The following is a 62,729-nucleotide window of genomic DNA, read 5'->3' as shown; positions in this document are numbered from 1 at the left end:
TCTGTATTAAACAAAAACAAATTGCCAGAAGCACTTTCAATCCTCTCTCTTCAGCTTCATATTTGCAAGTCCTGTCTGTCAGAGCTATTTTGTCTGCATGCTTGGAAGGACTAAAAAACCAGATCACAGCTGCTAACTGAACAAAGTTTCTGTCTTATTGTCAGTTTTCAAGAAAAACTTATACATATACTACAATAGTTCAAAATACGCATTCTATCTATCTATCTATCTATCTCTTTATCTCTCTCTCTCTGCCTGTCAGGCCTTCTGTCTGCCTGTCTGGCTATCTATGCTACATTGTATAATCATAGCTGTGTTATTTTTTCTCAGTCATTTCGGTGCATTTCTTACATCATTGCTAACATTTGCACCACAGCCAGTGTATTTCTCAGAACAATCAGCATTACAAACTGCAAAACCTACAAATGTGTTACTTGTATAAAATGGATATGCCATTTTATAAAAGAGAGTGCCCATGTCAATGAAGTGTCATCACAATGAAATGTCCTGGCACCATGTTTATGAACAAGATAATCAAATGGCTTGAACAGGTTTTCATTTTGGAAGTATTTGCAAAAAAGTGAGAAAATGCTCAAGTCAACACCATTTTACACAGCCAGTTGGAATCCACAGATGTTAACAACTAAATGCAAATAAGTGAGCAATCAGTTTTATAGAAAATGACTATTCAGTATTTGTAAGTGTAGTTTTCATAAGCAAGTGAAAATGTTACAAAACAGAAGAGAAATGTATGGAAACTGTTGATGCATGTCCATAAGTGTTTGGTGAAAAAAATGAGAATCTGCTACTATGAAGTGAACAAATAACTAAATGTTATGAAGGTTCATTGAATCTTAATTCTGATCAGAGAAATGCATAAAATTAATTGAGAAACATCACACTTAGCAGCAATATGTGGTGTAATGAATTAACAAAATATTTTTCCTTACTTACCTTTTTCGAAACAATAATGAAAAAAACATTAATTTATCAGAAAACACAGAAGATTCTTTGACAGTAAACATCAATACCCAAAGCATCAGTACCATAATTTATTTTTCAGTATATCTCAGAAAAAAAGATGCTTTGTTGAACAAATGAAGCCATTCTTTGAAGAGGAAAAAATAAGTTTTCCACATTTTAAGTGTTGTGTGTTTTGTTAGTGTTTCTGTGTGATTTAAAGCTTGAAATTGGCTGATTTAAAGCTAATTTCTATTTGTTGGGACTGCAAGTTTACCTTCTTTTAAATCGGTGGAGGGTACACCTCTAAGCTGATCTCTTCTTCCTGCAGTTAGTATAAAAGCCTATTGATGTAAAGATGTAGCATATAGCCACGCTGATCCATCTGTGCATAGCGCAGCTGCCAAGTAGGCAGCTTTAATCTTCTGAGAGCAGCGTCCATGTACATGTCCTGTCAAGTCACAAAGACACGACACAACCAAAGCCTCTTTTGATCTCAGCCCAATTTTCTCAAAGTACTCTCTGTCATTTCCACTTTCATGGTCGGTGTAAATATTTAATATGTGCATCAATAAAGTACCTTGAGATTAGCATGGACTTTCCACACAGTTCTGCATACTTGATTCAGCAAGACTCTCCACTACAGAATGAGTACAAATTCTGATTTCTGGATGTGCAATTCAAAAGGCTTGCAGTAGTAATTATAGCTTAAAATATATGAGGTTCAGTCTCATTTATACTCTACTTTGTATTGGTCAATCACAAAGAATCCCAGTAAATCACAGTAATGGCTGTAATGTCACAAAATGCGAAAGAGTTCATATAGTTTGAAAACTTTTGTAAGACTGTATGATCAAGAGTTTTCACTCACAAGTAAAGCAGATAAAACACTATAACCTTTCTCGTGTCCTTCACCCACATCTGCAGAATATATTTATGTGTGTATGTGTATCTTGATACTTCATGATAGTATCACAAGCATGCCCTTAAAACTAGATGAATTATGTTAAAATTCCTGAGAATGTATGTTTGAAGAAATACAAATCTAAATTTAAATGCACAGAAAACTACCTATTTTGCACATTTGGCCAAGACTTTATCACATATGAGTCACTGAGCCTCTATTAGGTAACTTGTCAGAATGACATTATCCAACAAGAAGGAAACTTCTAATAATAAAAAGCAGAAGTAATATAGGCTCTCAGAAACAGCAGCATAAATTCTGAAGTTTATTGCAACACTTTGCTTATCTAACCATTTTTAACACATTTTTTGCTCTTACCTCCTATGATATAAAATTCAAAAACTCTGCCTACCTTTATCCACACTGCAGCTTTGGATCTGTGGGGAGAAGTTTTATGGAGCTGAACTGTTTTTCTCAGCCACACTTTAATCTCTATAATGGATTTCAGATGGATGGCAGAAAAGTGGCAATAATGTTCAACTTACCTGAAACTACTATAATACTTGTTAACATCAAACACCGGCAGGCAGAAATTCACAAAAGAGTGAGTGAGTGAACAATCTAATGTCATATAAAGATAACTACAGTAAAAACATAAGTTTTAAAATGACTGTGTTATTAATTAAGGGGAAAAGTGACCTCTGCATTTAATAGATACCAAATTTAAGATGAAAATCAAAGTCGTTGATGTGTAAGAAAGCCATTTCTAATGTATTGGGGCTCAAATGAACCACAGCGAGGGCCATTATCCACAAATGGAGTTCACTGCCCTCAGTTAAGGTGAGTGTTCATGACTAAACAATAACTACAAATCTGGGCAAAAATGGCGCCCATCGAAGAGTTGATGGGCCAAAGCAGTCGCTATTTAGCAAAAAGCTAAATGTTCCTAAAATGTTGGGAAAAATATTTTGTAATCTGGAGAGAAAAGTGGAACTTTTTCATGTGTTGACAAGATTAGCAATAAAACTTACAGAATTTCAGAAAATGTGGTAGTTGAATATAATTAATAGTTTCCTTAGCTGTAGCAGAAAGACGTCGTATCCATGAGCTTTTTGGAAAGCATCATAAAAAGATAGTATCAAACATGATCTGTCAACTCAGCTGATGAACCAACGTAATCCCAAATAGCAGGACTGATGCTGTTCAGTAAAGTATAACAGCAGCAAATGTAAAAATGTTTTGTTGTGGAAGAATAGACTAGTAATATCCTTGATATCCCATTGTTATGAGCAATTTCGGTGTGAGTTGTTTCCAACTACTAAAATTAGCCGAATTAGACAGTGTTCCTCCAACCAATCAACTAGCACGCAAAATTGCCTGTTCAGATAATCTGTAATAAGTAAAATACATTTTGTCATCACTTCAGCGTAGCAATGCTCTCTACAAACTATGGAAAAACTGATTCCTGAAGTACTTCTATTTACACAAAGCAAATAGATTACCTTGCTCAAATTGAAATACTGAATAATAGAAACTAACATTCTTGCTGTGAATCAAAATGGGTGCCTTTGGATGGAACTGGTGGAAATAGACACTTTATAAAACCCCCAATGTGACTTAAACATATAAGAACTGTCACCCCAATGTCTGTGTTTTTGTTTTGCTTTTGTTTATGTTCTATCAGTGTTAACTTTCTATTCATTTTCTGTATAATGCAATGCCATAGAAACACCCGATTTAAAGCCATGTGATGTCAGAGGATGGCTTAAGAAGCTTTCATTTCCCCAAAGTTTTCAGAGTCAAAGTTCATCTGCTGACATTTGCTATTTAGGAAACACAAAAGCCCAACAAACCCATTAAAAAGATAGTTTTAAAGCAGAATCACATTGAAAAAATCATTTAGCTTACATTCATAATAAATGTACTTTTCTGATTAACTTTAGGAACATTTACAAATGAAGTATAAAATTGTAGTAGTTTTACACTTTAAGGTGTGTGCTTTGATCTGTTGCTGGTAATGCAGAGCAAATGTTGCCACACTGACTGAGCATTTCCTGTTAAAACGCCTTTGAGTTGCTACAGGCTGCCTCTAAAACACTGTGATGCTGATTATTTTAAAAGTACACCACACAACCCATTTTATAGAAATGAAAACAAAACTTTTTAGGTCCGAGTGGAATGATTAAAAATCTTTTTATTTTCAATGATGCCACCCATCTAACCATGTAACACTGTCAGATAAATACTCCAAACAAAAACAAATAATCTATTTTTAAATTAATTGACTTGTGTAAATACTTTCTTTTAATTATGGATCTAAATGATCCCCATTAAGCTGCTAGTGAAACATAAAACAAGAGTCCAGGTTTCATTAGAAAGCTTGCTGAGCATTTCCCAAAGTAAGTCTATACCTGCTCAGTGTGCATGTGTTTGATTATTTATCACCTTTGTCTTCATTAGAAAATTGAGTCTGTGAGGCATTGGGCAGGATTTAGAAAGTAATTTGGCTAAAATGCATTTAATCTAGTTTATACAATCTATTATTTTCTAATTTTCCACTGAGTTAAATGATTATCCAGACTGAAACACGAAGTAATATGTACCAAATTCTGTTATTATTTAATGACATAGTTATGAGTCTGAAGGATTTTTTGACATGTTAAATGACATGTTGTTGGTTCAGCTCTTCTTCATTGCATAACGTAGGAAACTTCTATTTTTTTTAATCTTTTATTATTTTTTGCAGAAGTGAATTTAGTTTCTATGGAGCCATTTCCCAGCACAATGACATTTGTGTCCTGCAGCTATTATTGCTGATTTTAATTATGACTTTCTGTATGTAGTTTGCATGTTCTCCCAAATAACACAACAAGTATGTTTCCTCCCCCCACAGTCATAAAGCATATCAGGATAATTAGCTGTTCTAATTTGCTGTTAGTTATTAGCATCTGCATAAATATTACCGGTAATCTTGATGTTTCCTTTTTAGCCCCTCACGTTCTGAATATTTTTCTTATTGTTCTAATGTCCACATTATTTTGGTAAAATCTTTAAATTACTGTACAGTTTCACTGCTGACAAGAAAAAAAAGCTATATTTTATCGTGGATTTATTAAAGAAAACAGTACACCTTTATTCAGCTGGCTGTAGAATGCTGCAGTAATAAGACATATCTCAGAGCTACAAGGATCTGTCAAAATCTCAACTTATTAATTACAAAAAGCATCACTGGGAGAGGACGATAGTCATTATGTTATGATCTGAATGAAGTTTGTTTTGTCACTTTGTTTCTGAATACTTTGACATTTTTGTAACTGTCTTTCTGATCTATCTGGGAATTGCTTTATTCCTCCTTGCTCCCCATTTCAGTTTATTTTCCCACATGGTCCTTTTATTGCTGCTTCAGGACCTGAAAGACTTGCTGTGACAAAATGGAAACATGAATTCTGCTGTCGACTAAAACATCCTGACAGACAAAGTTTGGCCATCTGTTTGTGACCTCAAACATGAAATGAACTAGGCTCTGTAGCAGGACAGTGATCCAAAACACACACCAGCAATTCCACCTCTGAGTGGCTTAAGAAAAACAAAATGAAGACTTTGGAGTGGCATAGTCAAAGTCCTATTGAGATGCTATGGCACGAAGGCCTTCCATGCCTGAAAACCCTCCAGTGTGGCTGAAATAACAATTCTGCAAAGAAGAGTGGGTCAAAATTCCTCCACACCTCAGGAAAAGACTCTGCAACTTATTGCAAAAGCTTGACTGAAGCTGTTGCTGCTAATGGTGCAACAATCAGTTATTAGGCTTAGGGGGCAATCACTTAGTGAACCAACACACCACCTTCTTTTAAAAACAAAATTTTGTGTTTACTTGTGTTGTTTTTGACTAATATTTGACGTTCTGAATCACTGAAAGGGGAAAAACACTTTTTCACACCTCTAAATATAATGTGATAAATGACTGAAGACAATGTCGTAGAAATACATTTTTAGCACAGCCTCTCTTCTAAAGTTTGCATTATAGTTTGTCGCCAAGCTTATAAAACAAAACAAAAGGGCTTTTGAGACCATACTGTCAATGATTAAATAAAAAAAAATAAAAAGATCGTTTGCAATCAGCATTTTATGAATTACAGTGAAACGTGCAAAAACAATGTCTCAAATACAAAAAACAACTGTCAAACATTGCCACAGTGATGGCAGCATGAATTAAAAAAAGCACAAACCGTTCCAGACACAGGCAGAAACCTCAGTTTTTATTTCCTCTGTTGAGCAAAGCAACCACACTCAACCCAGTCAATCAGTAACAACAGCTGGCGTATTTACTCCGGCTGTTACATTTTTTTGAGAACTAAATCAAACATCTGCAACAAAAGTTAGGGTTTTACTTTGTTCTTCACTAAATGTGGCGACTGCTAGCAACAGATTTCTCAGAAACATTACAGACGATTCACAAGATATACTCGCTAAATCATGCATGTCTAACTGCTTCATTACTTCTCTTTTCTCCTGCACAGAGATCCCACTAGATTATTAGCTGTTTGTAAAGCTTATAAAACAATAATGCTTTGGTTACTGGTATTATGTTTAGAGAAGAACTCTCTAAATAAATGTATAATAAATGTTTTTGACATAATAAAATGGAATATTCCTCTGGAAACAAAACGGACAATGTGAAAAGACCAAACAGATTGCTCACAAACTAGCACAAAATATCTCCGATCTTTAAAAGTAAGAGCTCAGAATGCAGTACTGAAATTTCGTAGGGGATGGAAGTGTTGAGAAACCTCCCCTGTCAGCTGATCATATATGCTGTTCCTAAAACATCTGAGAGAAATAGAGCAGCTCAGTCGGTGCTCAGCTCAGAACAAAACAACCACAAAAAGAGACAACAGCAGAGAATTTGAGACCAAGCAAAAGGTATTGTTTATTTTACAACTCTGATGTTATTTAGTCTTCATTTTAAAATCAACCATAATGAATTCATTTTTTTGATAATTTTTTTTATTTTATTTGTAATCGATAATGACTGACAGAATTTTCATCTTTTTTCTGGAAGGTAAAATGGAAAACTTCGACATTTTAGGTGGCGATTATGAATACTCAGATTACAACTACACAGGTGTCGGCAACATCACTATACCTGAAGGAACATTTTTACAACACAAACCAAGTTGTCTGAAGGAAGGCACGTGTGTGCTTCTGACTGCAATCAATGTGGTAATTTTCCTGCTGGGCTTTTTTGGGAACATGCTGGTCATCTGGATCTCTGGCTTTAAGATGAGGAAGACTGTGAACACCACTTGGTACCTGAGCCTTGCCATCTCTGACTTTTTCTTCTGTGCTTTTCTGCCATTTAACATCTCCTACATGGCAATGAAAGAGTGGCTCTTTGGTTCCTTCATGTGCAAGTTCACCTCTGCAGCAATGTTCATCAACATGTTCAGCAGCATCTTCCTCCTCATCGTCATCAGCATGGACCGCTGCGTGTCAGTCGTGTTTCCAGTTTGGGCCCAGAACCACCGCTCTGTCCAAAAGGCATCAGCTGTGGTTGTTTTCGCTTGGCTTCTCGCCATCGGAATGAGCATTCCCTCAATGATCTTTCGTGAGGTCCAGACGACTGATGGAAATCAGGTCTGCTTCAACAATTACGTCCGAAAACAACACAGTCACAAGATTATTGCTGTGACCCGCTTCATTGCGGGTTTTGTGGTTCCGTTCACCGTCATTATCATCTGTTACTCCATCATCATCTTCAAACTTCAAAACAACAGGATGACAAAATCCTCCAAACCGTTCAAAGTAATGACTGCACTCATTGTTACATTTTTTGTGTGCTGGCTGCCTTACCACGTGTTTTCCCTGCTGGAGCTGAACCACCACCACCATGACCACAACACTTTAACCACTGGACTTCAAGCGGGTGCCATTTTAGCATCAGCAAATAGTTTCCTCAATCCATTGCTGTACGTCTTCATGGGAAACGACTTCAAGAAGAAGCTAAAGAGCTCTTTGCTTTCAAAGATGGAGAACGCAATGGCTGATGAAGGACGCACTACCAGTCGATACCTGTCCAGGTCCAGCTCAATGGACGGCAGAGCTTCCACGCACATTTAGAGGCGTGGACGCTTAAACGAAGCAAAAAAAATAAAAAAAAATGTCTAGAAATATATTTTGACAGTGAGTACATTTCATTAAATATATATTGAAATCAAATCTGTTTATATTTACTAAAAAAACAATCATGTAAGTGATGTAAATGATATGGTTCTAAGTGTTAAATAATCAAGATTTATAAAAATCAGTTGTATTTTATATGCAAATACAAACAATGCACTCATCCATTGCAAAAACCTTATATATTTACGTTCAAGCATGCTCTCAAGCATTACATCCACCAAAGGTTTGCTCTTTGCAAATAACAGAAACATTTTCTGGCTTTGGACCTGACTGGGTTGACTTGATTGTTCAGAGTGCCATGTGACAAAATTGTAATAACAGCAACAAAGTTCGGATTCTACTCTTTAATGTGCAACGGACCAAGATGGAGGACATGAAAATATCGTTGTTCCTCGGATACTCTGAACTGTTTTTACCAGACGTGAGTGGAGTTGTTGTCATCTCTTGCTGCACACTTTTTTGACAATGTGTTAAAGATTCTTAAAAGAAGTCATGTAAGGAAATGTGTACATATGTAATTTGATATATAAAATCTTTATTGTCATCTGTTCAATAAAAAACTGAATCTGCTCATTTTGTTTCTCTGAAATCTGTTTAAGTCGTTATTTTATCTAGATTTGAGAAGTCTAAGCATTTTTCAAGGCTAGTACATTCTCAAAAACAAAAGAAATTACTAACTGAACAAGAATTTTCCTCTTGAATGGGGAAAACTTAAGATGAATAGGTTGAAATGTGTATTTGTAGGAATACATTATTTTGGTCAGTTTAAGCCCTGTTGCTTCTTTAACAAATAGAAAAACAAGAATATGATGCACACATTTGAAAGTATTACAGATTACAAAAGGACAGTTTTTTAAAGAATATTTTAACAGAGTTCTCTAAATACATAAATCCAATAATTTTTATTATTCTAGAATACGTGTTATTGAAAAGTTAAATTATTTCACATTGTATGGATTAATTACTCACAGAATGACGTTTCAAGTTCTGCTAATTATGGCCACCAAACACATGCTGGATGCAGGTGTTAAAACACCCACACGTTTTCTCGTAAATGATTCAAATGGCCTTTTTGCTGCCCTGGTGAACCACCTTATAGTTCAACCTCCGACCTGGCGTGAAGTTGCAGAGGGGTGTGGGGAGTTGTGGTTTGTTGGTGTGATGAAGTATTATGTTACCAGTCCCTGAATCAGTACTGGGGTAAAAACATGATAGGTCTGTAAACATACACAAAAAGTGCAGCAGCAATGAACACAATGTGTAGCTTTTGTCATCCAGTTTGCGTCTGATGTGAGGGAAGCATTTATCAGACCTTTTCTCCAAGCATTTAAAATAAAGTGTAAAATCTATCAGAAATAATAGAAAATTACCGCAGTTTTGCTAGACAGGTAAAAAAAAAAGTGGTGACACAATCATTGTGGTTGACATTCAGATCCTCCTCCACTTGTAAGAGTGTGAATGGGTGGGGGGAATTTGACAACATGGGGACAAGGGGGGTCCCTCATGTCATCTCCCACAAGATACCGACAATATGGGGACAGGGGGGGTCCCTCATGTCATCTCCCACAAGATACCGCCCTGGGCAGTTGCCCATGTCACCCATATCAGAAACTGGTTAAACGCCCTCACTTTTCCCACAATCTTGCTGTCAAAATTGCATGTTTGAGCAGGCAATAAAACTGATGTGAGCACACATATCTATGTAAACAAATCATAATTTGTGGCGTGTGCATTTAAATCTTACACACACTCAACTCCAGCTCGCTTGCTCCTTGCATTTTGAGTGCGAGTTTGGCCTTGTATTTGCGTTAACAGAGTGCATGTAATTTAACCACACCACCAGCCACTCACAGATAGATCTTTTTCAATCAAAACAGAGAATTAATTTCAAATACTGCATGAATCGTCCTAAACCAAGTGATAGAAACTACAAAACGGTAGGATTTATAAAATTGCACAAGATAATAAAACATGAACGTTGCAGCTAAGCATAGAAATGTGCATGCCTACATTGCACATTTTAGACAAGATCCTATATTCCTTGAGCTACTATCTGACATATGAAAAGTATTTCATCATTTTACAGTAGACTGATTGAGATAGATCTAGTCAAAAAAGATCTATGCCCTACTCTTGCATTGAAAGCCAAAGTCTCTCCCCAGCTGACTCTCATCCCCAACACTTTGGAAGAACTTGCTTCGCCAGACCCGCCAACTATGATGATTTTCCACCTACAACATTTAAGATTAAAATATAACATCAGATCAATAAAAGAAACAATGGTAATACAGAAATGTGGGCTTAATGAAAGGTATGTTTAGTACCTGCTAAAGAGCCAAATAGTACTTTTAATCTGACCAAGGTTTCTAATTAAAATGCATATTCCTATTTACTGAATATGACTGCATGTTTCAACAATCTTTTTATAGAGATGCTGAAAAACGTGTGAACGTTATTTATGAACAACAGGAAGAAGCAGCTCTTTAGTTCGTCTTGCATTTGATTTAAGTCTATTCAGTACACAAAATACATGGTGGATCTTTGTTCTGGATTTGGTTAAATTGACTCCCAAAGGGGTAGTGATAAATCTATAACTTATCATTACCCCTTGTTTCTCACATTGTTTAAAAGTTTTATATGTTTACATAACTTTCATTGACACGTGACTGGCATATGATCAGATTGTAACTTGTTTCCTATTCTAGCTATAAATAAAACCATATCTATTCTTCATCTGGTACAACTTTCAAATTAAGCATCAAAAGATAATTTCTTTCTTTACAGTTTACATTATTGATTCACATTTTTAAATTGTTTTCCTGTACTCTTCTACTTCTTGTTCCTCTTTTTTGACTTTGTTTATGAACTGCACATAGCAGAGATGGAGATACGAATCTTAGGCTTGTAACTGAGTAATACCCAACTCCCAAATATTTGAGATTCAGCTCAAATTTGTGGTCTAAACACTAACACAAATCCAAACTTAACTTGGGCTTGTGTTCCTAAACTTGAGTCCCATTAACAATCTTTATCTCATGTAATAAGGAGTCACAAATCAAGTGCAGTTGAAGTGCTGTTCAACCTTATGCATTATTTGGCTGGGCACTGATATCTTGTTTTGTTGTTCAAGTCAAATATCCAGCAGGATCCAGTGGGAATGTTTTAAACAATGTCAGATGGTACACTGATGGGAGAGTGTACCATCTACTACAAGCCACCTGGATGGCTTGTAGACACCATCCAGGTGTCTACAAGCTCAAAGTTGTAGACACCTGGAGCAAAGATCTCCTGATCTCTATTTGCTTGACCTCTCAAATACAGCTAAATACTTGTGTATTTGCTTTCAAACATCCTGTCAAGCATCACATCCAGCAAATGTTTGCTATTTGCAAATAGCAGAAACAATTGTCATCCATGAAAGGCTCTTTAATTTCTTTTTGTGCAGCAGATTGCAGTGAATGTTAGAATTTGGTGAGATAGACTCCAGCCATTTGGCAAAGAAACGACTTTTCTCTGTGTGCTGATTGGATTGTTCAGTTTATCACATCTGAACTGTGACGATAAGAAAAAACACCCAACAACAGGACACAAATGCAAGATGATGGGAAAAGGTGATAAAGGAAATGGGTCCTGTCTTTGTGAATGCCAACAAGCCAACAAACCTCACTGTCATGGGAAAAAGTTGCATTGTGGTATGAGTTAAACCACAGTACCACTGCAATACATTACATTAAATAAACCAAGTTCTATTCATGCATTTGGACAAATTTAATGCGCCAAAAGTATCTGTTTCTGTTGTTTGAAAACATTGGGCTACTTTTAAAAGGCGTTAAGTAGAGGACATATCTCTCATACAGTGTGACCGCTAATATTACAATACGACCATCTGTAAATGTTCTTCCTGAACAACAGGAACAAACATTTCTTCAGTTCCTCTTAGTTGTTTGAGTGTTTTATTCTGCTTCTCTTGTCTCACATTTGGTTACTTTGAGTCAAATCAGTCTGATAAATACAGCAGAGTATTTAGTGACACTTTTTTATTCAGGATCATGCTTATCCAAAATTAATCTAAAATTATGATGAATCCACTCTTCAGACAACCCAGTCCTTGTTTCTCTGTGATTAAAATGAAGCGACTGTAAGCATGAAAGTTAACAACAAAAGGCTTCAGGGCCTTTATATTAACATAAAAATGCATTTTACTGTTATTAGTTTAATTAACATGAGAATTTTAGCTGCTAATTTGCCTCAGTTCATGCTCAGTTTGTGAACTAAGATTTCATTTTATCTGCGGCCGCAGACTTCACGCCTGCAACTTCATGCAGGCGTGAAGTTGCACTTTGTTAGAATATGACAAAGTGACAAGGCCTAGCAACTTTTTTTCATCTTATGATTAGAAAGGTTAGGAGACAATTTAAAAAAAAAGGAAAACTAGCCAAGAGGCAGCTTTTCATAGTAATTGAGAAGAAAGAGTAGTGGTTTTTGAGATAATTTATTACTCTGAGCATCTTTCTACAATAATCTGAACATCTAGTTGTCATTTTTTAGGTGAATTAATTTCTCTGTATTTTATTGCAGAAAGTTTGACATGTGCATCTACATAAACAGCTTCATGTACTAAAATCCTACAAAAAACCTTGAAGTGATTTTGTTAATTTTGTGTTTATAATTGTGAGGTTTTCCTTGCTGAATAAATGTAGTCAAATATAGGATTTATTTTTTCTTCTTTTAGGTGATTTGGGTGCTGACCATCTGAAGCACTAAGATGTAACAAACCGCCCTTCATATTTTGCCGATAAGTGTAAATGCCACTTAGAAAAATACTTTCTTTAGAAACTCTCTGAGAAAAAAAAACCTCCAGCACATCTTCACTGTTTATTAAATTTACTCCTTTAGTCTGTGTTCTTACCTTACATTCAGTTCATAGAAAATACATTCAGACATGACACCTGCTCTGAAAGTGCCAGCTTGTCAATGAACGTCAAACCCAAAAACAATTTAAAGCATGAAAAGAGAAACAGCTTCTCCCATTTCTTCATTTGTTCATAGTAATACAAATATTTCTGAAGTGTCATCATCCTGTACTATAAAAATATAGTCATATACTGAAAATGGAAGTCAGGTAAATTCTTTTGACTATTACTCAGTAGCCAGTGTTCATTTGATTTTTGTTAATATTTATTTGTATACATATGGCAAATAATTTATTGATGTCTAGCTGAGAACTAATTTTCTAGAACTTTTAAAAAAATGTAATAAAATGGAAATCAGCTTTAAGAGCTTTCCTTAAAAAACAAAACAAAACCCCTACATTTACATGTAAAGATGATCTCCAACCTACAGGGTGACTGTAATAACTTAGGTGATCTTTGGGGCAGGTGTTGCACAGTGTAGTGCTATTTGGATTTCCTTTTTTGCATCCAGTGTTCAGAAAAAAAACCAAAACAAAAATCAATGTTTTCAGCTTATGCAGCGTACACCAGAAATAAATAAAGATAGAGGACATTTAATCAATGAAAAGAAACCCCAGATCTACTTTAAAAGCAAATAAAATGTTCTTGAATAGTTCAAGATGAAAAAGAGATGAAATATTGTCATCATTCTCTAAACAATATTTATCTGAGTTTTTAGTGTAAGAGCGACCAAAAATATTGATTTTCCTTTAACACTCGATTTGTACAAATAAGGCTTTTTAATACACCTTGCAATACTGTTTTTTATAACTTGTGCTAAATGCTGCTGGAAACACATCGGCATCGGGAAACAGCCGGGAAGAGAAGCTGCACTGTGGTCACAGCTTTTGTACCTTAAGGCATATGCACATGCCTACAGAGCACATGTGCATAGAGCAGGGATTAAAGTGGTTTTCATACAGGAAAACACAAATATTCCCCAGAAAAAAAGAAGTAGGTCTGAATTAATAACTCTTGCAAAAAATTCAACTGGAAATCAAAAACAGGGGATCAGAAACAATAAATATAGAAGCAGATGTGTCATCTCCACCTAATCCACAAAACGTCTTGAAAAAAATCTATTTAAGCCTTGCGATCCAAGAAAAACAAAACAAAAAGTCTCTTCAGAGTCTGTTAATAGAGGCGTCCACTCAATAGGAGGGAAAAGAAACTAAAAACGATTCACATTTATCATCTTGGCATATATTCTGCAGGAACTCCGGACATGTTTCTTTTCTTCAGAGCAGCGTCTATGGTCCTGATCAGCTCGTCAATGTTCACTCGCATATCCGGAGTATACGGGTCGTACTCGAGCTTCCGCAGTCCCGATCGCTTGAAGTTCCCGTCCTTCTGGCCCTCGACGCAGAGCAGCCGGTCCTCTGAGACTTTCAAGCCCAGAAACTGGACCATCGCCTTGAGGTGGGAGAAAAGGTCCCTCTTCAGCTCCTCAAAGTGAACCACATGGACGTTCTTCCCGTACGTCAGCCAGTCCAAGGTGTGAGAAGCCCACCAAGGGGCGTAGTTCTTCACAAACTCAGGCCACTCTGCAAGACAAAGTGAATAAACAGGCGGTGAACGTCCATGAAATGTAAAGTAATAGAACATTAAACTGAAACATTGTTGTGACAAACCATTCAGTGTAGTATAAATATGATTTATGATTTGATGACTGTAGCTTAAAGCTGAAACCCAAACTTCAGTTTCTCAGAAAAAATTTATATCTAATTACTCCAATAATTACGTCTTTGTAGAAGTATTATGAATGATAATAGAGACGTGACCCACAAAATATGCTTAGTTTACGGGAAGAAAAAACAGGTGGACGGTCTGGATTGTTGCTCAATGATTCAAAGTTCTCTTTTTAGATGAAAGTAAATTTCACGTTTCATTTGGAGATCAGGATCCCAGAGTGTAAAGGAAGAGTTGAGAGTAAAAAAATCCAATTTACTTCATGGTAAAAAGTAAAGTTTCCAGAGTCACTCGTGATTTGGGGATCCATGTCATCTTCTGGTGTTGCTGTTTTCTGAAGTCCATGGTTTACTCAACCATTCACCAGGGTTTTGTTGAGATGCTGATTTCATTTTCAAGGAGCTCTTGGCACTTTCTCACACTGCCAAGCATACCAAAAGCTGATTACCATGTGAGCAGCGTGTCACTGTGCTTGAATGGCCACCAAGCTAGTCTGACCTAAACCCTACATCGAATATTTAACGATTGTCGAGCAGAAGATGAGAAACTGCAGAGCAAACTATACAGATGAAATGAGATGTGCAGCAATCTGGGTTTTTTTTTAACAGGAGTGGCTTTACATCACACTATATGAATGTAGTAATTCATGCAAAAAGTGCTTCTTACTACAAGTAGCCACAACTTAAATGGTTATACTGTAGAATACATGGATTACCTTTTCAATAACCCCACTTTTTGTATTTAAAATCTTTTAATTATTAGTCTGATGTGAGGTTTTAGCTTTGTAAAATAATCCTGGATTTTCATTAACTATGAATAAAATGTTTATCAAAAAGAAAAAAGCTAATAATTGATGTGTCTAATAGAGTTTTTAAATTTTTAATTAAATTACTAAAATAAATAAATTCTTTAGTCATGTTATGATTTATTGAGGCTGTAAGTATAGCCGGGCAGTGATCATTTAAAAATATTCTTCCCCTTGCATTATTTCACAGTTTTTGTTTTCCCACAGTTGCTTTATCAGATTGTAGCCTTTACTTAACCTGGATGAGCGGAAGAGTGTGAGAGTAAAAAGGGAAATGAGGAGATTAGAACAAGATAATGTTGTGGTTTAAACTCTCAGGTCTTTTGCAATTTTTGGGCAGGGTGTGATAAGTAATTCCTGAAGTGTCAAGTAGACGTTTTAGTTACCAATCAAACTCCAGCTGAACTTTACTGAGAATCCCCGTCTGCAACTTTTACTCAACAGTATTACAGCGGCCCATAAAGCAGAAGCTGGCAGGAGCTGTGTGCCGCATCAGAGTGAACCGCTGCTGAGAGGCTGACATTAAAGTTTAAAGCCTGCTGAGTTTGCAGAGATGTCCCAAAAACCAATGACTGGGGCAACTTTAATATTTCAGTAGGAGGGTTAACATTTTTGTCAAAGTGTATAAAGGATGACCAAGCAATAATTTAAGACCTAGAAAATGACTGCAATTTAAAACTAAAAAAAAAAAAAAAAAAATTTGAGATGAACTAGGAAATAAAATGAGCCCCAGGCAAACGTTGGGGTAATCAGCAATGTTTTTCAGTTTTTTTAGTAGATTTTTGTTTGTCTTTCTCTACTCTGTTAGATTTTCATTAATAAACAAAATTAGATTTCTATTTTAAATTATATGTCCTCATTTCCAGTCCTTGATGACATCCTTGAGCTCTTTGAGAGTCATGAATTTCCGGTCAGATGGTTGAAGAGGAAGCTCAGCTCCAAAAAGGGGAACATCCAGCTATTTTCTGTACACCCTTGTCCCTTAGAGGAGACAAGGGTGCTTAGGTGCTGGTGCCTATCTCCAGCTAACGTTCAAGGCGAGAGGCAGGGTCACCTTGGACAGGTCGCCAGTCTGTCGCAGCGCAACACAGAGACAGACAGGACACACAACCATGCACACACACACACTCACACCTACGGGGAATTTAGAAAGACCAATTTACCCAACAGTCATGTTTTTGGACTGTGGGAGGAAGCCGGAGCACCCGGAGAGAACCCACACATGCACAGGGAGAACATGCAAACTCCATGCAGAAAGACTCCGGGCCGGGAATCGAACCCAGGACCTTCTTGCTGCAAGGCAGCAGTGCTACCAATTGCACCACTGTGCAGCAAAAAGGGGAACAATTACTGAAGAAATAAAAATGCTTAAACATGAAGAAGACAAGAGGGTGAGATGGAGTTGTTCTGGTTCGAGTATGGAGTCTGAATATTGAACAGAATTTCTATTCAGAAATAACAAGCACTCTTTTTCTACTTTTTTCTCCAAATTGTTTCTGGATTATGTTGAGCTACACCTCGCATGCTTTCTTAAACCTTTCTTTAATGGAGAGATGAATCCTTTAAGTTGTGTCTACTTGTAATATAAAAGGATGAAAACACTAAGAAAAGAGAAACTGCAGAGAGCTACTGCATCCTGACACATCAAGATCATTTATGAGGTCATTGTTTTCTTTTCTTTGTGAGCTGAACGTCTCCTCTCCCTAATGTCTGTCTCAAAGAAGCAATTCTTCAGCATCCTCAAACCACGGCCTTCCTATATTTCTTTAAATATAATGTTGAAAAGAAATGAGTGCAATTCCTGTGTTAAACAACTCCTGAACCACCACAACATGAAACATCAGAAGAGGTTTTCCTGGAATAACAAGACAAAATACTCTTATTCCATCTGATTGCAATGAGAAAGTTTGGTCAAAAAAACAGAAACTGGACAAACTCTGAGCCTCCATCTGAGCATTGTATATGTCTGACAACTTACTGTATTCAGTAAAGCCATTTAAAGTGTGAATATGAGGAACTTAGGAACCACAGGACCATTCTGGTTCTGATTTCCTTTTTCAAGAGAAACCAGAGCTGAAAATACAAGAGGACCAAAATAAATTTAACTTTTCCTGTGAATATCATGTTTACACTGCCTTGCAAAACATCCAACCCTTTGAAAACCTTTACAGTTTGTCACATTACCTCTAAAAACATCAACGTGTTTTATTGAGATTTTATATGACGGACCACCACAAAGTACACAGAGTTGTCAAGTGGAAGGAAAATTATTTGTAGAAATTGCGCCAGCGCTCCTGGATCAATATTTGTGGAACCAACGCTGCCTGCGATAGTAGCTGTAGGACTTTACCAGCGGAATCGAAACATGATGCTGCCTCCGGACTTTCCACTTCACAGTGTTTGAAATATAGAGCAAATATTCCATTCTGCTTTATTTGGGGGCAGCAGGGTAGAGGGAACGGACATGCATGATACCTTCAGGCTTCTATTTGACATTCAAAAAGTATAAAGCCTTGTAAACAATGTATGTTTTCAGTGAACAACGGTGAAAAAAGGTGAAAGGATACCACTGCCTTCGCAGGACGTTGTATGTTGGTGTAAGTAGAAGGTTGTCGAAATTAAACTACTTACACAAGAGAATTAAACACCAAACAAGGAAAATAAGTCAGTGTGATTTGTAAGACATGGCTTTTGAATTAAACTGCTTCATGCTCATAAGTTGACTTTATGAAGCCAAGATGAAGTGAATCAATGTCAGTAACTTCATGTGAACCCGCCTCACTGCGGGCCTCAGACAAGTGTATCAAATAATACACGGCTCTGTACACAGTCTCATGCTGACACTCTGACTGGAGTCATTCTCTCTATTTGAACTGGCAGCTGTCAAAAAAAACAAACTTTCTGTGTACTGATGTCACTGCATGATTTGGCCAACAACAAAAGGAGGAAGGACTCATTGGGAATGGCAGGCCAAATGTGCTGATGCTCTGACAAAGAGAGACAACTGCTGGGTAGGCAATCTCCAGCCTCTGGAAAATCAATTGAACCTCACAAAAAGCTGAAGAGACGGCACATAAGTGAGACAAAACCAGCTGTCATGGTTACTGAGACGCAGTAGGGAGGGTGGATCTGGAGAGAAAATCATCACCCACAATATAGGAAATATGAGAGATATCAAAGCAAATCGGGATGAATTTAATTTGTAAAATTATGGCATGATAAATGAGAAGGGGGCTCAGAGCGTCGACTTGACTTGACTGTACAGATGCGTTATTATGCTATTGCAAAATGCACAGAGACTCATAGAATAAGACAAAGTGTTCACGTATCAGGCAGAGAGGGTTTTCAGTGGGGTTCCTTTTGCTTGTGATGTATAAATACAACTTTCCAGAGTCTTCCAAAAATATTCAAACTCCATTTGTAAAGTTATAGCTTCAACGTTTTAAATGTGACTGGATGTGACAAACCAACACAAAGCAGTGCTCAATAAGAAGCAGAAGCCCAACGATACATTATTTCGTTTTGTTTATTTTTTATTTATTGCCTTTTTTTCCTTTCTCACCCCACCCCCAAAAAATGGTCACAGATTTTCAATTGGATGTGGTGTGGACCAAAAAATAAAGTGATGAGTTCAGTATAGTGGGGATTTTTTCATTTATGTGGACACTGAAAGTGACAGCTATTGTATTTCATTGAGCAGAGGTAGCCTTTAGTGCTATCTTGCAGAATAAGCTAAACCAAGGGTGACAAACTGCATGAATTCAATGTGTCTTGCTTCAACACAAGAGATTCAAATAGCAGAAGATTTTTTTAATTGCATTGAGCAGATAAGTTGTGGAAAGTTACAGAATTACATGTCTACTTAGTCAAAAATCAGCACGTTTTTTGGGGATGAGTATTTTTGGTGACTGGGCATCAGGATTTTGCTGACAAAACTCAGCAAAATCTGATTTTTCTTCAAATCGGATTCCCCAGAAATGTTTCAGTGAACATTGAGCTACAAATTTGACCAGTTCAAATAGGTCAAACAAGTTTACATGGAAACATTTTCTCAGGGTCACTAGTTAGGAGTTTCCCGTAAATTGATATTTGATCAGACTAAGAAACTTGAGTTATCTTCAGTTCCAGTTATGTTATTGGCATAATGGGAACACGGATGAGCTGATACAGCAAGAGCTCAGTAAATGTTACTGCCACATGTGCCACATTTAAGAGTCTACAAAACATGAATGGTGGTGAATTGATGACAAAACAGTGACAAAAGCTGTGGCTTGCTGGTTGATTGTTTCATTTCTCTAAAAGGTCTAAATCATGTGCATGTTTTAGCAACAATCTTAGATAAAAAAAACCCCTTTGGCTTGGGTTTGACCCACATTTCCCTAATTTCTTCACCATCCTGCGTCACCATAAGTCATAATTTAACCTCATGCTATTCTACCATCTTGGTGAAAAAATAAAAAACAAAGCTCACACAGTTTATCTTGTATCTATTCATAGACTCTGTAAATTATTAATATTAACCTCAGTTTTCGGTATCTTACCTTTACCCCTCCAGTGGGCCTGCGAGGCAAACCCAACATGCCCACCATATTTGCGGTTAAATTCTGCCATCAAGGCTTTGTAGGGGTTTCGGATCATGAGGATGCTCGAATCAAAGGCTTCAATCTCCTTCTTGCCGCTCTCATGCGTCTTAATGCAGATCGTCCTCCCACTCCGCCAGTGGTCGCGCTCCCCTTTAAAGCCTATGAAACAATGAAATCCAACAACAAAATGTATGAAACACCCAAAAGTAGAGCTTTAACTTATATTATCACATGCTGAGTTGTAACCTTTGTTATAAAGGGAACCATCAAAGTAATAGCTGCCCGTGTACAAGCCGGTGGCGAGCTCTATGAGGTGGCGAGCCCAGGTGTTGCCGGCTCCTGGGAAACTGGCGAGCGCCACCAGCTGCTTAGTGCGAGCAGAAAGGAAGTGTCGGTCCATGCAGCGATTATCTGAGAGCAGAGTAAACAAGACAACTTAATCATTTGTTGTATAAAAACTGATGCATTATCTAGATTGATTAAGCGATGCGAGCTAAAATAGTTTCTAACCGTCAATTATTGCTCATTAACACAATAAAACCACAACCACTCATGGTTAGAAAAGGTCAAAGTGGTGATATTTTTCATTTGTGTGTGGGTGTTATTCTCCCTAATAGTGGTAAGTGATGTTTCTGTGTGATCACACTTGAGTTACGATAAATGTTGGATTTGAAGCAGGGCATGAAGCAGGGCGTTCCACTTCTTAAGACTTCATGCCTGACTTCAACTTTTTTTTCCTTTCGTCTTCACATTTAATATTCTGCTTTGCTTACTGAACAACATTTCTGCTTACCTAAGCCACAGCTGTCTGCTGTCCTAAGAAAACACTGCCTCCACAACACAGACAACCCACAGACAAACACTGCTGGGCAAGGAAATATAAGGAACTTGTTTACAAAATGCTTCTGTATCCTTCTATCGCTTTTTATAAAAAACAGGAAGAGTTATATTTTACAGAAGCACACAAATCTGGTCCACTCAGTAAAATCGGAACAATTAAGCAGGACACAGATTATTTAATTACTTCATAATTCATTTTAATAATATAAATATTGGGTTTTATTTCTGATGTTCTGATTGTCTTAAATCAGAGTTCATATTAAGAATTCATTTCTTCCTGAATGGTGAATGGACTGAAATTCTTCTCTTTTAATTTGATAATTTGTCTTTTAACCCTCCCTTGGTTTAATCAAGTTGTCCTGTCAGACTGTCAATTCCCGGAACCAAAAAAAAACTTGTAAAGTGCTCACGGGGTCAGTGCCGGACCACACGCAGAGTAAAAAACTTGCACAATCTAAATGACCCTGTCTCTTAAGACCGCAGAAGGGTTAAGGAATCCTAATCTGCTGCCTCAGTATTAAATAATTACAAGCCCTAACACAAACTAACATTTTTAGCAAAGACCTTTGTAAAGGCAGGTTATCAACAAATCCATTCTGGTCAGGTTGTTAGTCAGGCCATTGCATTGAGTCTGCATTAATAAAAGTTTTAAATGACAGTTGTTTGAACAACACTTTTCATTCATTTCCCTTTATTTGTTTCATTAAGTTTCATGGCTGCGTTTGATACAGTTCACCCTCAAAATACTGGCTGATACAGAAACTGGTGGCATAATCTGGTAAGCTGGTTAATTTTGTGTCATTTGGGATTTCTTAATCTGATCAAATAAAGATTGTGTGAGGTTCTTCAGGGTTGAATTCTTGGGCACCCTTTAATCAACGGTTACAGATTAGGGATTACAGAGTTTTAACAGATTATTATGCTATACAAACATAAATTCAACTTTATTTTTCTGTGGCACTCATAGGCCGCAGTGTCAGTGAGTACATGTCTCACACAGATTTCTTCCATCTTAATAAAAAATATATGGAAGTTTTTTTGTTTTGGTCCCAAAATGTAAGGTCAGAGATTAAATAAACTCATTGCATTTCAGCTCTAGAAGAAAAGTAGAGAAGCTTTTGCCGCCTTTAAATTAGGATTGAAGACAAGTTTGATGCAGCTTTCGCCTAAGGGTCATATCTTACTTTCCTTTGTTTTCTTTCTTGCCAGTTTATTTGTTTTTATTCTGCATTTTAATGTTTCTTTTGTTTTATGTGATTCTTGATCTTGCTTGCCACTAAAATATTTTTTAAATAAGTGGATTTACAGATAGAAGCATTGAGGAATAAAATGTAAACTTGGTAACATACCAACAAACAATAACAAAGCAATGAGTCAGAGAATATTCACCCTCCAGCACAGCACAAAGTCAGAGGTCAGAAATCTGATGCCGTAAGCAGGGAAAATTCTGCAACACTGGATTTCATAAATGATCATTTGTATTTTTTTCTGTCTGTTCCTGCATTAGTATTTAAAACTGATCAGTTTTGAGGTCTTTGCTGCAAAGGCCTTGATAAAAATTGACTTACCAAACTAAACTGGATTATAAGACATATATTGTCTGCCAGTTAACTTTTGTTTTCTAGCAATTACAAAACATTGCTATTTTCATCGTCATATTTTCTTTTGTCTCTTCGTGAAGTATGATTAAAGTCAAAATTGAATGTTTCAGAAGACAAAGCCATCTGAGAACACAATTTTTGCCACGTAGTGCCATTTATCAGTGTCGGGGTGTGTGTGTGTGGGGCTGTGTGTGTGTGTGGGTGTGTGTGTGTGTGTGTGTGGATGTTAATACACGTGACAACAGGCAGATAGAAAAGAAAAGATTCCAGAAAGCCAGCTCAAGGGAGGCCTCTTATTTAACCCTGAGCAGAAATAACACTGAACTGAGTTAGAAAAATGACTTTATTTTACACAAATATGTGTGGTTTTTTAAAAAAGTAATAAGTGTGATTTGTTTTGCAATGGACAAACAGAAACTTATTGCAAAGTGGAAGAAAAATAATATGTAGTTTTCAAAATGTTTAAAAATAAAAGAAGAATCAGTACTTTCGACATTTTGCCGAATTACAGCTCCATATCTTTCAGGTGTGTCTACAAGGTTTGCACATCTAAAGACAAAAATGGTGACCATTTTACATTTAAAAAAGCTTTTGTTATAGTCTTGCTACAGATTCTTCATTGGATTTAAGTTTGAACCTTGAATACACACATGGTTGATCTAAACCGTCTAATTGCAGCTCTGGCTTTATGTTTAAGACTGTTGTCTTAAAGGAAGGAAAACCTCCACTTCAGTCTCAAGTCTTTTGCTGCCTCTAACAGGTTTTTCAAAGATTACACTATGCAGTTTTTAATATCAGCTACAATCATGTCAACACTGACTGGTTTCTCTATGCCTTCACAGGCAAAGCACACCCACAGCATGACGCTGCTACCAGTGGGGGAAGGAGTATTTATGAAAGTATTTATAAATACGTGCAGAGGTAGTTTTCCACCACAGAGTATTGTGCATCTTTATTTTTGGTCTCTTTTGATCAAACACTTTCTTCCACATGCTTGCTGTGACCCCTACATGGGACTTCCTGTAGCCTTCTTTTATAAACAACTCTCTTCTCGCCTGTCTTCCAGAAAGGCAATTTCTTTTACTCACATGAGCCACAAGTTTCTGCAGCTCCACTAGAATCACTATGTTGCTGTAATTAAAAATCTCTTTGCTCAGCTTTTTTTATATATAAGTAGAGGTCACGTCTTGGTACGTTTGTTGTTGTGCTGTACTCTATTGTCAGATGATAGCTACCAGTGCACTGTGAGATTCTGCAGGCATTGAATACAAATGCATGACACACTTATTTGCAAAAAGAAATGGAAAACTATGTCTAAATTTCCTTGTAGCATGATAAAATGTACCATATGAAAATATTTTTGAAACTTGAATTATAATCTACATCAGAAAATGTTATACTCAATTCAAATAAGATATTGTATAAAGCTGCATGCACTGTGTTATTTTAACCTCATGTGTTAAAAGCAGTGAAACTGCTCGACAAAAATACCAAAAGTTGAAAGTCCGCACAGGATGTGGTGAACACCTCTTCTTCCCTGTCAGTCCTCTGTTCTTATCTTTGCACTACAAACTGCTAGTGACTGCAGTCAAGAGACACCAAACTCTACCTTGAACCTGTGTCTGGTACACCACAAAGAACTTGTCATTTCCACAGCTCTCAAACTCCTCTCCAGGGCACCGGTAGAGACACATGTCCTCGTCCTCCAGCTCATGAAGGGAGAAGAGAGGAGTCGGGAAGCCGCAGTAACATTGCTCTCCAGCCAGAGCTGCCAGCGATTTCTCCTGAGGTAAAACAAACAGCATTATGAAAGTGAGGACAGGCCCACAACGCGCACAAGCACACACACATAAGCGGCGCCCACTCACCCTCTCTGTGCACATGTCCACACACTTGTCCACAGACATGTTTTGGATGACAGCGCTGAAGGGAAGAGCTGCTGTGACATTGTCTGGCCGGTGAAAACAACCCTTGAAAATGGCACTGCCATCTAAAAGAGACAAAAACAAACCAGGGTGTTACTCACTACCACAGGACAAAATACACAGTGGCGAGTCCAGTTTTCTGGTTACTGAGCACAGCCTCCCTAAAATCGCTCCCAGCCATTGACCCTTGATGATGAGATCCCACTGGGACTCTCCGCCAATCCACTGAGGCCCTGACCAGGCAGTAGACAAAAACACCAACAGTGCGTACAACCTGCTGTGTGATGATGACCTTTAACTGCAGACCCTCTCTCGGAGCTGATGGATGCACCGTGTATCATCAAAACAGTGAAGAGTCTTTTACATCCTTTTGAGATCATGTTTTGCTCTTTGAGTAAGACGACGGTGTGCCACTAAAGAGTTGAAGCTTGAAATAATTCCAGGATTTTTTTTCTGTAATTTTTGTAATGAAAAGCTGAGTTCAAGATGAAAGTTTCATCTTTTTAACTAAAATGTTCTTTTTAAATGATTAGTCATTCTTTTTGTCATAGTTGTGATTACAGTTCTGATTATGTTTGCTGTTAAAGCAAGAGAAGCAAATACTATCACATCACTATGTCTGATAAACTCTTTTCAACTTTTCTTTATCTAAAACAAATTTTATTTGCTCTTTTTAATTGTTGCGTTTAATTTCATCTCCAAATCATTGTTTACATATAAACAATGCATGCTGAAAATGTTCGAAAAATATGAAGGCCATAGCTTGCATGTGGCTAGAAACCCAAATAGCCACTAGAGGACATTTATTTTGTTTCCTCATTTATGCCTGGAACAAGCCTCACATGATGCAGATGCGGGCGAGAGGTGAAAACACGATCATGAAAAGCTTGCACAGCACTTTGGTGGAAGGCAAGCACAGGGGTTGAAAAGCAGAAATGAAAATAATCAAGGAGAGGACAACAACAAGAGATGTGTTAGATTTAGGATAAACTGTTAGGTTTGATAAATGTGAAACCATATGGTTATTTGCAAGACAATGAAAAGGAAAAGGAAAGAGAAAAGAGGATGTGCAACGTTAACCTCAGCTTGAGGCTGCGGACATTTTTAGACTTCAAAGAAAAAATCTTAACCAATTAAGAATTAAACAAATTCAAGTTTTAGGCGGCTTGATTCAAATTACGTTTTATGACCTAATTTAAACTTTGACAGCAGGTTAAGGTAAAGCATCTTTCTCTCCAAACAGTCAGTAATTTTCCTGCTACATTGCAGCGTTCCAGCGGCAAGCAGCAAGTGTTTAACATGCAGAGCACGGCCGGCTTCATAGCTAGAGCAGTTCTCCCGGGAAAGAGGGAAACAACAGCGGCCAGCTCCCAACTGTGGCAATAATCCAAAAATAAAACAAAGATTTCCACCTCCAAAGTAGATGTGGAAGCCATATGTATCTGTATGGCATCTTCTCCGTCTATGACAGATAATTCAGGTTTGTTTATGCATTTCCAAAAAAGCAGAAAAAAAGCAACACAATATTTTAAGCCCAGGAAACCTAAAAACCAGAACTTAAAAGAAGAAACATGAACAGACATTTGAGCTATCAATACCAAAACAGTAATTTAATCACATATGTTGATAACGATGATATAGGGTCTCTAGTTGCATCACCTGGAAATTTTCTGTTGTAATCACAGAAAATTAGATCTTGACAAAAAAAACCAACATAATCTTAGCTTAAATGTGTTGAAAGGAAGTGGTTCTCCTTATTTGTGACAGTGATAAAAGATATAATCTCTGCACCTTTATTACACAAATCAAACCCACACAAGTAAACATGTGGAGAGAATAAATTTCTCCTTAGTGACAAAAAAAACCTCTCACCGTTGGAAACTCTTTTTGCCCCAGGATTATAAAAGAACTACAATCTTTGATTTAGGGGAAGAAACAACAGCGCTGATCGATGCCTAGACAATATAGTTTATGTCATAACTAATGGAAACCTGAAGCAGAGAGTTTCCAGCCAAACCATGAAAGCAACTGCAGGTGTTGTGCATGAGAATAAAGCTTATCAAGTAAGAAAATGCTTTTCTTTACAGCAGTTTTCACTTACGATGTGCCCTCTGCTAACACAAAAAGTCTGGTAACGTCCAACAATCATACTAAACTAAATGTTCTCTCCAAATCATCTTTCTCAGCCCCAGTGAGCACCAGGAGTCCCTGGGCGGATGGCTGCTCTGTGAGGGGGAAGCTTGGCCTGGAGGCTGCAGATCCGGGGAGGAGCTTCATCGGAAAGGCAGCGCTTGGTCACACCACTCGTTTTCTGCACTCTGAACGGCTGCCGTGGAAGATTAAATGATTTCTCAAACAAGCATGAAAAACATCAAAGCAACCCTCTAGATATGTTTTTGATGTTAGCTCAAAGAAGAAAATTTTACATAATACTGCCCCTTCAAAGGAAATCTCCCTGCGGCAGATCATTGTGTTCATCATCAAAAAGCAAACCTATAACAGAATGTAAAAAATCTCTCTGGCAAAAGTAAAGAGACAAACCAGAAAACCAGAAAACTCTTTTTGACTCAGCATGAACTGTATCCACAGTGAGGAAAGACGGCAGGTGGAGGACTTAACTCACTCCATATTTTTATTTTATTTGTGCTGCACAGCCATGAATACATCTGTACATTGGCTCTGAAAAATTTATCTTCTTATTTTATGTATCTTCTTATTTTTCTTATCCCCAGCACACAGCTGGCAGAGTTGAATTATTTAAAGTAAAAACTTTATGGGTTACACATAAATGCAGAGTAGTGTCTCACATGAAGTTGAGTTAAGAAAACAATGTTGCAACTTTGGTATTGGTCTTGACAACAAAAGAAAATCCTACACAGGAGACAAAGACCTGCCCTCACGTCATGAACTCAAATTGAAGTTAGAGATTTTGCCATTGCTAAATTTATGATCTCTATTTTATTTTATTTTTTCGGCTTTTGACTGCATCCTCTGCTGCTTTGTGTTTATTTTGTTGTGGCACATTTTTGTTAACCCTCACAATTTTTATGTCAATTTCAAGCATCCATCTATACCCACATATCCTGGCAGGGCCACGGCGGCTGGAGCCTATCTCCAGCTGTCACTGGGTGAGAGGCAATTTTAGATATCAAAAAGGAAAATAACTATCATGACCTACAACACAGGCCATCACTTGGCTTTCCTGTGTGAGGCAGAGACTCACAGCGGCGCGCCGACTCCTGGCTCAGCTCCAGCCTATAGATGGACAGTCTGTTGGCTCCTCCACACATGTTGTTCCTCTCTCCTTTACACTCCATGTTGCATTCGCTCTCTGAAGCATTGGGCGCTTGGATCTTGTGCCCGCAGAAGCACTCGGCTCCAAACTCCAGACCTGCATACATGTACCCTCTGGAAGGAAGGAAAACATAGAGGTTCAAGTGTTTGCTCTGAGCCTTCATCATGTTTCTTAATCCTTCCTGGGCTGATATATTTTATCCCTCTGAACCACAGAGTGAGCTGTAATCGATAAAAACAAACACATGGTGCACCGGGGATGCTGAGGCAAAAAATGGAACTACATTATAGTAAGAGATCTCCTTCTGGTGACGAAAAATAAGCTGTGCTACATCCTCTGCAGGCCTCTAGGACAAAGCCAATTATAGGTGTGTGGCTTACACAGAAACTGAATCACACAAGGTCACCTGTCTCCTTCCTTTATGAAGGATTTGACTCCCAAAAGACCTCTCAGATGCAATTAGACGTTTAACATAGCTCAGACACAGGATGAATCCCCAGAGCTGTCAGTCATACTCAAACCTCTGTGTGCTGCTATGTGCCGCACCTCATTTGTTTGTCTGTTTTTATTAACCTGCTGCCCTGGGAGACAGACAGGCGGCAAGAGACACAAACTGAGAGAGAGGGGAGCCGAAAACAAGCATCTTTCTTCGCTCCTGCTCTCAGCTCTGCGAGTCATTGATGGGTGTAATTTAATGCATTTGATAGAGCCGTCCCCGGTATTCCACAGGGGAGGAGAAAAAAGAGGTGAGAGGAAGATGGTGTGGTAGCAGAGACGGAAAGAAATGAGTGGTGAGATTGAAAAGAAAGCACATATTTTTTCTAAAACAAAAGAAGAAGAGAAATCTTTGAGAACTGGACAGATCGGGCTTTCCTGGCCGATACAGACTTTTTGGTTTTGTTTGAGGTCTCAGAAATTAAAAGACAAAAAATCGTCAGAAACCGGAAATTAAGGAATTACAAGATTATCCTCATTTATTCATCAAGTGTGTTTAATCAATACATAAAACAGCATCAAAGTGCATGCTGCTGATTATTAAATTAGTTTAAAGAAATGAAAGTACATTTCTCTATTATTATAAAAGTAGCTATGTTATTCCTGCTAATGAGTTTGCATCTTAAGTTAACACATCAGTTAGTCAATTCGTTTAGGTAATTCTAATTCAAAAGGTAAAACTTACATTTTTTGTACATATATTAAACACTTTTATATTTCAACTCTTTAAATGCTTGCAGCTATAAAACCCTACAATTTAGTTTAGCTGAACATTTACTGCAAATCTGAATCTATCTCATTCTTTAGCTGCACTTTTGGAATTGAATTAACTTTTTCATGATATTCTAACTTAATATTCATGCATTTGTTTGATTTTCAAAGGACTTCGGTGGGAAATTTTCTGTGGGATGTTTAATAGAAAACCATCCGGCAAAACAGTCTCAATTTAAGGTTTATGGGCCATTTAAGATAATTTCAGTAACTTTTTTAAAGGTTGCTTTATTTGTAATTTTTTTTTTGATGTGGGATTTTAATCACACTGAAACTTTAGATGGAAAAAAATGCATTTAATGTCTTCAATATATATTAGGATTGCACTATCAAGACTTTTTAGATCTATAATGTCAGCTCTTCATTCACTAATGTCACTGTCAATAGTGACATTAACTCAGCATTAGGCCTTTTGTTATTTTACCACCTCTGATGCAGTATAATTAATAAAGTACTCTACTTAATATCTCTTATCTTGTTGTAATTTCTGCATTAGAAAAAGATAAAAACCAGTAAAAGATGACAGTTGTGTTGTTTGCCTGAGTCATACCTTTCAGCACAGTTGTCCTGGCAACGAAATACAGTCATTTTTTTGTAGTCGAAAAAAGACACTCCCCTCAGGGCTCTTTTCTGAGTGTCATCAACGTAGCAGCCAATGTACCTTGCTGGAAAAGAATCAAATATAAATGGCAGTAAGAAAACGACAGATTTAGCATTCATACATCATTCTTGAACAGATGTACTTTAGATGAGGGAAAAGGACATGAAAATGTTTTACAAAAGCATCAAAAGTAAGAAATATCAAACCAACAGTGTGTTTTCTTTCCAAGGTTTCACAGTATAAAGACACACAAACTGGGGCAGTCACTTCATTTATTTATGACACACATCTCCTTCTAGTGGCCTGTAGCTGCAGCGGCAGTCATCTGGCTGCATTCCTCAGATGTGTGAATGGGGGCTGGGCTCCAGCGAACCTCTGCAGAGTGAAACGCTGACCCTTACGCAGCTTCTTGCCTTTAATAAAAACAATCTTCTTCAATTTATCCGGTCAGCAGAGGAAAGCAAAGGAAGCAGTGACCATCTGTGCCGTACCTCTCTGAGCCTGATAATGTCCAAATGAGGGAAAAGCCCTGCATTAGTTTAATTGTTATGGCATTTAAGCAGCCTGTGGTGAGCTGCTGCAGGCTGTAATCCTCCTACGCTACTATTGTTAAGCTGAAAAATAATCTGTGACGAAGTGCTGATTAAATGCTTTGCATATTTGGACTCCGAACAACATGAGCACAAAGGGATGATACTTCAGACGCACCTGATTTCACCCTGCTGAGTCATGTTTGTGTTTTAAGCATATCGATTCGCCTATAACTTCACATGGGACACATGCAGCATTCTGCTCTTTTGCAGCACACAGCACAAAAATCTGCTGAAGCCTGCATCGTGAATCACATTATTTCCTAAAATCTGTAGCTCACACCCTGAGAGAAGGACAGGGTTTTGGAGTAAAGAGAGGAACATAACTTCTGGTGTATCGTATGAGTGTTTTCAGGCTGCAAAGTGTGATGAGAGCTGCTGGATGCAAGAGGGACAACAAACGCTTTGAAGCTATTAATTACTCTATCATCACATTCAGCTGCTGTACAAAACGGTTAGCTTTAGAGAAACAAGGAAGTGAGGGAGGGGCGAGCGAGACTGAGGGTTTCATTTCATCAGATAACCCTAAGCTTCAGTATACACCATAAACATGTTGGTTTTCTCGTCCTTGAGCTGGGAGAGATATCGCTCGGATCTGTTGCAGTTAAAAAAATATTCTTCTTTGATATTCTACTCTGTGTGACACAGCAGGGCAGGTTACTGTGACTCAGAGGGTTTCTAGATGAATAAAGTATTTGCTTTCTTTTCTGGCTTGACCTCCCTCACACTGCCAGATGTTTGAGGCTTTCCCAGGAGTTCAAAATTGGCAGCCTGACTCGCAGGTTCTCTCTTCAACGCTAGCGCAGAAGAAAGACACTTCCAGTGCTGCGAGAAGGTCGTCTTCCGAAGAGACTTCTTCTGTTTTTGCTTTGTTTTCGTTATATTGTTTGAGGCAATTAAACTTATTTCAACGTCAGACGAAGAAGACCTAAGTAAATACGAAATTTGTTTTTCAAGTCACAGTTTTATTTATTAAGGGGCAAAAAGCTATCTACCAAATGATAAGCTCGTTGTATCCCAGGATTTGTATTTATGTGAATGAATTTTGACCTAAGTCATGATTAGACTTAGATGTAAGTCTGGGCTTTGACTAGGCCATTTTTTAATTTTCTTTTTCTGAATCCATCAGAGTTCGCTCAGAAACCATGTTTTGTTTCATGATTTTAACTACTTCAAGTTTTTTTTCTTTTTAGAACAAGAGCAAAAATACAATGTTATAAGGATAAGTTATTAGCCTCACCTACAGTCAAGAAATATCAATCATGACAAAAAGATACAAGTCAAATGCCTTTCTTCACTAAAAAACACAACTCAAGAGACAAGACAACAAGTTTAGGCAGCTAACAGTAGAGATGCTGTCTTTTGCATCAAAGTCATTTGAGGCAGTTCGGGTAATCAGGGTGCATTCTGGGTGTTTTTTCCTGAGTGTTTTTCCCCTCAGGCAGACCCAAAATGTTTTGGAGGGATTACATATTTCTTCTGGCCTGTGATCCCTTTGGGATTCTCCAGAATGAGCTGCAGAGTGTTGCTGACCAGAGCAATGTCTGTGTTTTGCTCAGCTACCCTTCAGCTTAGGCAGGTGGTAGACTATGATATTTGTTTTTTTTTCTGAAAGGCTGTGTAAGTTTTCTGCTGGATGTAATGGAACAAATAACTTTCAAAAAGTTTCACGCTGGTTAATAAATAATTTTCTTTAAATGGCTGCAGGTTCTTTGACAGAGTAGAATTTCTGAATCTTACAGAAAATGGAAGAATTACAAGATTATTCCAGCTATGCATCATTGCATATACACAAGAGCATGTAGCTTGGTTGGTTTGTTTATAGATTGAATTTAATAGGAGTGATAGCTGATCATTTGTTGACACTCTGAATGCAATCACTGAGAGGTGCATAGCTTTTTATCTCTGTTAGAAATTTAGAGATGCATTAATAGATCAAATATATGTATTACTTCTACTTTATCTACTGCAGTAATACTTGATGTTGTGCTCAAATAAATGCCAAATATCAGAGAAGTCATCAGTCAGTCCAGTTGTAAATAAACCACATGGTTAATCATTTCTTTTTTAGTTTTTACTGAGAGAATAAAAACGTCCCCACTTTATTAAGTCCAAAATTTATTTCAAGGCAGCCTGTGTCCTTCATTTAAGAATCCATCTTAAAACTATTTCTTTTCTTTCTAAAATGATTGAAATTTTGGTTTGATTCATGATAAGGAGCCCTTTAAACTAAAGCAATTTCAAATCATTAAATGATGAAAATTAGCTTTTTATTAAATCTAAATTTTCCCTTCCTGCACACTCTCAACATTTACTGGTAATGAATTTGGCATGACCTGTGTTGCTGAAGAATTTTTTATTATTTGTGGAGATTTTAATCATTTATTCACAATTCTCCAATTAGACATGGATGAAATTCTTACAGTATCAAAATGTTACGTAAAAATGTCAAAGTTTTTCTGTCATAATATTTAGAGTGTAACAACTTAATGCTTGCTGGTTATTTAGTTATTGGATTTTAAATATTTGTAAAGCTGCTTAACTTGTCTTCCTTTTAAGCAAGGGTAACATATCATAACCTTCCTTCAGCCACCTGACTGGCAGTGTGCAGCAGCAACGGAGGGGCAGCAAGGCATTAACCACTGCTTTGCACAGCCACAGAACTCTGGCAGATTCTCTGATATCTTATTAAAATGACTTTAAATTATAGAAATGTCTGGGAACTGCAGCAGCCAAACAATAATTATTCATATAGTTCATTTGAAATATAAGTAGTAATAAAGTATATACTTTTCAAATTATTTAGAGAAGGAATAAAAACAGCATAAACTTCAAAAATCTAAACTGGACTTAGTGCACAACTGTTGTCAATGTGAGCCCTAGCCTTGTTGTTTTTGGGTAAGAATGCTAAGAAGACAAAACTGAGGATACCATCTGAAGAGCTATTACTTCGAACATTTTGCCATACAAGCTTAAAGGTGTCAGATCTGAAGGGGCAACTTGTCCTCAAAGCAGAAACCTCTGTTGTCACACATTACATCCCATGTGAACCAGGGGTTTACATGTAAACAGGCTGCATATCAGCCTGCAATAATCCCAGATCAAATTGCAGTTCTTGCGTATATGTCCCAATTCAAATGCTGTCGTAGTCTTGTTTGGCTGAACATGTGCCAAAGCAAAGCTACTGCTAAGGACAGAAACTGGGATCCTTGCAGGATTTACACAGGAAAAAAAGAAATAAGACAGAGGACTTAACTGTTATCTCAACTCACTCTTCAGAGGTCTTTCAGCAGACCAAATACGGCCTTCAATTCCAAGCTGCAAAGATTTTTGAGCATCAGTTTTGCAATAGGATGAAGTGGGACACTATCTGCATGTGCGTTTGCCAATTCACCTATTATTATGAATAGGTTTTGCTCTGCATCCTTATAACTCTCCCATTGGGTATTGTTCTTGTTTTCCTTGCACACTAACGTCTAACTTTGGAACACTGCAGATGTTTTTGCACCTGTTTTAAACGGTGTACTCTCCCTATGAGGGAATTCATTCTACCCTGGTATTATATAAATGAAACAGTAATGAGACATTGCAACAGGCAGGTTTTTTTCCTCACCTCTTCCATCTTCTACGTCTTTGGCATTGCGTCCTTTAAGAGCTCGATTCCAGCTACTGGTGTAGTCTCCCCCTCTTCCCGCCGTTTTGTAGCCCCCCTGTCCGCTCTTCCTCATCCAACGAGGTCCAAACCTTCGACCGGATCTGCGTGTCTCCTTGAACACCCTGCTCATGATGCCAAGCCCCCGAGTGTCTGATGACGAAGCCCGGCCGCCCGCCTCTGAAGCCACGACAGAGTCGCGGCCCCCTCGGGTGCTGGGACCGCTGTCCCCGACGAAGCCGGAGTGCAGGAAGACAAGGCTCCCTGCAGTCAGGTAAAGCAGGATGAGGGAGAAGAAGCGGACAGGTTTTCTGCAGAAGTATCGCTGTATCCTCAGGAGAGGCTTGGCCATGCTGGCTCCCTCTGCCTCTCAGATACACTCTCACAGTGAAGAAAACTCATAAAGCAGAGGAATCAATACCAGCTCTCACTCCACTCCCACCGTACAGACCCACTGGGCATTAAGGGGGGGAAAAAAGTCTGTCAAAGTGTCTTAATCTCATAGGAAGGTCATCCAAGCAATCACATGACTCCTCGCTCATGTATGAGCCTCCAGCCTCATGAGGGAGATGCTCTGCATGGGTGCACCGCGCCTCTCTGCAGAATGCTTCCAAGTGAGAGTCCAAGTCCGTTCCCACCAGCAACCCGGCCCTCACAGCCGGCTTACAGGGCCATGGCAATGAAAGGTGAGTGGCTCGCACTGAAAAATGATCTCTCAACGCTGCTTTCACTCCAGCTATCAGCTTCACTGAGATGCCACACCAGCACTGCAGCAGCACTTTCTCCCACGCTGCGTGGAGGGAAGAGGGCTTTATTTACCAGCTGAGCCGAAATCCTCGGCTTTGTGAGGCCGGTTATTTACCAAGACGCTTCAGACAGAAGAGGGTATGACTCACAGTCTGCAGTAAAGATGCACATACACACCTGGAGAAACAAGAATAGAGAGACATAAGATGAGAGTTTTGAAAAAAAGCAAAACAAACATTAAAATTCAGTAGCTTTACTTTAATTTAAAAAATATTATTATTCTATAACACGTAAAAAAGAAGAATGTGCAACAGGTTGTTTGATAAAGGTTTTGAATCCATCAAAAAGTTAGTAAGTGAAAGAGTATTTTCTAATTGTGCAGTAAAGCATGTGTCTCTCATTAAAGGGCATCAAAGTATTTAGAAAACAGTTGAAATTCTTAGTTCGCATACAGAAACATGCTGTGCATGGGAACACGATGCATGATTATTCATAAAAAAATAATTTATTATACCACAGCTATAAATAAATAAATGAATAAATATTGCTACCTTGTAGTTACCAGGAAATGTTTTCTTATTTTTCATTTACACCCAGTAGCATGAAGAAAATAATTAAAAAGCATGTGCGAATAGCATGCAATTAACATTATAAACATTTCCCTGTTAGACGTTCAGAGTAATGCTCCATCCTTTGGTAAAACAGGTGAAGCTGTAAGAAACAACAAACAGAATCTTGTGCAGCATTTTTACTAAGGTGAAATCTGAGGACTTTGAGAAAAAAAAATTGTTAAAAACATAAATCAGGTAGATTGGAAATGAAGGCATCAGGTTAAGAATCTGAGTGGCTAAGAAAGCTCATTAAGTAACTAAAATACAAGCTCTTATGGATGGTTGTTTTCTTTTCATATTTCTGTTCAGATTTTGTCTCTTGTTCTTTTCCCTCTTTTTTTGTTGACTTTGAAAATCCTCCCTCAAAGGAGTCTCTGTTCTGGGACGGGCTGCGAAGGCTACAATTCGGAGGGGTAACGCAACACTTCACAAGGTCACAGAGTTTTCCAGAACACTGGAGAGGACGCGCCGCAGCCTCAAGGCTTTCTGTCCGCCCTGGGACTAACCTGCACAGTTTTTGTCACCTGAAACCTCAGTGGCACTGCAAACGTTCCCCCCCTCTTGGTTTATTGTTACTCTGACTGTCCAGACCTCAAGGACTTCAGTGACCTGCAGCATCAGCACACAAAGACAACCCTCATTCTGTCTGAAGTGTCAAAAACTTCACTTTCTATGACTGATTGTCTGTTCACTTCAGGATCGCATCTTGTCAAGAAAATAAGCTTTTTCTTCACTGGGCAATAATAAAATGGTTAAAAGATGGAGTTAAGTAAACAAGGCTGGACAAGGACACAGGTTTGTCTTTAATTAAGTTGAACATTAATTAAGTTGAACTTGTCGTTCTCCAAGCGTAACGCTTGAAGAACGACAACAAAGAATTGGTCATCTTAAAACTCATTTATGAAGAACTTGAGCAAATATTTTAGTTTGAAAACGTACAACTGCATTAAAATATTAATTTATTTTACGGCTTTTTCCACATCTTTACCTTGGATGCTATCAAACATGCTGGAGGGTGCTATAAATGAGAAAATTCACATCAGTATCTGATATGCAAAGCATAAATGGTGCACAAATAAGCTAAAGATGTTCACTTTACTTTAGCAAATGCAACTAATGGAAAGTTCAAAATTGTGAAGCATTTAATCTATACAAAAATAAAAATGAAAGGATTTCCCAAATATCTTCTTTCCATGTTAGCTAGAAGTGGTGTTGAGTTTCTAATATCCATCAGAAAGCTTCGTCACACATTAATTTGCACACTTCAATTATTTTGTTCTTTCCAAAATCCAGCAGCCGTAAAACATGTAGAAATGTTGCTCCCATCTTATACTGTAACCATTCTGATCATCCAGTTTTATTTAAGTATTTAGTTACTATTCATGAAAAAGAAAACATACTTCATATTATACAGTCACAAACATTCATGTCTTTGTTTCAGAATGGATTCTGTTTGCAAAGGATATGTTTAGCTATAAATATGATGTTGAAACAAATAAATTAAGGCCCCAGAGATCTAGATGTATCAGACATGTCCTAAAAAGATCTATATGTAGAATATGTGCAGCATCCGAATCCTCCAAGAAGAGTTTGGTTTTCGGGAAATGTGTGTAAGTGACTGTTATGTCTGCTGCAGGTAAAGAGCTGTGACGTGATGCTCTGAAAACACAACAGATGGCTTCATGAGCGTGAACAGATGGAGAAAATGTGCAAGTGATACCCAACAACTGTGCCACTCATGAATCCATCAGGGCCCCCTGCAGGTTAATTACTGGTGTAAATAATTCACATCTCTCCTTAGTTAGGAAAGTGAAACTGAGCTCAGTTCAGTAAATGACAGAAATGAAACCATGCATAGACTGTAAGTCATTAAAAATATAGTGGATATGTAGAGCAAGAGAGAAACCCAGAGGAGCATTACTTGAATTAATCATTTTATTTCCCAAATTAAAAGGTAAATTTATTTTAGAGCCCTCAAAATCTCAAAGATCTTGAAGGAATTTAACATGAATAAATCGAAAGTGTGTTTTAAAATGATTTAAAACACACTTTTGGGGCAAACCTCTTTAAAACAGAAAGGTACTGCTATCTATGGAGGATGATGCTATGCAACAGCAAAATAAGCTGATAATGCATTATTTCCTTTACAAAAAAATAAAAAAACTTTCTAATGGGGATATACAGCTCTGGAAGAAATGAAGAGACCACATAAAATGATCAGTTCTCTGATTTTTCTTTTTGTAGGTATATGTTTGAGTTAAATGAACATCGTTCTTGTATTCTGTGAACTACTGACAACATGTCTGTGAAAGCAAAAGTTTTGTATTTATTGCAGAAAATGAGAAATGGTTAAAATAACAAAAAAAGATGCAGTGCGTTCAGACCTCAAATAATGCAAAGAAAACCAGTTCATAATCATTTAGAAACAACAATACTAATGTTTTAACTCAGGAAGAGTTCACAAATCAATATTTGGAGGAATAACCAGGAGGTTTTCAATGAGTGGTCTCTTAATTTTTTCCAGAGCTGTATATATATCAAAAGTATCTGTAGCAGAAGCGGTGCAGTAAGTACTTCACCAATTGACCTTTGATGCAATAAAAGAGGGTGATGTCTCCTCAACCATCATTTCAAACATTTTCCTCCTCCAGCTTTATAAAACTATTGAAATCTTGGCTGCAGGTGAAAAAATCAGCCAACGCTAATGGAGAAAAACAACACAATTATGCCACAGTAGGGAGTTAGCAGGCAGACCATTGATGAGACTACAAGTTTTTGCATTTTTTTTATTAGCATTATTTTATTTGTCCTTTGTCAGTAAAAAAACAAGACACCTACAGTCAATAATTAACTCCATAATTGCTCCTTTCAGATGCTCCTCCAGCATGCCTACTCATGATAATTAATTGCAGCAGTGGTGATTTTTTTCTGTGGCTCCGCCAAATGATAGACAGAATGTGTATCTGAACTTCCTTTCCACATGCACAGCAATAGCTTGAAGAGACATTAAGTGAATCAGTAACAGGTACAGAATAAATTATTATTTGAGAAAAAATAAGACTTTCAACTGCTTCCATTCACTACCTCTGTTATACCCAAACATAATTTTACCCTAGTATTTCAGTGACACATTTGAATGAAAAAAGGGAGGCAAAAATTCATCCTTTTTTCTTCTACAACTACTTTATTCTGAAAGCTAAAACTCAAAGTTCAAACAGAAAATTAAATGCGACAGAATTAAACAAAAATTGTCGCAAAGTTTTGTTTCTGTAGGAGTCAAGATGAGCTCATTTAGCTCTCCATTAATTCACAGTCATGCTTAATGAACCAGCTAAAAGCCAACAAGAGCAGGTTTACAACAGGAAATGTGAAATTTAATTTTTGAGGGGCAGACATGGCGAGCTCTCCTTATGCTGCAGGCAAATGTCTCTGCAGGTCAGATCTATAAATATTCTTTACATCTGCCCCAAGCGTCAATTGAAGAGGAGTAACCAGAACAGACATGCAGCTGCCTTGCAGTGTTTTCAGAGAAGAGTTGAAGCCAGAGCAGAACAAACCATTTTTTTTCATTTTGCTTAACATGTTAAAAGCCATTAAAAAAAATAGCATTTGCAAAGGGTTTTGTCTGATATCAATTCCATAAATGACTATTATCACAAACCAACAAGCTCTGAACTCACAAGTTTAGTTTCAGGTGTTGAATGCACGACTAAACCATATCAAAGATTAATTCCTGCTACTTTTTTCTGTAGACATAATCAATTTCTATTCCCTAATTTCTCACTTTACACAAAATATTCCTTTCGCTAAACGATAGGAGAGGCCTTCTAACAGCTGGGTCCCCTCAGCAGCTCACACCAGACGAAGTAAATTAACTGCGATATCCTCTGAAAACTGAGAATTACTTTTCTTGCTGCATTTTCACAGCTGTTAGAAAAACAAAGGAAATCAAGGGTGTGACAAAAACACCAGCGAGGTTGCTTTTTGTCAGAGGTTGGTGAGATACTTTGACTGTCACCAACAATAAGCTTTGAGACGCCGCTGTATAGGAAACACTATCACCAGAGGCAGGAAGACAAGGTCATCGAGAGTTCCTGTTCCAGGATTACTGGGGAAGGAAACTGTTTTAAGTTTTGTCTCGTATCTTCTTCTTTATCTCCCTGTTTGCACAAAGAAAAGCTGCACCCTAGAACAGATCTGCATGTTGTGACGCCTCCTGCACGTCAGCAGCAGTAGGGTCAACAGTATTAGCAGCAGCAGGCCTGACCCTCCCCTCACCCTCAGGCAAAACTTTCTGCTCTCCTCACATGCTTGGCCAGTCAGTGCATACAAGCCATGTTTGTGAAAATCAAATCAAACTCCAGCCTTCGTTTTAGCCCCAGCGAGAAAGCCTTCATTTGCAGCAATATTTTTCCCAAATCAGCTGCCTAATGACGATGGAGCCGTATCACAAAGCAAAGAGAAAGCACAGGAAAGCAGCCAACGGGATGCTGAGACTTTCCTCCAGAGAAGCTTTGTTTTCCATATGTCAGCATAAGAATACAATGTAAAAGAAGATACTGATAATTTCTCTTTACGTTACACGGTCTAGGGAAGGCTGAAGATAACATGTTGAAGTGAGACAGCTTGAACAAGCCACCGGGTAGATGCCAAAGTTTTGCGGCTGTGCAGAACAGATTTAAGTGGGTGGATCAGTGCAGAGGGCAACTCTCAGAAGTGCATGACCCTGAAAGGCTGGAGCGGTTGCTTCCAGTAAAACATGGTCACTCTGCCAAACATTCCTCTGTCTTTAGTGTTTGGCAGAAGCTTCCAAGGTGTGTGCTGCAGTTTTACCTCCTATTTAACTATTTAACCTCAAGTATTTGTGCAAAACCAGCAAGATAATCACTGCTTCAGCTGCAGACAGAATCCATGTCTCTCCTGACACATCTTCTACTTTCTTTGTTACAAAGTTACTAAGTATAGTGTACCATTAAGGGCATTGGACTTATCACATGGTGTTGCTTAGTTTGTTTTCTGCTGCTGATGAAAGTCTGACATTTTGTTTATCATCTTGGTCAAGTATGTGACCTTTTTACTTTTAACGTTACAAGAACAATTTAGGGCAAAGCTGTGACATGAAGTGGATACATAGATTTAGACATTTAAAAATGAAATCTGAAAAGTGTGGTATGCACTGCTCCCTTTGCTCCGTTTCCTCTAAAGCTGAGCAATCAAATCCCTCACAAGTTACTAAATATTATATATGCATAGAGAACATTAGTGAACTAAAATCTACACGAAGACCAAGGAACACAGGAGACATGTGACGGATAAAGCTACGGAGACCTCTCAACATCTCACAGTGCACTGTTCACTCCATCAACCAAAAGTCAAAGTAGTATGGCACAATTACAAATCCACCAAAATGAAGCCATCAATCTAAACTAGCTGGACAAGCAGACATTAATAAGAGAGGAGGTTTGGTGCAACTCTGGATAAATGCTGATAAAAGAAAGTCTCATTTGCAGTTTGCCAAAAGTCACCTGGAGGATCCATGAAACATGGCAGAAGGTGTTCTGGTCAGGTGGGAACAAAATAACATGTTTGGACACGTTTAAAACATGTGAGCAGATGCAAAACTCTTAATATTTGGTGCATCTTAACCTGCTGCATCGACCCTGGGAAAAGTCTGCAAACATTTGAAGATGATAGAGACACAACTGAGCTGCAGCTGCAGAGATTGGTGGTTTCACCAGGAGCTGACAGAGGCTGAATCCAATGTCCACATTTTTCAAATGTATATAAAATTCTGAAAATAATGAATGATATTCTTTCCACTTCACAAAAATGTACAACTTTGTGATAGTCAAGCACATCAAACTCCCATAAAATGCACTAAAATTTGTAACAATAACTAAATGTGGAAAGATATAAGGGTGTGAATACTTTTGCATGACACGTTACTTGTTTCACATATGGATCCTATTGAAAGCTTCGTCCTGACATTACTGCAGAGGAAGTGCGCAGTAATTCAACTTGAGATGTCGTGCACCATGTCTCCATGTTCATTAACCTCTCATTAGCGACTTGCTGAAAGATTAATGTTAGACATTAACCCCAAAGTCTTCATGAACTCTTGTTTTTGTTCAACCCAATGTCAGATGAGTTCACAAAGTTTTTTTAGGTCAATGAAAACCAAATATTTCTCTATGTATTCATCCATGTGACAGATTTTAAATCATCTGTGGTGAACTTTAATTCTAAATTAGTAGAAATGCATTTTATTCCAATGTGCTATGGTTGCTTTTTCTATAGCAGTGGAAAGGAGCTGCAGTAGCAAAAGATTATCCAAGGAAGTGACATCATGGAATAGACATCAAAGAAACAAGACATATACATCTTGTCAAGCTTAAATTATCTCCAGTGGTTCACAACCACATGACCAGAAGTTTCATGTAATTACAATCAGTAACAAAATGAAGAGAGAAACATTATACTAAGAAAAAACTGACTTAGATATTCTTACAACTAAATCACACATGAGCAAACAAATTCAAACAGATTCAGTGGGTTTGTTTTCCACTAGTGCTGCAGGTAAAACATCTGGAGTAATAAAAAAAGAAAACCATTATTTTTACCTAAGGTTTAATTTTATCCAAATTTACTGTAAATATAGCAATATCGCAACAACAGAAACAAATTAATTTAAAAGAATGCTAATTTATTTCTTTTGGTTTATATAATTTAGGACACCCTTACACAATCTTCACACTGGAATAACTTTCCATGACCTTCAGTGAAGTTAAAATGCAGTTATATATTACATTTTGAATTTTAACCGCCAACTGCAACCTATGTGCAATCTGGAGATGTGTGTTTCATCTCCGCTGAAAGCCCTATTCCACTGTAAGTCAATTGTATACCTGTCTGTAGATGCAAGAGGCCTTGCAAATGCATTGCATTTATTGCTTTATGTTTTGTGTCACAGCTGCACAGTGAGATCGCCTTCATTACAGCCAAAACAGTGCAGAGAACATAGCAGCGTCTCTCCCAAGAGCGTTACACTTAATTAGTCAGAGCGCTGCCAATATGGTGTGTAGCCTAAACAGGTTGTAGCCTTGATACGAGGAGAGGGTGGCTCTTCTTTCAAAATCGGATGATCAATGTGCAGCGGTGAATTTCATGCAGCACAATGAAAAGAAACCGGCACCATCACAGGACAGAAATGTTTTGTATGTTTAAAATAGCTAGGGAGGATACTGTGTTCTTAAATCACTGCAGAAGACACGCCATGGTGTGGTCTTATAGTCTGGTGTTAAGGGAGCTTTTGTAACAGCAGGGGAACTTGACAGAGTAATTAACAAGTAAGAGGTGTGACTCCGCAGAACAAGCAGTAATTTACTATTTGAGGGGGTTGGTGGTTTGATCTCTGATTTCCACAGTTCCCATGTTGGAATATCTTCTTACAAACCAATAAACGCCACGCAAGCTGCAGTCTGTTCAAAGTGCATGTATGAGAGAGATAAAGCACCAAATAGGCTCAGAAATGTGTATACTTTGGAAAAGCTTGAAGCTTGCAGCACAACACTAGAAAAGTGCTAGATAAATGCAGCCCTTTCACAATTTAAGTGGGGCTTCTGTACAAAACGCTCAAGCCATCAGTTTCTGCACAGCGGCTGTAGTAAACCAACTTTTTATCAGAAAAGGTTTTAGATCTCATTTGAAAAGAGGTTACCATGGATTATGCTCGTCTGTTAAATCGTTATGCATCTGCATTTGTTTGTTGGGATTTGTTTCTCCATTGCATAGTACAAAATAGGCCTTTTCTGAAGAGAGTGATGTGCACCATCTGCTGAAAATCCTCTTCCCATTATCATTCCACGGGGCATTAGGAAGTTTGTGCGACTTAGTGGCAGAGAGTTTTTGGTCTCAGCATAGCAGGAACAAAGCTTGTTGTAATCCTGATCATTCTGAATTCTCCATTAAACTCATGATGACCTTTTCTTTCAATGAGAGGCGGTAAATTAAAGTGTCTAAAAATAATATAATCCTCATCGTTGACAATAGCACAGTTGTATAAACGCCCCGGTGTTGTAAAATGAGCAATCATGAGTTTTCCCGAGATGTTCCGAAGAAAACGGTCAATCAACGGGGACCAGCTAAAGTTGGACAAATCATGTAGTTTATCTGTAAATCAGAAAAAAAGATCTGACCATTTCTCAGAAGAAAAACGCTGAAACTTTGATAGCCAGGGTTGTGATGCCCAGAGAAACGGACATCCAGACACTAATGATGTGCCAAAAAGCTCCGAACCAAGTGAAACAACCCAGATTCCCACAGTGTCAGTTTCTGATGTCTGTGAGTGGCTGCCACACCCATGAACCCAGCGGGCCGCATGGATGGATATTTCAAGAACAATCACTTCAATCGGTCTTCTCTAATGGCTTCATAAAAGAAGTAATTATTCTGCAGCAGTGAGGCGCTGTCAGTGGGAGATCAAATGATGTCATTTTCCATCCGAGCTTAACAAAGCTCGTCATTCAGAGCCTTTCAGCGTGTCTGTTTTCCCTTTTTCCACGCTGCAAAGCAAATATGCATTTCTTTTAGAAAATTTGCTCAGTAGCTCTGAGTGGGTGTTAAGGTTTTAATAAACTCCAAATGTACATATATATAAATACTCCATCCATCCATCCATTGTCTGTTCACCCTTGTCCCTAATGGGGTCGGGAGGGTTGCTGGTGCCCATCTCCAGCTACGTTCCAGGCGGGAGGCGGGGTACACCCTGGACAGGTCGCCAGTCTGTCGCAGGGCAACACAGAGACATACAGGACAAACAACCATTCACACACACACACACACACACCTAGGGAGAATTTAGATAGACCAATTAACCTAACAGTCATGTTTTTGGACTGTGGGAGGAAGCCGGAGTACCCGGAGAGAACCCACGCATGCACAGGGAGAACATGCAAACTCCATGCAGAAAGACCCCGGCCGGGAATCGAACCCAGGACCTTCTTGCTGCAAGGCAACAGTGCTACCAACTGCGCCACTGTGCAGCCCTTATATAAATACTCATGTAATTAAACTTATTATTAAATATTTATGTAACTCTGTTTTATTGGATATTCAATCTATAACATCAACACAAGACCAAATGATAGAACCTCCTTTCTTTTCCAATCATGTTTCAAGAGGTAATGCAATTAAAGTGTTATGTTCTCCACTGTTATGTGTTATGTGACCAGGAAGTATTAAAAGTTTATGTAAGGTGTAATAAAACTGCTTGAGGATGAATCACAACCATATTGTGATTCATCCTGGTGAATGAATAAATGAAAAGGGGGAATTCACATGTCAGTACAGCCCGTCCAACGAACAAAACAAGCGAATAGGACATGGGTAGACAGCTGCCTGAGGCTGCAGCCCTGGAAGGCGCCGCGCTTTGGATAGATGAGAACAACAACATTAGGATAGATGAGGAAAAAAAATCATATCTCACACTGTGTCCTATTAGACACAGAGCGGGGGGTTGCAAAACACCTCTGCAGATGAAAGCAACATATAGACAGCATAAGGATGGGAGGCCAGCGAAGGTGGTGCATCTCCTTTCACTGAGACCAGGAGGAATTGTTGAGCACCAATAGAGAGCAGCACATTCTTATTTTAGATCATAAGAATTAATCTTGACAGTAAAAAAGCCAAAACTTTGACACTGGTAGCAGTTTCTGGATGAGATTGTGTAGATGGAGGCATCGCCTGGAAAAGTCTGTTCTTCTAGTTGGAACACAGCAACCAGATAACTTCATGATAACTTCATATATGATAATATATGAAGACCAGGCTTAGGGTTTCCAAACTGTTTTTCTTATTGTGTTTTTTTTCTTTATAAAAAGGCAACATGGACGGACATGGAGTCATTCCACACATCCCTCCCCCGCCTGCTGCAGCTGCACTGCACATTTTAGTCTCCCTTAAACTTTCTCACAAGAAAGACAAGCATGTGTGGAAACTGAAGAGCCACAACTCACTTATAAAAGCAACACTGTTTTGAAAGTATAGAATACAAGCCAACAGTAGCATATCTGATAGCTGCAGGTTCAACCTGCATTTTCAACTCGATTCATTAAGCAGCTAATATCAGCTCATTATACTCCCAGTTTTATTCTGCATATTAAGCACTTTAAATTAAACACTACAGCTGAATTTTAGTATATAATTAATCGGGAGTCTTGCTTAAGTCCTTCATGCCTGCGTGAATCTGTCAACGAAAACAAAATGCAATTAAACACAGGCCACTTAGCTGCACAAAAATGTACCAAGGTTTCCAACAACGGGGTTTCAGCAACTAAAATGTTCAGCTACAGTTGAGGTTATCAACCAAAACCGACGTGGTGATCGTGATTGTTTAACTTGTCTACCATGATACCTCAGTACCTAAGAAAACACATTTTGTGCCTATATCGCACCAAACACGCCAGATTGCATTGACTCCCATTCAACACACTTTCTACCAAAAGAAGAAATGTCAGTCTTTGTTTGTAGTTACAAGTCTTTGAGTGGAAGTCCTCCTTGCCATTCTCCCAATCTGTTGCTCCTGGTGTCAGACTAAAATCAGGACTCTGGATGACTTAGCGTTGCTTCTAGTGGGGAAGAAACATGCTGGTCAAATGAAAAGATAAATTTATAGCTAAATTTGCAGGGGTGTAAACTAGTTAAATATCTACAGTTTTGATCCAGGACAACTCTGGAAAATAATTAGGACCACATGAATCCCAGATGGGTTTCCAATTTTGTAATGATTTATTCAGTCACATGAGACCCAGAAAGGATAAGGGGTTTCCAACCGGGTTCTATTTGGTCAACCAATGTTGGCCCCATACAAGGAGCCCGCTTTAGGGCTCCTTGTATGGGGCCCTAATACAAGGGGGCCCTAATACAAGGGCCCCATACAAGGGCCAATCTAGCCTGAAAAGCACCAATCCAGCCTGAAAAGAGTCCAGTTTGGACCCACTTAAACATGTTTACTGAGTGAAGCATTTTATGTCACAGAAAGCCAGGTTAACAACAAATAAAGGCTTTCTCACAAAGTTATGTAACCAGAAATCTAAACTTCCACAATGTCTTCTTAGGTGATATTTTGCTAGTTATTAGCAAAAACTACGACATGTTCATGATTGTAAACAGGTAGTATAATAAAACTGGTTTTAAATATGATAAGAATATCCAACAATGGTTTCTGATAATTGAAAAAATGACCACTCTGAAGATAAATTAATAAATTGTGAGATCAAAACCAAACAATTCTTTGTCCACGACAAAGAACAGTGATACTGGAAATGAGAACAGGGATGCTAAAACACCTGTTTCACATGTTGTCATGTTGGTGGGACTTTTTGTCACATAAGGACAATGACCATATCCTTGTGAATTGTTGAGGTTCATCTGATTCATTGGGCAGAGAAAGAACAGAAAGCTGGTCGAATGCTTTGGAGTTCGGTGAGCAGACATCACAGACCCTTTCACTGTTCGGGATGGATTCAAGTTCCAGTGTCAACAAGCGTCCACTTTGCTAAAGTGTCCTTCAGTAAGAATCCTCCAGCTCTGTTGTTCACAAGTCCTCCACTTACACCTCCCTCAGCAAGCGAAAAATGACAGGGATGATTAGAGTTTATTCTCTAAGAAATACAAGCCACTGTACACTATTTATTACTATTTTTTAGTAATAAAAACCTATTGGTTTAAAAAAAGGCAAGGATATTTATGTATTCCTCCTAAAGCACACAAAGCATCATTTGAAGTGATAAATATTGATATAATTTTCCTTTTTCTAAAGATGTCCAAGAATATGCAGTGTGGTCTATGAGATGGATCCTGTGCAGATAAATGTAGGGAATTACAGGCTGAAGGCTCTGAGCACTTGGTATTTTTATGTGTGTATTTTTATGATGTTCTTAATAATTTGAGGGTAAATTTAGGTCGTACAACTACATGAACGCTTGACATAAACTTTAAATATCCTTGAACATTTTCCCATTATCAAATGTGGCAGTAACAAACATCGTCACGCAAGATTGGTATTCCACTGCGCTGAGTCGAACTGAAGCAGATTGCAAAGCTCCTCTCTGCTTGGTGGTGCACACAGCTCAGCTCGTTGCACTCTGGTCAACTGATACTCGGAGAGCCAAAGGAGACAAGATACCTATCAAACCGGTCTGGACTGAGCAGAAAGCTTCTTCGTAAGTACCACACCGGCCTCAAGATCCAAGCATCTTATCATTTTCTCGCCCTGGTCTTCTTTTTTCTCTATTATCTCACCATAACAAGTTTTGTTTTTTTCCTGGAACAAGAAAGAAAAATACAGCTTTCCACATAAAACGTCAAGATAAACTACTTGCTATATTGAAAACACTGCCTCATTGTAATCTGCTGTGGCATGCATTTACATTCAACACAAGAGATTCACAGCTGAGCTGGGAGGATGAGTTGACAACCATTAGTCAAGCACTCTGTAAATCTGGTCTTTAAAGAAGAGTGTGAAAAAATGAAGCAAGTCTGAAATGAAAAGAATTACAGTACATGTCAAAGTCAAACTAATCATTTCAATTTTCTGCATCAGTAACTGTTTTGTCTGTGAATTTTTATTAATAAACAGAGCTTAAAAAATATTAATCCAGGTTTCTGTGTTAATCAATGTTTTCTGCCAAAGGAAATCAAAAGCAAAACTATGTTTTAAATTTTTTTTGCCGTTACTTAAATATTGCTAAATACAGTGCAGGGACAACATATGGTTTCAGTCACTTACATCTGATCCATTAACCACAGCATTGAAAAATATTTTTTTTTCCTCAGAGTATGCGCTCTGTTTTGCTTCAACCACCTACACATATAACCCTCAGCAGAATCTCAACTATTTCACACTCATGCTGCTTGGGCCGTTTCTGTCAAACTAAAATATGTGGTAGATTAAATGAAAGTAGCAGAAAGACTTTGCTCACTTAGTTTCATCTTAATAGCTCTGATCACCATGTTTCTATGAGGAAGTGTATCCAGATGACCCTTCCCCAGATGTCTTTTTTTTATTGAGCTGTGCAGCATGTTTGTGATAATGATCTAGACGCCTCCATCTCAGAAACATGACGTGTGCTCTTATTACAGGATGCTCTGTAGGCGTGAATTGCAAAATGCATGGCGAACTATGAACCTCGTCTGCATGACGCAAATCTGTGTGTAAAGGTCGAGGAGCACCACAGGCCGCCTGTCAAAATATCCTTTCCAATTAAGAAGAGACATTGTTAGAGGCCTTGTTGCTCACATGTCATGTTTCCACTCGAATATTCTTGGTGGAAACAAGTTGTTGACGCTGAGTGTTAAAATATCAAAACAATGACTAAGCTGGTTGCTCACTGACCATAAATAAAATGGCTAACAGAGCATCTAATAACTTTAAGAAGGTTAAGAATTAATAACTTGCATAAATAAAGGTTAAAACATACAGTTTTAGGAGGAAAGGTATGAATGCAGAAATTCCCTGACAGTTGTATGTGCCAGTAAAGATCGCTGCTTGGAAGTTAAACGTACATTAGTGATGGATAAACATAACAATGCTAAATATCAGAGTCAGGTCATGTGTTATCTGTAGCATTAAAAGAGACTCTAACTGTAGCTCTTTGAAAAACTGGGAGAATATAAAAATCTTTGGGAAACTCTAGGATACTCTATTGGCTTTGATTTCTCCCAGATCATCTGTAACATGGGTTTGTGTGTAATAAAATACTATTCAATAAAATACTGTTCATCAGAGTGCGTACCTGTGTTTTGCAGAGGCATATTTATGGACCGACAATGTACTTTGAATACACTTCAGTCATATAATGTGTCAGGAAAATAAAAATCCTGATCCAGATGCCCCTCCTCGTGTCACGTTTCTGAATATATTTCAGTATGTTGCTATATTGAACTACAGAGTGCAGTTCATGGTTTGTTACAGTCCATAACAAAACCCACTAAATGGATGTTTTTACACAAAGCTACTCTTTTCATCATTTCTAGTTTGTCACTTTACTTCATTCTGAGCTTATTTTTATTTTTATTTATGCTCTTGTTTGAGCCAGTCAGGTACTGCAGGTGGTTCTTCAAATCTCATCCTCATTAGGTATGTCTCTGTCAGAGTGTCTTAAACCCGGCCTCCACCTAATCTCTTTTACTTTACATCACCAGAGCAGTCTCATTAGAAGTGTCGACCACCTGCAGACGCAGCCAATTGAACCCTGATGTTGAAACTCCAGGAGCTTTTCTCTTTTCTTTGTTCAAGTCACTGTGCCACTTCTGATCAGTTAGCTTCATTATGAAAAGAAATATAACTTATACTCTCAGTGTGAAAGTATTCAAACTTCTTGAACTTTTCTGTATGCTTCAATATATTCTTTCAGGTTTATTTTTCAGACAAACACTAAGTAGTAACTCAATGTTTGGTGCAGGGGCGCCGTATGAGGGTGGGGGAGTTCTGACAATTTCAAGGGCCCCTGACCAACAAAAGGCCCTTCACAATTTTTTATTTTTGTGCATAGAAATTTTATAAAATGGGGCCCTGTCAATTACAAAATTAATTATATTGTGTTTTCTAAAATTGTTTTTGGCAGTAAAAAATTAAATGTTACCCCTCCCACACGAAAAAGCACACATTTACCCTGAACCCTCCTGGATCTGCATGAAATGGTTCGTTCCCGCCTGGAACGCTTGACGGTGACGGTGTTCAGCAGCAGTCAGTGGAAGACAAGAACGAGTGTGGGTGTTACTATGCTGCTAAGAAAAGTAATAAAGTTAGGTTTTCAAAAAATAGATAGAGAAAAAGGTAAAAGTGTCAATTTGTAACCCAGTTTTTCTCCGAGAGGTGGGTAGTCTGTGTGAGATTATCAACCATTCAGCATAGTTAGCTTAGCTACAGACTACTGTTTGCCTCCATTTACCAGCATTTAATGAATTAAGGAAAGAAATTACCAACATATTCATATATTGAACTTATACATGGACTGGAGTGAAGTTTCACCAACCAGCAGGATAACGACCTTAAACCTACAATTAAAGCTAAAATGCAATGATCTACAGGAAAACATATTCATGTGTTAGCTTTGCTTAGCACAATTAGATTCTCTGTCGGAAAATCTTTAACAAGAAGCAAATTAATATTCACAGATTAACTTTATCCCATCTGAGTGTGTAAAGAGTGCAGCACAGCTGTGTTGTGATGTATTTATCTCTCTATATATATATATTTGCAAAGTAGGTAGAAATATTCTGCTGCTTCACAGTCTGTATTTCAACAGACTGTTGACATCAAAAGCATCCCGCACTTTTTAGATTTGCAAAAACTTTGTGTTGGTCTGTAACAAAACCATCCCAAAGACACGTTGTGACTGTAACATGGCAAAATATAAAAAGCACTGCACACAAGCTTGTAATGCACTGGATATGAATGCAGTTTCTTTCACTCCCACACTCGAAATACAGTAAAAAAAAACAACAACAAAAAAACGATGACGGTAAAACATACATTCACTCAAAATCAATATTTTTAGTTGTACAAAACTAAGAATCTTGAGCTGTTTCCAAGCTAGAAAACTGAATTGCTCTAAAAATATCTGAGAAAATTGAGAAAGGGTAACCTCTATGCAAAGGTTACATGAACTGAATATGTGCATAGGAAAAGCCCTGTGTTATGTAGCTAAGCATGCCTGTGTGTGATGTCTGTCTGCAGGAGCAGAAATGGGCAATGTATCTAGGGATTCGGGCTCTCTGACAGCTGCCTGCTTTCGGCTTGCAGGAATGAGAGCGCCTCAGAGCTGCCGCCTCTCCAGAGATGAATAAAATATGACAAGCACACAGAGTAGTGCTTCGCTGTTGCTCTGATGCAACATGGAACAACACCTCCAACGCTAAGGAAGAAGGAGGAGGCCTGCTCGTGCTTCCATCTGGGTGTGTGAGAGCAAAATCTAAGAAATATCAGCAAGATAAAACATAAGATTATCTTAACTTTCTCGAAAAGACATGCACACTGTGACACATTGCTGCATCTATCTCTTGGTCATATTTTCAGCTTGCCAAGTGTAGGTTTGAAATTTCTGCCCTCTGAAACTTAAAAAGCACTTATACCATATAAAATGTCTTTCCACAGAAAAACCTGGTGGGTTTTGGCCAATCAGCCTTGACTCACTAGGGCAATCAGTAAGTGCTGAAATTTTAGAAGCTGTGAACGGTGCAAATAAAAATACCTCACAGCTCCGATGTCACTGTAGGAGTTGTGCCTAAAACACACAACTGGGAGACCTGTGAGTTTAAGATTAATTCAAGTACTGTGAGGTTGAGAGTAAACCAAAAAAGATCACCTCTCTCAAACTCCCAACATGTTTTTTTGAGAAGAGTGCTCAGCAGTAGCGCAGCAATGATTAACCCTGCGGTGCTACACGCAATTACAGTTACTGCTGTTGTTGTGTTCAACTGCAGAGGGAGCAACTTTTTATATAACATAAATAAATATTCATTCAAATGCTTGCTTAGGTTTAGGTTGATAAATTGACGATTAATGTGGCTGCAAGCAGCTTCAAAGGGGCAATCAGCACCTTCCTGAGGCAGAGTTGCTATGGCAACGTGATTTGATCATGTTAAAGGTTTGGCTAAAGCAATGAGAATAACAGCATGTGGCTTAATAAAGCTCCCCAGTGGTCAAATGACCCAAAGGTGTTGAGAAAACCTCAGATGGTAAAAAGCTGGTCTACAGCCAGTTGTGATTAAATGTGGAGTCGACATGAAAGTGCTTTAAAAGTAGAACATACTTGATGAACCTCATGAATATTTTTGTTGGAAAATTCCTTTTTTTACCCCATTTTCAAAGAATCTGCATTGCTTTTTACACATTCGCTTTGCCTTTCTCTTCTCCAAATATGCCTGTGGCTTCAAAAAGCCTAAGATGACAGAAAATTGAAAAGTCAATGGGTAATATCACAGCAGCAGTAACAGAACTATTCTTTTCAGTCTAAGGTAAAAGTGCGCGAAACAGCCACAGAGAGGCTGTTGTGGTTAAGATGGAAAGAAAAGAACAAATTTGGGGGTTTTTTTGCATTTAATGCGAAGCAGAGAAATCCCATGAGGGGATTCATTCCCTCTTGTCAAGTCTGGTCTGTGATGCTTTCTTTGCCTCTTGGTGTGAAATTATATAAGGACAGAGACAATATGGGGGCTGTAACTGGTGCTGTTGTTAAATCTTGTGAGCTGCAAAGGAGGCTGCCACAGAGCTGAGTTGGTGAGTAGGTGTAAAGTAGAGGAGGGCGGTGCAAGCAGCATCTTAGTAAAACAAATGGAGAACCTTTCACTCAGCGGCTCTGCAAACACACAGTTTGCTGCAGTGGGGGTTCTGCTTAGGCGGGTTGTTTCCAAGCAAAAAGGACAGCCTAAAGAAAAAAAAAATCAACTTTGCATAAAATTCTTGAAAATGCTAAATGAAAAACGCCTGAAGTCTGAGAGAAGATTGAGAAAAAGATCAATACTTAAAAACTGTTTGCTAATGAGTAGTTATTCAAGGTTACAAGTCCAGAGACCTGTGGGAGGGCTGGGAAGGGCCTGAATTATTGATCCTGGCTTGGTCCCTTGAAGCTTTTCAGCATATTTAAAGAGGCCAAAAATTATATTTGGTGTCATTGCAAGATATGCATTTTAAAAGAAAAGGCTTGCAGATTCTTGCCAAGCAGCTTTATGTTTTGTGACCACACTGGCAATATTATCAAAAGATATAAGGTCCATGGAACAGTAGCCAATCTCTCAAAACAAGGACAAAAAAATAAGTGCAATCCCAGATTTTTAAAAAGAGCTGAGAAAACCATCTAAAGCCACTGAAGCTGAAGGCCAAGGTGAAGGTATGTTGCTTTCTGGTTGGATCATCTGTTGCATTTTACACTATAATAATAACTATAATAATGTTTTCCATGGAGGAAAACATAGGTTTTGTTTTGGGGTTACTTTCCTGTGTTTATCATGGGGAACATTGAAACTGTGCACAAGGTTTCATTTCAAAATTATGGTTGCAATGAGTCTGCTATCAAATGTCTATGGAAATACCTGAAAACTGCAGTGTGGGGATGACACATTTCAAACTCAAGACTTAATAAGGGATTGCATGAAAACTTTTGATACTGGATGTTTAAATGCATCAGGGGCTTTGCTACAGAGTTAAAGGGTTTTTTTTATCACCCAAGACTCAAGGACATTAACAAGCATAACATAAACGTTTTGAGACAAACGTAGGCTTATCATTCATTATAGTTTCAGTTTCCTTTCCCCTTGCATTATTTGCTGAAATTAAAATGGTGTATGTAGAAAACCTCACTCACAACATTTAAGAAAGAAAGAATCATTCACATGGTGCTAGTTTAAATGAATTAAATCACTGAACATCTACGGTGACCAGCGGTGGGCTTTTTTTTCGCAGTTTACTTCTACAGGAGACAATTCAAGCAAACTGTTGCAATGGCCCAGTCAAAGTCCAGATCCCTGCATTACTGAGTAGCTATGGTCAAATCTTAACAGGACTGAGCAGAAATTTGTGTGAAAAAATGTCACTAAAAGCTGCAAAAAGAGAAGACTCATAAAACATCCTTTTACATCCATCTGATCAATGAACTGGAGGATTTATCGGCACAACTGTATTAACAGAGACACAATAAGGTTGTGTGAGACTGATTGCAGTAGTTTTCTTTAAAGATAATTGAGTTCTTCTGGTAATTGTAGAGCGGTATGTCATAATTTTATACAGCTGTGTATATAAACCGTAATATGAAAAAAGGAAAAACAAACAATGCAAACTGCATCTGTTTTCATTAATTGTAAAATCTTATCAAGCAACCACATGAATACTGAAGGATGCTGGAAACTCTTAGACAAGACAATATTAAACACTGAAACTGAGTCTGACTGAACACCAGGACAGTGTTTATGTTGCTGGTCGACTGAGGAGAGGTCTGAAGTCTAAGTCAGTGAGATGCTTAGTCATTCTCCCCCTCATCATCCTAGATGTGACATAGGCAAAGACGCAGAGATATCAAAAGGAGATGATACGGGTTGACAGATCATGATGACTGGTTTGTGGCTGACCAGGCGTGTTACATTTACAGCACATGATAGTTCCTAACATCAGGGTCGACCCGAGTCATTCTACCGACAGATGGAGAACATAAGCAGCAAGGAGGAGCTGAGGTTAGCGCTCTGCTTTCTGCCAGGAAACTAGCTGATAAGGGGATAGACTTAGGCGCTCATCCTGGCTGCTGCTGGAAAATTAATTGAACCACATGTAAGACTGTGAACGTAGGAATCATAATCCCCTATTTTAGGTGCGTATGAATAAGCCCTGCCTGGTTTACTGCTACACATCTTTCACATGAAATCCCAATGGATGTAATTACTAAGCAAAAAACTATCATTAGGAAGTGCAACTATTACCCTTGAACAGCATATTCCCGGCAGGAGGTAGGTAAAAGTAGTTTATCCCCTCAAAAACCTTTAGCATCCCATAATTCCAGCAGTAGATGGAAACGTAATGATGCACAACTTGATTTGGGCATGGTGCTTCACTTCACAGCAACCTGACAAATTTCTCTAGCAAGTGTGAAAACCCAATTAGGGCCCAACACACTGAGAGGAGATCAGACGCCACTGTTGACGCTGACTTTGCAGGCTGACAGAACCAGAGGGGACTCCCGTTATTTATCGCAGGAGAAGAAGGAGGGGGGGGCTCCTGCATCTGTGCAGCAGTATTGTTGGTATGCTGCTTATCAAAATCTCCTGGCATCCTCTTTAAAGCTAAGCCCTGTCTGATTCTGCACAGCGCAGGCTGCGCAGTGCTTTCACAGATTGACGAACACTGTTTGAGGTGCAGCTGACAAAGCATCCCAGTGCTGATTTCTAACGCTGATCTAATATCGACGTTGCTTCACTAACAAGCCTATAAAAGGAATCCTTATATGTTTGACTCTCATTAAATAAAGCCTTCGCCATTCTTATCCTCAGTAGAAATTAATTAGGTCTTCATGAGTTTGTCATCTTCATTTTGGAATAAATAACTTTAATGTGGTTATAAATGAAGTTTCTGGTTAAAGCTGCAGTCGGTACCTGAAGGAAACAGTTTTCCTCTAAAGTTACGTTACGTTGTTTCTCCGCCATTAGCACAGCTGCAGCAAACCCACAATCACGAGTGTGATTGACAGTGCTAAGACCTTCCTCTGGACTCTGGTTGTTTCTGACCAGAACCGGTGTATTTTTGCAAATGGGAGCAGGACCACTCGATGAGCTTGATTTTTTCACTATTTCTCTGTCTCATATTATCCTGTCAGGACAGTTCTAACAAATATGTAAAAAACATTTTTTTATAAAAGTTACCTAGTGCAACTTTAAGGTGAAAAACATAACGCTCACAGCTACACAGACCTTTTTTGTCTTCCAAAGAGGCAAAGCTATGCATCTAAATTTTTCCTGTTTAAAGGCTTTTCTGTGTGCAGATTGGAGCTCTGTTGATACAGCAGGTAAGGAAAACAGAGCCCATCAGTTTAATACCTACAAAGACCTTTTTGTGATGCAGGGATCAGGTTGAACAGAGAACAAGAAGGTCTGCTACTCCAGGTGAGCAATTACAGAGGCGATGTGTTAATCCTGCTGACTGGCACTGTCTCAAGGTCAACTACAGACCCCAGAAAATGAGTGTTTTGTATTCACTTGTCCACCCCCCTCTTCTGAGTTCTCATTTCCCAAAGCTTTCATACACTCTCCAGAGAGATTTAAGCACGACATTTAGAGAGCAGAGAGTCCCTTTGAAGCTTTAGAGGGTAAATAGTTCAGGTCAGATGAAGGAGAGCCAGCTTTGGTTGATTCACAAACAGTAAATGTTCCAAAACTCCTTCTATAGGAGAGATATTGTTTTTGTAAAAATATATTGTAACATTTATCAATTTAGTATCAAAAATAATGCTTTTAAATCAGACAGAAAAATCTACATAACACATAATATACAGCAGGGGTGTCCAAGGTGCGGCGCAGGGGCCATCTGTGGCGCTCTGAATAGTTTTGAGTGGCCAACAAACACAAGTCAAAACTGACACAGATTTACCCACCACCACATTAGGGTAATGTTGATGGACTTTCAGAGAAAGAGATATCTATATTCTTTCTTTCATAGATCAACATATCACAAAACAATGAGCTCAATTTCAGAAATTGTGTGGCTTTCTTAATGCTTTAAGAATACTTCTACAAAAATCGGACTATTTTGTTTGTTTTAATAAAACATATGTTCAGCTTATTGTTCAGTAGGTACAATTACAAAAAAACATGGCCCCAGAATCTGGAGTCCTACAACTTATCCTAGAGGAGCCAACTATAAGACTGGCTGCTCTAATACTATAGTTGGGGAGTCAATCCCATAATTGTGTAAAATAAGAAACAAGCTTATGTTACACAGCTTATTTTCTGTGTAAAATAAGCTTACATTGGTGCAGCTTATTTTAAACAGAAAACAACAATTATTTAACCAGGAAATGGAGGTAGGACAAGGTGCTTCGCCAATGATGCACTGAAAACAGAATAATTAAAGCAGCCATCTGTAAATCTGTGTAGACTGGAGATGTTTTAAGAAAGGATATGTCCACTTTGGTCTTGGTCCCTCTCAGACGACCTTTGAGAGCAGATAATCTAGATTTCTAAAAGCAAAGGCATCAGAGTTACCTACGGCTGGTAACATATTGAAGACTAGAGTCCTTTCAAATAAACATTACTTTAAATAATTACAATGTATCCCTCTAAGGGTGGGAAAATGCTCTCTTCAAACTCTAGCAAAAGATTTCTGTGACTGCCAAAAAGAAACACAAAATGGAAGGATTGTTAAAGATATTCTCAGCAGGATATCTGGCTCAGTCAGAGAAAAGCCAAAATGCAGGTTTTACAGTAAAAATGTAATAAGCCTTGAAATTAAATCCTATGACACAAAAAACTGAATGCCTTCATGGTGAAAATAAGATAAAAACTATGCAACAAGTCAACATTTTTTAATCACAGCAGGTATTTCCTATTTCTGCCAAAAAAACAATAAAAGACTAAAATTGTTTCTATCAGCAAACTCCAGATTAAAGTGAGGGATAAGGTTTTGGGGTTTCCCAGTTCTTATCTGATTTGTGTCCTCTGGTATTTCCTTGCCACCTGTTTAGGCAGGCATTATCCGAAAAGGTTTAACGGAAAAATTCTGGTGTTGGGGAATAATCCTATTATAAGATGAAAATCTGTCTGAGAGGTGCATGCAGCAAAAAGGGTGACAAACTACTCAAATCTGTGCATCAGTTTAATGCTTTTTCTGTCTTATGTATCTTTTTATAATGGAAAAAGTAAAAAAGTTGTTGCAAAACACATTAATTTAGGGATAGCTTTTCTACAGCCACACTCTGGAGACAAATCCTCATTTCATTTACTCAATTACCCTAATTTTTGTTTGCTCATGTTGAAAATGGAGTTTCCCAATCTTTTATGTGGATCAGCCAAAGACAAAGTGATAATCCTATCCTTCAAACCGTCATGCTGTTAAGGGGAAACTATTAAGACAAAGGGTGTATAAGCTGAATTAGCAAAACACAAACTGCATGCAAAGCTGGAAAACTGCATTTATTCCATGGATATGGTTTGTTGATTGGAAAAATCCAAACATTCTCCAGCAATCACAGTTTTTTCCCTTCACAGTGACACTCACCTTGATAGAGACTATACTGATTGCTGTAGATTCCTGTCTGTAGTATCTAGAGTGGAAATATGCTAATGTTAGCCTAGTACTTCAATAAACTTTTATATTTATATTTATATTCATATTTTATAATGTATTTTATTTTATTCTGGAGTAACCTCACAACATTGGAAGCTCAAAACATTGTCCTGAGCCGTATGCAACAAAATTTCGTTCTGTATACACCCTGTGCATGCAAAATGACAATAAAGTCAGTCTAAGTCTAAACTGCTCAATAAAAACATGTCAATATAAAGAACCAAGATGTGTGAAAAATAACACAGTTTTCCAAACTCAAATAAACTTTTTTCTTCCTTATTCAGACCTGCAAACAGTAACGAACAACACCGGCCCTGTAAAGAGCCAGAAACTTTCAAGATGACTTTGGCAAAGGCATCAGGGTTTTTAATGCTAAGCTATTTTAGTAAGCGCTCTAATAAGGATCTTGACATTCTTTCTTCGCAGTGATATATTAAGAATCAGTCCACCCATCAAACCCACATACAGTTTCTGCTGCATGGCCATCATTTTACTGTAATGACCAGCAAAAGTTACGCCCACTGTAATTTCTGTCAGTTCCCCCGGTGATCGTCAAAAGATCGGGGAGCCACTGGACATGATTCACCGCATGTCCCTGAGAGGACGGCCGAGAGGGATGCAGAACTAAGCAGCGGAGAATTTCAAAGCCTTCCCGCTCTGCACTACGCCAATACACAACGGGCTCCATATCAGAGCCACTCTTAGGTTCTCCTCTGCAGCAAAAGCTAATCTCAAAAATACAACATTACAAGGTGCAAAAGAAATGCTGTAACCTCAAAGAATCTAATCTTTGTAGAACATTTAAGATTCCTTTTTAGTGCCAGAGGGGTTCTGGGGTTAAAAAAGCATCTACCTTGACTCTGATTATTCTCTGCATCAACCACAGCAGTGGGAACAGCATCATGCATTGAAACGAGTGAACAAACATGAATTTCAGCTGTTGGCTTTTTTCCCCGATGTCTGTCTTTGCTGCCTCAGGGAAGAGAAAGCTTTCAGGACATTACAGCAGCTGCTAGTAAAACCATGTGATGTATTTTTTATGACAGAGCTTTCACACATTTCTCTTGAATAGCTGAAACCATATTCATACATGACATAAATGCTCATTAGGTCTTTATGGGATTAAAAATGGGTTTAGCGAAGTTCATGGCATTGATCAGTTCAGCTTGTTCTGAATTCAGGATCTGTGAGCCGGCCGTGGTCGCGTCCCCTCTGCCATAACAAGAGGTCTGTCAGGCTCTGTGTTTTTTATTTACTGTCATGGCAAGTGCTGAAATAGCAGCAGCATGAGCAATTAGTGTCATTCATGAATTGATTTAACCACACTGTGATCAATCCAAAGAACCACAAGGCTCCTCTTCTTCCTCCTCTTCAGCGCTTTCCAGTGAGAGGTGGCTCAATTCAGTGATGTATAATTCAACAAGGTCACTGCAAACAAGGTGAGACAGTGGAGATGCTCTCTCAGAATGATTACAACTGCATCATCATTGCTTGATTTTGTTCTTTGTAAAGTTTTTCTGACAGATACTCAAATGCATGTTGTATTCTGCTGAGGTTAGCTCCACAATAAATGAAAGACTTGCTCCATGAAACAGCATGCAGTGAGTCTTGAGGTGAAAATCTGAAAATAAAGATGCACAAATCCCCGCGACGCTGTTATTGTTAAAAAAAAACAAAAAAAAAACAGAAGGTGTTTTTTTCTGCTGTATCTTCTACTATATTAGCACCGTCCTGTGTGTGTCTACTACAGGTTATTGTAAAATAAGAGAGGCAGATATAGCATGTCCTGTCTGTATAGTTTGCACTTATCAGTGCACAAAATATTATTATTATCAACATACAGGAACATCTTTAAAAAAAAAAAACAGAATATTGTGTAAAAGAGTAATTTTTCTTGCCAGTTATCTCAGAAAGTAAAACTCATTTTATATAGACTCACTAAACTTAGATAGTTTTATGTGTTATTATAATTTTTGAGACACTGAAGTTTGCGCTTTCTTTACCTATAAAAATAATCATTAAACCTGCAAAACAAATGAAAACCTGAAATTTTTCAATCTGTATAAAATGACTGTATTACTTTGTGAGATGATTGGCAAGAAATATTGCAATTTTATGCATTATTCTAGTTTTCTGAGATGAACTTGTTTGTGTGTGAATTACTAATGATGTAGAGGAATGTTTGGCATCAAGGTGGTGCATTTGTTAGTGCTGTTGCCTTGCAGCAAGAACAACCGGGTGCAAATCCCAGCTTATTTTTGTGCATATAGTTTGTACATTTTCTCCTTGTTTCTTGGGGTTCATTCACCCCAGGGAAAACCAGCATCCTCTCACAGTCCAAAGACATTCATGTTGGGTTAATCATCCACTCCACATCACCCTTAAATGTAAGCGTAAGAGGCCACGGTGGTCTGTCCTGTGTGTCTACTGGCAACCAGTTCCAGTATATCCAACTGTTGCAGTCTGGGCAAAAATACATACACATTTTCTTATTTTTCTTTTTGCATTTCATTTTGTAAAATATAACATATGGTTTCAGTTGTCAGCATGGTATGTTGCATTTTATTATGCAGTTGCAACAATTACTGTTACAAACAGCTGACAACAAAAAAGAATAGAGCTTATTTTCAAATACAATTTTGGAGTAGTGGAGCCATTGACGTAGCCCTTTCCCAACAATCATAGTTACTCATGTGGCCCATTGGGAAAATTTAGTGGCCACCTCTGTCCACCAAACCATCAATCATGAACAAGACATGGAGGAATTTACACTTCTCCTTTTGGGGCAGAGGCTCAGCGAGGACCTGGATGGAGCAGTGCACCTTTTTTTTTGTTGTTTGTTTAATTAGCTACATCTGTACTCTTCAGTTGTAAATAACTGGAGTTGCAAGTGTTTGCAGCTGTTAGTTTTTTGGGTCAGCAGCTGAAAGGTTCTGAAGCCACACACTACAAAACAGGCTCAGCACAGGTTGAACTCGGCCAGTGTGAATTGTAGCTGTGGTTAAAAATTAGCAGGAGGTCTCTAATGAAATTCTAGCATCTTCACACGTGGGGGCCCCGGGTGACAAAGGGGTCCAGTCTGTGGGCCACCAAGCATGCATTCAGTTTGACTTAAGCCTCTTCACAGGCCAACAAACAAGTCAAACAAGAAAACGCAAAGACGTAGAAACAGCTGTCACAAACTAACAGAAATCTCATTTTTGTCAGCTAATGCAGCTGTTATGTTGTAACTGCTTGCAACATGATCTGGAATTTAATTAGTCGGAACAAAACAAGCAGTGATTTCTTCCCCATTACACTAGGGCAGCATTAGTGCTGCAAACTAATATGTGGGTTTTTGACGTTTTCCGCCACTTGTTTATTCCAGAAGTGTTCTTGTTCAATCAGGAACCAGCAAGACTCCTGCAGCACAGATCCAACCAGTGCTGCCCTTGCAGTTTTCACTACTGTGTGAGCTGCTGCTGGTGCTGCAGCAGATATCTGTGATTCAGGTGTTAATCAAATTAAGAGATAACATGAGTACTGCTCTTCTTACCTCAGCCTGGGTGAAGCCTCAGCAGATGGTGTGGCTGTTCATGCAGGAAGGAACTCAGCTGAGGACGGTCATCTGTCAGGCTCAGTTATGATGTTTCACCTCCAGAGTAAACAACTCCTGTGTCTGCCGTGCTTCCGTCCGCAGACTGCAGAGGTTAGTTGGTGGATCCCGTTAGCTCGTACGGTCTCTCTGCGCTGGTTCTGCAATGAGCTTCAGTCTATATACCGCGGATAACCCGCTGCACGCTTCTATGTGTCGCTCAGAGAGACAAGGAGAAGTGTTAATGGCTCCCAGCGCTGGCTCCGACTCCTTCCTCTTACAATCACTGCTGTAATCTGTTTAAGTCGAAGCTTGGATGCGATTTAAGCGGTGGGTCGACCTGTCTTGTTTTTTCTTCTTCTTTTTTGTCGGCTGTCCGATGAGCAGACAGCTTCATGCTGCAGGGAGGCAGCGCCGCACCGTGCGCCCTGCGCTCCCACATGGACCAACAGCACTGCCTGCTGTACTTAAAGCGACACAGCAGATATTTCTTCTTACCGGGCAAAGCAGGTAAACCTCATCAGCCAGGTCAGGGCCGGCCCGAAGGTTTATGAGGCCCTGCAGAATTACGTTTGGGGGCCGAGTCAGATGATTGGAAGTGTGATTTAAAGATTACTCTAATTAATTGACTATACCAAATAAATTTAAAATCAGAAATTTTTAATCACCTGTCGTGTCTATCAATTCTAATGCACTTTTAAAGACAATAAACAAACACGGATGCTTAGTACAAAGTATTAAAATCAGGCTGTGCATGTGATTAACGCCTGAATTCAGTAACTGAGCAGTGAGTTAAAAAATTCAGTGTTGCCACTGTGTGAGGGTGTGGTAGTTTTGGCCTTCACATGCGGTGAAGCTGTTAACCAAAACTTAATGAGGCAAGTTCAGGCAAAAAAGGTTAACACTTACTGATCAGAATATAGAATAGAACAAAATAGAATAGAATAGAATTCCAATGTGTTTTCCTCTAACTCAAGAATAGTAAGGATTTGTTAACAGATAGAGATTTAATATAACATAAAATAGACATGTAAACAACATGCATTTAAGAAATAAATGTTTACAAATTCAGAATCCAGCTGAAATTAGCAGAATATCTTTTTTATTATATTATAGAGAGGTTAGGTCT

At 38.3% G+C, this 62,729-nt stretch overlaps 2 protein-coding genes across 2 annotated transcripts; one reads left to right on the top strand and one right to left on the bottom strand.

Annotated features, from left to right (window-relative positions):
- Positions 1–6,665: 6,665 nt before the first annotated feature.
- Positions 6,666–8,615, top strand: cmklr1 (chemokine-like receptor 1). Its single transcript, XM_028033906.1, has 2 exons — positions 6,666–6,784; positions 6,924–8,615. Exon 2 carries the CDS (start codon positions 6,929–6,931, stop codon positions 7,979–7,981), a length of 1,053 nt encoding a protein of 350 aa, XP_027889707.1. The 5' UTR covers positions 6,666–6,784; positions 6,924–6,928; the 3' UTR covers positions 7,982–8,615.
- Positions 8,616–12,905: 4,290 nt separating this feature from the next.
- On the bottom strand, positions 12,906–62,111 carry wscd2 (WSC domain containing 2). The gene is made up of 9 exons (XM_028033905.1): positions 61,562–62,111; positions 33,805–34,767; positions 29,551–29,665; positions 27,663–27,847; positions 24,383–24,504; positions 24,124–24,298; positions 20,320–20,484; positions 20,032–20,232; positions 12,906–14,540 (listed from the first exon to the last, which is right to left on the bottom strand). The coding sequence occupies exons 2-9, from the start codon at positions 34,193–34,195 to the stop codon at positions 14,188–14,190; spliced, it is 1,707 nt and encodes a 568-aa protein (XP_027889706.1). The 5' UTR covers positions 34,196–34,767; positions 61,562–62,111; the 3' UTR covers positions 12,906–14,187.
- Between the last annotated feature and the right edge of the window lie 618 nt (positions 62,112–62,729).

The sequence above is a fragment of the Xiphophorus couchianus genome, chromosome 12, assembly GCF_001444195.1.
Source record: "Xiphophorus couchianus chromosome 12, X_couchianus-1.0, whole genome shotgun sequence".
Taxonomy (NCBI): Eukaryota; Metazoa; Chordata; class Actinopteri; order Cyprinodontiformes; family Poeciliidae; genus Xiphophorus; species Xiphophorus couchianus.
This window is presented reverse-complemented; position numbering and strand designations above follow the sequence as displayed.

What these genes read in the sequence shown, in the direction of transcription:
- wscd2 (XM_028033905.1), bottom strand. Translation starts at nt 34,195, where the DNA reads ATGGCCAAGCCTCTCCTGAGGATACAGCGATACTTCTGCAGAAAACCT. An exon ending in CAGGACAACTGTGCTGAAAG is followed by an intron (nt 27,848 to 29,550) that starts GTATGACTCAGG and finishes CCTTCCTTCCAG; the next exon opens with AGGGTACATGTATGCAGGTC. An exon ending in GGCCCACTGGAGGGGTAAAG is followed by an intron (nt 14,541 to 20,031) that starts GTAAGATACCGA and finishes TTTGTCTTGCAG; the next exon opens with AGTGGCCTGAGTTTGTGAAG.
- cmklr1 (XM_028033906.1), top strand. Translation starts at nt 6,929, where the DNA reads ATGGAAAACTTCGACATTTTAGGTGGCGATTATGAATACTCAGATTAC.